The following is a 69,883-nucleotide window of genomic DNA, read 5'->3' on the forward strand; positions in this document are numbered from 1 at the left end:
TGTGTAAAGACCCATCACCCACCTAAAATAAATCACAGCACATGAGGCTTAAAACATCTCATATAACGAAAGGAGTTATCATCCATCACAATCAATCAGGGGGACAATTTTCCACAATTTGTACAATGTGGGCCTAAATTCCAGCTTGGATGAAAAGCATAATCACGTTGGCCTGATTTAATCTTAATTAATCTTAATTAAATCTTAATTAAAGTTGATGTAAAGTCTTAGTCTGACACTGACGTTCTTTACATGTGAGCAAATTTTCAACATACACTACAAATTATCTACTATACTACAGTAATTACTATAATGCGATGTAGTAAACTATAGTATACTTCACCTTACTACACTACCCATTTGCTATACTATAGTAATGACAACTGAATAATGTAGTATGCAAATTACTATGCTACACATATGGCTTATGTATAGCCTACCATCTACTGGTCAGATAGTGCAATGATTGTTGTAGAAAAGGCTGGCTCAGTTACTAGGCCAGCAATTGTCCTATGATGACACACACACGCACACATCTCATTCATCTCAAATATATTGCTTTATAGCTAGGGCTAATTTGGGCTCTTCTGCAAGGATACTGTTTGAGGATTTTGTCAGTTGTAAACCATGGTCCCTATAAACACTTCAAACTAATGATAAAGGTAAGTTAAGAGGCTGTGTGCATATGAGCGCGCGCGCATATGCGTGCGTGTGTTTTCTTCAAGTTTGAGTCTATAAGGGCACATGAAAAAGTAGAGGTGTTTCACCAGTCCGAATAACGAACACTTTAAATCTTTACCACACTAAATATAAAATGACGCTTCATACATGCAGTATATGGATCATTATTCCCATAAAACCGATTTGTCGATTAGAAAATATTTAACAGCTTCGTTACTTTTTAAAAACTACGCTGGTCTTGTGTTTTACGCTTTTGAAATGACCCGACTCATTACAGACGCTCCCTCAGCCAAACGAACCGTCCCATCATACCTCGCGTGTTCAACGGCTCTCCACCGTATGCTCGCTCATTGAAATACTATACTGGGCCTGTTTGGGTCGATTTGGTGAAATATTTTGGAGCAAACCGAGCCGGACTCGCACACTGAACACGAATTATCTGTCGCACACTTCCCCGGTCTTCTCTTTCTCAGACTGCGGCGGTCGGGTGTGCTTTCTGCGGCTTGCTGGCGGGGTCGGAACTGAGTGGCTGGTTGGGGAGGCAGGGAAGTACGGAGCTGGTCCCAAGTGATGGAGCTTGAGTCGGCCAGTAGAAGCGAACTGGGAGCCATGGGGGACGCGCTACAACCACAGACCCCGAGCAGACACGAGAAGAGTCTGGGATTGCTCACAACCAAATTCGTGACTTTACTGCAGGAGGCGAAGGACGGGGTGTTGGATCTCAAAGCTGTAAGCATGCAAGCCAGTCTTTGTTGTTAGCTAGCACATGTCAGTTTGAGCTTGCCCGTTGGCGTTGAGTGCAATTTAGCTAGCCAGCTTGTTAGCCTAGCCTAGCTGTGTGTCAGGCTAATTTGAATGGGTAATACCCCTTTCTTACGGTTTAGCAGTTTCTTAGTCATTGCAAGTGAAGTATATAGACTTTAAAACCTTCACTTTAATGCTGTGTCATAAGTAAGAAGGTTTACCCAAGGCAAGCAAAGCACACCCTGAACTTTGAGAAAGTTGGTCAACTTTTCAGACTCTGCCCCCTGCAGATTCAAAGTTAAAAAGTGGGTCAGCTTTTGTCGTCCTCTTCTGGGCTAACGCTACTGCGTCTTCACACATGAACAAGTTTCTCTGCTGGCTGATAATGCCCTTGTCACTTCGCGACGTGCATCCACCCAACAACTCTTTCCAAGTTTAACTGAAAAGGCGTAATCTAACGATGATCGTTTTTCAATTGTAAGTGCATTTAACAGAAGGCGTGTCCAAAGCAAAACAGACTGTCTTCTCCTTGATGAGCCAATCTGTGTTCAGTAAACGTTCACACTCCAGCAACGCTATGAGTGAGGGCCCAAAAAGTTACCTGAACAACTCAAATGTTTACTTATAGTAAGCTCAGCACGGATCATTGCTCTTTTGCAGTAGCTCATTGATCTTGAACACTTTTCAGCCAGTGCTATCAATGTTTGTCAATTCTGCAGTATTTATTCTTCCTATCATAACAGTCATACCACTGAAGCTATTGGTGTTAACCTGGGTCCCAGGCTTGTTTAAACACGCTGGTACTCTTGTCATATGGGAACCTACAAAGAAACATTTTCAGAAACATGGGCACCCATTTTGGTTTCTGAATCATACACTTCACCAAAACAGTGAAATTGAATTGATCAGCCAACCAGATGACAGCTGTAGCAGCTGAACTCTATGTACACCCGAGCTGTGCAGTTTGTGTTTCATAGTGTTTCAGTGACTTGACTGACAGATTGGCTTCTTGGCTGTTGACACACTTGCTACTGCTAGTAATGGCATTGTGCTTTGTTCTAGACGGGCAGTAAAATGTCGGACTCTCATATGCTCATTTTTTTCTTTCTCTTTCACTCTCGTGTTTACTCGTTCACACAAACACACAATGCATTTTTTTGTAATGACACTTAATCATTATGAGTATCGCATGAATCACTCTGTCCTTAGTCAATCAAACATAATGTGACAGACAGCAGAAGATACACATTGTGTCTTGTTCTCCTCGTTCCAAGGATTGGGGTGACGTCTGGCAGTGTTAGTCCTCTTTATCAGGAGTTAGGCTAGTTAAGTTTTTGGTCTGGCCTGCTCTGGGTGTGACTAGTCACTCATCTACCAGACCGTTACCGGAACTTTAAACATCCTGAAAATGAATTTGTTTTGTAATACAACAAACTGTAATAAAAACGTCACTGGATCACTGGCTGGAATTGTTGATCTAGCTAGATGTTGATGCTGCCGGATGAGGTAACATAACTTGTGACACTGAACGCTGTATCATGAAGAATTGGGAACGAGCATTGAAGTTTCTATTGATTTCAGATACCCTCGCCTCTGCCACCTGTAGCTCACACTAAAAGACTGAAAGTATAACCTTTACATCTTGGGCTGAATGAGTGAATAATGAAATTGTGGCATGCACGCTGTCATAACGGAAGCATTATAAAAAATCTCACAGAGTCTACCAACCTTCCTTCAGCAGGACCTTGCTTCAGGGTACAGTGCACCCACAGGGCCTGGTGACAAAGCCTACACTTATCAGCACCAGCCACATGGTTATCATTAGTTTATTCAACACTGGGATGTTACTCTAGGAAGGAAGAGCACTCTTGAGCTGGTCTGAGTGATGCAATTTCGTTGGGTAGTGAAACTTGCAGGCTTTTAGTTGCAGTCTCTGTCCTTTCATTATGCTTATGGATGGACCGCTAAAATCTCTTGTTTATTTCATTTTTATTTTTTTTTGTCCTGTCATTCAGGCGGCAGATACCCTGGCAGTGCGACAGAAGCGGCGTATCTACGACATCACTAATGTGCTGGAGGGAATCGGACTGATTGAGAAGAAGTCCAAGAACAGTATCCAATGGAAGTGAGTTCACATAACATGCCGTTTTTGTATTCCCCAATGTGACAATAGTCCACAGTGTAAAGGCACCAAATTTGCTATCGGAGACTAATTATATAGATTGAGGTCTGCCCCAGTGTGCCTCTGTGAATATAGCAACTGTTAAATTTAAAGATTTTTTTAAAATAGAGAAGACAGGAAATATTGGGAGGGAGAGTGGAATGACGTGTTTCAAAGATCCCGGGCCGGATTCGAACCCAGGACGTTGTGTTTAGATGGTACGCGCCTTAGACCACTGAGCCACCAGGATGCCCGAGCAACTATTAATTTTACTGGTAATTTACACTCACCGAGCACTTTATTAGGAACACCTTACTAATACTGGGTAGGTATCAGCTTTCAGCTCAGTGTCAACCGGCTACCAAAGTGACATCCGCCTCCAGGTTGGACGTGTTGTGCATTCTGAGATGCTTTTCTGCTCACCACAGTTGTAAAGAGGTTATCTGAGTTACTGTAGCCTTTCTGTCAGCTCCAACCAGTCTGGCCATTCTCCTCTGACCTCTGCCATCAACAAGGCGTTTCTGTCCGCAGAACTACCGCTCACTGGATGTTTTTTGTTTTTCGCACCGTTCTGTGTAACCTCTAGAGACTGTTGTGCGTGAAATCCCAGGAGATCAGCTGTTTCAGAAATACTCAAACCAGCCCGTCTGGCACCAACAACCATGCCACGGTCAAAGTCACTGAGATCACATTTTTCCCCATTCTGATGCTTGATGTGAGCATTAACTAAAGCTGCTGACCTGTGTCTGCATGATCTTATGCATTGCACTGCTGCCACATGATTGTCTGAATGGATAATTGCATGAATAAGCAGGTGCACAGGTGTTCCTAATAAAGTGCTTGGTGAGTGTATTGCTCAGTTTGTGCGGGATGGTCTACTTGCAGTTAAACTTGGTCAAGATTTTGTCTTGCCTTGACATCGGCTTCATGACCGTAAACTAAGTGCAGGCAGATAATGAGTAGGCTATACTTACTAAAACCTTACCAAATGTGCCCTCCAAGCACTTGCTCCATCACTCCACACCCATCAATTTTCTGTCCACTTTGCCATGTTGTATGTCCATAGTATAACTATGCCCACAGGAGAAATGGCTGACAAGCTTATTCACTTGATGACAGTGCTCCTACTTGTTAATGTGACATGTTATCTTCATGCATGCTTGTTTGTTTGTGTGTCAACATGTGCGACGTACCCGCACCTGTTTCCATGGGTGTATATCTGAGTTGTAACACTAGAGAAATGGCTGACGAGCAGGCCAACGTTGAAGGCATATGAAGCAAACTCAGAATCTTGCTTTGCATGACACACACTCATCTGGATTTTAGAACTGGTTTCAGATAGTTTGTGCTGTATTCCTCATTTCCCTGTACATATTTGACAGTCAGCAAGTAGTTGTAAGTATAATCATTTCATTACTAGGTTAAAGCACAATGGCCCGAACTATAGAAAACAGCCTATCTGCAGCAGGTGTGGTTCTCCACCCTTTTGGTGAACTGTAGAGAGTTGTAAATGTACATGAATATGTCAAAATGGCATTGCACAATGCATTACACTTATGCAGTGAGACTCTAAATGGCACTCAGCCCAGCCTTAGTAGTAGTAGACTTCTTGTCGGGAAACACAATTTTATCTATTTTCTGTTTTTATGTGTCTCAGATCAGGGTTGTAACACCAAGGAGACAGGCAAGTGGATTGATCGGAAGGCAGATAATGATCAGCTGTTGTGCTACCTCATTTGCATTTGTCATAGTCAAAAGCACTGATTGCATGAATAATGATAATATGTGGATAAGTGTTGATGGCAATAATAAGCTGAAATAAATGTTTTGGAAAATTGCGGCTGACATTGTCGGTGTCCTGATAAATCTGTTTGGTCCAAGCTCCAATAGACAGATGGATAGACCGAAACATCAGTAGCCAAGCAGTGAGAGAAGCAGTGTAACTGTATGAATGTGAAGCAGGACGTTACATTCAAGTTTCCTGAGTGTGTGTGGGTGTCTGTGTGAAACTGTGTGCCTCTGTCTATATATGACCGTGTGTTTGTCTTTGTGTCTCAGGGGCGTAGGTCCAGGCTGTAACACCAGGGAAATCGCTGATAAGCTGATTGATCTGAAGGCTGAGCTGGAGGACTTGGCTGTCAGGGAGCATGAGCTGGACCAGCAGAGAGTCTGGGTCCAACAGAGCATCAAGAACGTCACAGACGACTCCAACAACAGCCCATATCCTTCACTGCACTCTGTGTGTGTGTGTGTGTGTGTGTGTGTGTGTGTATACAGCATTGTCAGATCTTCTCACTTGTGTCTTGGACCCTCTCCTCACAAAACAGGTGCACTAGCGCTTTTTAGGTGCTCAGGGAGGGTATGCACTAGTGGAGTGCCATAAAGCAACAGTAAATACACAAATGCTCTCACATCCAATCTGAACGGCATCTAGCATCTCATTGGGGCTAATCCTGTGCATGCATCCTCACAGACGCACCCACACACTCGATCAGCACAAACACACAGAGCCCAGCTCTTGTTGAGGTGCTCCCTCCCAAGCGCCTAATTAGCATATTAGTTGGCATTCAATCCAACCCACAGATGAAACGGCTTTCCCTTTATAGCTCCATAGCCTTCCAGTTGCGAAGAGTGGCATTGTGTAAAGGTGCTCTGCTGAAATGTTTTCTTATTTTCACTGGCAATCATGCTGGTTATTGCATATTGGCCCTTAACACAGTAATACTATGGCATATGTAAAACATGAAGACCTCTGTGGAGCCTTCAAAGGTAAGCTTTTCATATAGCCAGTCCTTATTTCTCTCCCTTTTTTCATTTTCTTTTTCTGTCACCTTGTCTATCTACACAATCTCCATCGCTCACTCATCCCCCCTCTCTCCCACTTCCTCAGGTGACACTCTGCTAGCAATCCGTGCGCCCACCGGCACACAACTAGAGGTGCCCATACCAGAATCTGTAAGTTGTGTGTGGAGTTTGTGCATATTGTATGTGCCTTTGGTCCAGCTCCTGTAACTATGTCTCATGTCTGGGTGTTTGTGTGTGTCTGTGTACATGTCTGTGTCCAGGTCCTCAACGGACAGAGGAAATACCAGATCCGTCTGAAGAGTTCTTCTGGTCCCATTGAGGTTCTGCTGGTCAATAAGGACCCGTCTAGTCAGTCTCCTGTTGTTCTGCCGGTCCCTCCTCCGGAAGACATCCTCCAGAACCTCCCAGCACCAACACCTACCTCCCAGCCACCCACCGCTGCCTCCCAGGTCCCCAGAGATACAAGCTTTCTCTATGCAATTAGTACTATTGATGTATTTATCTGTTGGTTAATTTTAAGAGACTGGGTGGTCCACTCCCAAGTAAGAACGCTGAGAAGGATAGACGGTTCTGGTGGACATTGATCCCAGTTCAGCAGCAGTACTGGAGTGGATCCAGAGGCTGGGGTCTTAACCATAAGCACTTCAATTCCATTTTTTCAATTTGCAAGACAGTTGTGTTTGAAATAGTTTTGACAAAGTATGCCAAACCGCCATGGGAAAATGTCGTAAATATTTAAAACATTGTCAGATTTTTGTATTTTGTTAGCCTCAGTACAAATACAATTTTCCTTGTCACGCAATGTAATTTCTAACAAAACATTCTCCCTTTTCCTTTCCTTCCCCTTTCCACCCCTCAGGCCCCCAGAGCAGCTCCAGTCGCTTCCATAAAACCTGGTCCTGCCACAATAGCAGCAGCCAACCAGACAGCCTCAACGACAGGTAGGGAGGGACGAAGGCCCAATGAGCTGAAATGTTGTCTTTTTGTTAAATAAAACTTGCACCTTCTTCCAGTCCATGAACATTTTGCTCTATCCTGCACAACCGCCATATTTCCCTTCTTATTGTTGTTGCTTCTTACACTAAACAAAATGTCATGACCCCCCCTCGCCCAATAATATGATGCCAGCATTATCCTATACAGTAATTCATGTTGATTCGTACTACTTTTATTCCAGAAGTGACGAGCAACACCTCACTCAGCCCAACAACAGATACACCTGCTACAACCCCATTGGTTACTCAGCAACTCCAGTCGTCTGCCTCGTTGGATGGATCCGCCTCCTCTTCTATCTCTGCAGTATTTGAACCAATTAAGTCGGATCCCTCTGAATGTGAGTGTTGTACTATGTGGGCTCTTTTGATCCTTTTTTCCTGCGAAATACAGCTTGTGGAAACACTTGAAAGAGAATTATTATGTGAACCCAAGTTTTGTGACTGTACAGCTGAAATGTTTGCTGTGGTTTTCCTCTAGTGCTGGACTTTCCCAAAGAGCTCTCTGAAATGTTTGACCCAACAAAAGGTAAATGGTTCTAAAATATTTCACAAATCAAATATGTTTCTTTTTTCCAGTGGTTGTGTGATATTTCTACCACCTTCACATTGTCTTCAGTGTCTTGCCGACTGAAGGTTTTCAAGGCTTCATTCCTCTCTTTACTGTCTCTCTCTCTGGCAGAGATCATGAGTGGAGACCTGTTGGAGGACTTGATGTCATCAGAAGGTGAGTTTGTTTACAGACACACTGATGGAGAAGCAGATGATTAAAATAATCTAAATTCATCATGTGTGAAACAAAAAGAGGCTCTTGAATGTGTGTTTTAACCACAGCATGTATGCACTTGTACTCATGCCTCTGCTTTTGCTCCGCCCCATCTCTGTTTCTCGGCCTCTCTTCCTCCTCCAGTGTTCTCGCCTCTCCTCCGTCTCTCCCCTCCGCCCGGCGACCACGACTACATATACAACCTGGATGAGACGGAAGGCCTGTGCGACCTCTTTGACGTCCCAATTCTCAACCTCTGACCCCTCAGACTGACCTCAGAGTGGGGAGGGGGGGAGACAGTCACGCGAACACGCTCACCCGCGGTCAGTTTTGCGAGTTTTCCCCCACCGGCGATGGAGGTGAGAAGGGGAGCGGGGAGGCTGATACCTGATCAGCGTTCAAGGACACCTCCGCCCCGGGCACCGCGAGCTCAGCTTGAGCTCCGTCAGCCAGTCGCGTGTTGTACAGCCTCGTGAAGAAACAAGCGAGAACAAACCCATTTTACCTACTGCTTTTCCAAGGAAACAAAATTAAGACGAAAACAAATGAACGAGTAATTCTATTTTTGGATTCTTCTGTATGATAAAGAGCTATGTTTGTCTGTGTGTCTGCTTCCCTGTGAGCGTGTGTAGGCATACTGTGTGTGTCTGTGTGTTTGTGTTTTGTATTGGTTTTGAACCCTCTCTGTCTCTCTCTGCTATATCACTGAGTTAAATCAAAAGTCTCCAGGAAAAAAAACAAACCCTTTTTCATATCAGGTCAAGATCCACAGCAGACTAACGGAGCACCGCCTTTATCACGGCAGTTGCTGACGCATTGGGACATTTCTTGTCCGTTGTTGGCTTAAGCGTGTCCAAACACAGCTGGTTAAATATGCACTGTCCTCATGTACATAGAGAGTATATATTTTGTATTACCAGCATACGAGACAATTGTGTAATAATGATCTACACTTGTACTACAGCCGGAGCAATAGTTAGCAAATAAACAAAGGTACCAGACTCAGAGCAAAGGATGGAAGTGTTTTTCAATCATACTGTATGTATGAAGTGCTTGTTTTATAACCACCTGTGAATCTGTGTCCATCAAACCTCTCAGTGTTGGGAGTGCTGTTGTATGTCAGTAGGACACAGAGGGTCTTGGGAAAACCAGTCTTGATTCCCTTGACCAGCACATTTGAAGTTAACAAAGGGGTTAACAAACTTTGACGTGAAGAGCCAAGGACCAAAAAGTAACGGGGGCGGGGAGTTTTAGATTTGTTAACAATAGACTTTTTAGGGTTGTCAACATCGTGCTTGTTAATATGTGTTGTAATGAACGTTCTAAAAATCAAACTAAAAGAAAATGCAAAGGGCCAAAGTTCCCCCTTCAGGCCCACTTTGGGGTGTTTATAAATGATGTGAGAGCCTGAACTGGTACTCGATGAGCACTTCTGCTCTGAGAGGCTTGATGGAAAGATGGCCCTGCTTTCACTGTCAGTTCGCCCTCTGAACTTTTGCCCTGTACATTTTTATTGCCGCAACCATTTTGCATCTGAGTTAACATTCGTTTATCATGAGTCCATTGTTCTGACTTGACTTCAAAGGTATATTATGATTTTTTTTTCTTCCCGCCTACTATTTTTTTCTCTCCTCACTTCAAAACAAATTCTGTGGCACTCATGCAATTCATCTTTCAGCTATAATATATGTATATGAATAGCGTTTTATTCAATGAATTTGTATGCGCGTATGTAAAAGGAAGTGTATGTATTTCTCATGTATTTTTATTGATGCAGTGAATATAGTCACCATGTCATGAAGTATGCTAGCGATTTGTAACGCTGCTCGCCTTTGTATATTTGGCATTGTTCCCTATTCAATAGTTACTACTATTCCCAGTTTCCTTTCCTTTTATGGTATATGAAACACTGCCTACCTACTCATTATAAATTTGATTTCTCCACTCTTTGTCATTCTCTCTCTGCAGGGGACAGATGAGTAGCAACTCAGGATGGGTTGCTACTAGTCAGACTGTCAAAGTACCTATGTTGACATTGTTCATCTTTCTATTGTGAATTTTTGCTTTGTTCTGGAAAAAAAAAAATCACCTTTTGTGTTCTAATGTCCTGTTTCCCCAATCTTCCCCTGGATGATGTGGTGTATGTATGTACTGTGTATATCCCACTCTATTGCTTGTATAGAATAGCATCTATTTTTTATACCTGCTAGATATATTATTATTGCTACTACTAATTTGGGGCTATACTTCAAAGTATGAGGAATTTATTCATAAATCCTTCTGCTTTATCAAAGCATTCTCTCTCATCATTGCACTTTACATCACTCCGGACCGATTGGTTGGTGCTCATCAGCTCTCTGATTGGTAGCAATTCATGGTGTCTGGATGGTGTTGTCAGTTGGCTTAATACTTCAATACAGCAGCCAGGGAATTCAACATTGCTGGGTCAAATGCATCCTATCTGTGTACATGGGGTGTGCGTGTTTGTGTATGAGGCTCAAATCAAACCCACCGACTGGTTTTAACAGGCTCACTATTGCTAAGCTGTAGTTGCATCATCTGAAACAAAATAAACACTTTTGTATTCTTTGTTTATTGTCTGATTTTCTCAATTTCCTACATGCCTATGTTAGTAAAGCTGTGTCACATTATTGGTGTATAGTGGTGTTTTCCTGTGGTATAATGCATTCATAATATGCTATTAGATATGTTCTATTTTGCAGAATCTTAAGTGGAGTTCAAATTACATTCGGTAGCCATTCGGTGTCTTGCTCAAGAGCACTTCAGCAGGGCAGATGCTTGCTGATACAGACTGGGGCTCCAGTCCGGGTACCTTCACCACTGGGCCACCCTGCTGCCCCAGCTGGCTACAGCAGGCCTAATGTGGGTCGGAATAGTTTTAGTAGTTATCAGTAGTTGGAATATGAGGTCGTGGTTACTGGATATATAATGGAAATCTTGGAGAAAGAAGGAACGGCAGGGGGCGGCTGTGACCGGCTCTGCCCAACCCGGAACTCCGAGTTAATCAATTACACTTCTTGGAACTTTGGGAGAAGCAGCTTCGTCAGGCTAGAGATAATTAGCTAGAATAACACCGGAAATCATGCGACTCTGCCTTCATAATAAAAGCTTTATATTTATCACGTGAAAAAGTCCTTCCGAGTAGTCTATGTTCAGTGTTTGCAAGTACAAGGCATTTCAGTGGTGGCGTATTCTGGCTGTCTTGACTTGATTATGTCATTGTTTGTATGTTTTTGGCAGCCCAGTATATATGGCATCTTGCATGAAACACTAGCTATAAGCATACCATCAGCTACAGGGCTATAGCTGATATCATCTTACATAAGCCCATATGGATAGAAATATATGCAATGAAAAAACAAAACTTGTATTTACAACAGATGCGTCCCTATAATATTCTTTATTTTCCCTCTGGATCTACACGTTCGTCAATAAGGGCTTTATTTTGAAAGTTCTGACCGGAAGGTCTGCGTGTTATTCTGTCTGACTTGACACTAGCGCCGTGAGCGACTCTAGCCAACCCGGAACTTTTGAGTCGACCAATCACTTCTGGAAACTTTTCTCCGGTTGTCGAGCAGCTCCAGAGTTTCTCCAAGATCAAATCTCTCCCAGGAATGATTTAGTTATTTTTTGGGGGGAAACAGACTGTTGCAAATGTTTCTCGGCCCGACTGCGGCGGTTTCTGCAGGACAGTAGCCCTCGACTTGTCTTTTCAAACCAGGTAGGACGCAGCCGAAGAAAAAGCACTGCAGCTGACTCTCACATTGCTTGTGGAAACTTATGTCGACTCGTATTTACTAGGCTGTGACAGTAGTCAGCTTCTTTTAAATAAATACTAACAGTTCCGTGACCTTTATTTGCACTCATGCATTTGCTTATTTTATCTAAAACTGAGACTGGGGGTCGTGCAGCAGAATATTACTGTAGTTACTGTACTACTGTTACCTCTTTGGCTATCTTATATGTGTAAAACAACATCAGAGTATTGTAACAAACTGGTGTTATTAGGCTACATTTCAGTTTGACGCTTTCATTTTCTCTCTAGAAGTTTTCCTCAAAAAAAAAAAAAAAAACACTAAAATCTTGTAACATTCCTATAGACACTTACAGTGAGTCTGTGCTACTCAATACGGTGATTTTATTGTGACTTTATGGTATTTCTTTTTTTTTTCTTTTTTTTTTTATCTCCTACGGTATCACTACAATATTCCTATAATGCTGTAGGAGTGTGATATTTGAAATTTATTATATGTTCTTTTTCATTAGGGCTGTTATTTGTGTGTGCGTGCGTGTGTGTATGTGCGCGCGCGCGCGCGTGTGTGTGGACAACTGCAAGGGACAGTTTGCTTCCTGGGCACCCAGCAGCAGAATGTGAGGCCTATAGTCCCTGCTGGTACCGATGACAACAGACTTCAGTGTGTGTGTGTGTGTGTGTGTGTGCGCGCGCGCGGTGCCCTGTCAGGTTAGGAATTTCAGGCAGCTGAAAGCTTCCCCCTTCACACATCCCCCAGAGAGAGAGAGAGAGAGAGAGAGAGAAAGAAAGGGGGAAGGAGAGAGAGAGAAAGACAAATAGAGAGGGGGGGGGGGGGGGGGGGGGTCTGTGACTGTGACACACTTCTGAGTCTGCTGTGTAACAAAAGGTCTGGGCGTGCTCGGTGTGTTGGGTTAGACCACAGAGGCTTAATGAAGCTAACAGCTCATAGAAGAACAGGCACAGACAGCTGCTCAACATGCTGGACATTTGATTCTCTCCATCTTTTAAAGTGTAAGTTTTTAAAATTATGACCCCCCTCCCTGTCTAGAGTGTAGTTTGCAGTGTTGCTGTTGTATCTGAGAAGATGAGGGACCAAACCAGCTGTGTACAGTATATGACAGAGGTGAACTGACTCTAACATGAGTTTGCCTGTGTTGCAGCTGTTAATGTAATAATTTCCTATTAGTGAATGAGAAAATGTTATTACATTGATGGTAGGTAAACTTTATTACATTAATGGGAAATGTATTATGTGAACAGGATTAGTACGCCATCAGCTCCAAAAGGCTATGTTAATAATAGTTAACCGTGTTAATGGGCATTACCACGTTAACAGCTCTGACTGCACTTCTGGTTAAACGCAGACAGACACAGACAGACGGTATAGTTTCAGTTTCCACTTATTTCAAGAGACATCACAAACAGACGCAGACAGGTACGGACACAGTCTGACACCCACTTTAGTGGTGAGAGGTGAACCGCTCTCTTCTACCTTATGCTGAGATAAGAAAAGGAAACATCACGTCTTTAACATTCCTATTCATCAACATCTTTTTCTCCTGAGACTCACAAGGTTGAAGTGTACAACAAAGTCTGTGGTGGGTTGAGAATACTCTGACTCAAGAAATGCCACAACTTTAGTAATAATCCGACTTGCTTCAGCAAACAAGTGAAAATGTCTTAGAGGAAGGTTTTTATTGATTCAACATCTTATTCCCCTTATTTCTCATAGTTATTTCTTGCAACAGGTCATATCACCAGCCAGTGCAGTGAGATGATTTGACGTTGAACGCCGTGAAATAAGTTTGACAAGTCTGAATAAAAGTTACAGCCCTCGCTGAGCTTGTTATGCTTTTGCATTGAGGGAACGCACTGAGGCTCAAGGGACTAGATTAAGTTTATCCCTCGTCTTGTCGTAACGGAGCGAGAATGTCGGGGCAGGCGGAGTGCTACCCAGTCTTGCGTGAGGCCTGCGGCATGTAGGGACAGGTCATGAACACGGAGGAAGAGCGGTGCTTTGTCATCAGCCCGGGGAAACACAGTCTCCTGGAAGTCTTCTGGACTCTTCTGACTGTTTTAGCTCTCAAATCTGACTGATCTGAGACTAAAGTCTGCTAAAGTCTAGTGTTGTTTTCACCGAGCAGAACTGGTGTGCTCTACATTTGTCTATCAGTCCTTTTTTTCCCTCTCTTTCTGCTGAATGATCTCATGCCTGGCTGGGTGTGAGCACAGTTGAAAGCCTGATGTGTGTCTCCTGTGGATAGACTCGACTACAGGAGCTGCGAAGTCTTCGTCTCAGGAAACCCAAATACATTTACATTCTACCGTTTTACATTTTTGGGCATTTAGCTGCTGCTTGTAATCCAGTGAGTGACTTACAATGAGTGCAATCCTGGTATTCCTACTGGGGAAGTCAGATATCTTCACTCATACCCATCAAGTCCCACTTCTTGAATGCATTTCACTGTTCCATACCTGAGAGTGGCTGTTTTGAGAATTCAAAGTTAGTTCTCCTTTCACTCATCAGAGGGTGCAAATAAATAAATCAACTCAGTTTCATTTTGTGAGGATAGGTCTTCTTCAATGTTTACCACAGTATCAACCCACCAAGGGAGATAGATTGATTTGCAAGTTCTCAGGCATGGCAAGCTTTTTTTTGCTATAAGAAATTAAAACCATCGTACAGCCCACAGACAGGCGCGCAGCTTAAAACCCCCCAGGCAGTCTTTGTTATTGCAGAGATATTACCTGCCATTACCAGGAGCTTTTCCTTGAATTCGCTGACTCATAAGCTTCCCTAGAACAAATCTACTTTCCCCAAATCTCCTCAAGATTAAGGCTGCAACACAGAGTAAGAAATTGTGTTGTTATTTGTTGGCTAAGTAGTGAAGTTGACCTTTGAAATCAGCACCGTGTCGGCACCTCGGGGCCAAACACGGCTTCCTCGCCATCTAGGCCGCCGAAATGATCCAGAAACAAACTGTGATTGTTTTTGCATCTTTATGTCAACTGAGATCCTCACGGTTTCAGCTTCCCATCCACAAATAATCCCTTTGAGCTTGTATAATAAATACTTGTGCGTTTGCCTTGGCCCTGACAAGTCTCAATCAATCCCGCTGTGGAAAGGTTTTTCCTTCTGGCTTTGATGGCGGTCTTTATCAGGAAAGGTGCTGCCTCAGGGGGAGGGATGTGAGAAGACAGTAATGGTGTGGGGTTGTTTTGACAGGAGTATCACTTTGAAACCTGCAATAAAGTGCGAGAGCTTTCTTTTGAGAGCAGAGTGATTATACAAAGTATCCGAGAGGCTATACAGGGTTTTTTTTATTAATCACACCGTGCACAAGCAGGCACGAGCTCAGCCTCTTTTCTTTTTGTTTTGTTTTTTCATCATCAGCAGCCCAGGCGTATGCAGAAGAGTTTAGATCCAACTGTATTGTTTCCATGTGCTGAGAGAGCCAAGGAGACGGACAAGGAAGGGGGGAGGGGAGGGGAGCAAAACAAGAGCTTCTTCTGTGTCCTCTGGGAACGCTATCTGAAGGCTGAGGAGGAAGTGTGTGTGTGTGTGTGTGTGTGTGTGTGTGGGCGCGCGCTTGTGTGTATGAGCAAGCGTTACACAGTAGGAAAGGGGGTAGTTGAGCAGAAGAGAGAGTGAAAGAATCATAGTGCCAGTTCAGTATCCTGGTCTGCGCTACACAGAAACTGTTTGGCCGTCTCAGCTTTACTCACTGCACTGTAAATACACTGCGAAAGAGGAACATGTCCCACAACTTCATTTTGAAAATGATAGTGATAGTGAGTCCTTCACTAGACAGCTGGGTGGGTAGTTCACTATATTTAAAATCACTAAAGAAAAAAGAAAGAAAGAGAGAAATAAGAGAAATTTAGTGTCGCCTCAAAACATTTTTGGGCCTAATTTACCCATAGTTTTTCAGAAACCAGAAGAAGTTAACCCAGTTGTCTTTGAAAGAGAGCCCAGCGCTGATGAGGCGCTTTCTGTTCACTCTTCCATCTCCTGTATCTTTTACAGTGAGAGTGTCAAGAGCTGCCAAAATGCCTCAGCAGAAGGACATAGTGAAGATAGCCATCCAGATGCCTGGGGCGTACCCTCAGCTCATTCAACTGGACCAGGTAACACACACACACACACACACACAGATAAAATTTGTCTTGGTTACATACAGTCTTTGTTGGTGCATTTTCTCAAACTTTGACCCTGCTGGCCACCGTGCCTCTCTCTGACTGTAAGCCAGTCAAATCAAAGCAGCACAGTGGCTCTGGCTCTACATAGCCTAAAGCTTTATCAAATGTTTCACACAGTACCTGGTTCTGTACAGGAAATAGCATTGAAAACAGGTAGGGTGACCTATTTCTTTGGAAAATATATATTTTGTTTTGGCAGGTGAGCCAAAAGTTACTATAGGACACTGCTCATGTATTTATAGCATATACACTGATGTCCATACTTATGTGTGTGTTTCAAGGTGAAAAACTTACAGGGACAAAGACATACTCACATGGACTCTAAGCATTTCAGGTATTATATTGGAAAGCAAGATTGAGGAAGCAGTAAAATTAAGCAGGTCATTTGTGGCTTTGGTTTTGGGGGCCAATAATCTGACTGACTCTTTGTTTCACTCTGAGCTGTTTCTGTGTCTCGAACAATAACAGACAACATGAGTCTGGTACGCCTTTAGAAGATCAACGCTAAGGTCAATGCTGAAATGCTGACATCATTTTTGTTACACAGAATATTAGTGCTGTGATGTTTTTGGGAAACTGGGTGGTGAGTGTGCTATAGAAGGGCGGCTATCCTCACCTCTATACCAGTGTGGTTTGATACAGCTGCTGCAGCGAGAGAGATTTAAATTAGCCTAACAGCGTATCTGCCAAGTGTGAATATGATAAGTGTGAATGATGTCAATAGCTTTACATAGTTGGTAGAAGAGAAAGGGTGTGTTTATTTTGTTGTAGTTGTTGCTCACACTGGTACTAGGAAGACTGTTTGAAGACAAAAAAGGTATTTTGATGCAGCCAACAACTTGATGTCAGTAATGTGAAGGTTGAATAATTTTTTTCTTATTGAGACCCACATTTTGAATCAAGTAATTGCAGGTCTGTTTGTTGATATTGTTGATATCACTCAATCTCTTCACATCACTCACATCACTTGGGAAGGTTTGATCCCAGAGAATGGCTTTAACAGGTACTTCCTGGTTGTCTTGGTAATAGTTTCATGTGTGGACATTACACAGACTCGAACAGTTGGAATAAGCAACACAACTGGAACTGGAAGAGCCACTTGACATGGTGCTTTTGGTTTTTAATGAGTCCATGTGCTTCAACTAATACGACTTCAAGATTGTATTGCAAAGATCTTAAGCACACCACTACAAATGAGCGTTAAAGATTGTTGATTTTAATAGAAATGCTAATTTTCTCCTTTTAAAAGTTCTTGTTTTTTAATCCTTTAGTAGTAAAGTGGAGGTAACCATACCGGTACATTACAACAATTCCCGTTGGCCCAGCAGAATCCATCAAAAACTCCTCATTGGCCCGGCTGTATTCACCGTAAACTTGTGATTGGTTGACCTCCTGAGCCACCACTAATAACAGGGCAGCCATTGGGTCTACCACAGAACCCGAAGACATTTGATTGGTTGACCGCTGGGCTGACCACTAATGGCAGGATAGCTGAGACTCAGACATGGAAGTAGTCTGGCTTTTATTTACGTACTAAGAGGGATGCGAGTAGCAAGGGAACATTGTTCAGCAGCAACAGAAAGCGTGGGGGAGCTCTAGGATTTCCTTTTCTCAGCAAACTATATTTGCAGCCAAGGAGAATAGCTGTGGTGCTCTGATCCCATAACAGCATATCATTACACAAGTACGTATACAGTCCTGTAAGAGAAAATACTTTGATAGTAGAGTGTGCTAATTCCTGTTGTTATGACTTGCATGCATGCAGCAGGTGTGGGTTTTTTATGTAATGTGTGTGTGTGTGTGTGTGTGTTTGTGTCCACATGCGTGTCTGACTGCATCCTATTTTGTTGTGTCTCTGTGCAGAAAAAGCCACTCTCTGCTGTTATAAAGGAGGTCTGTGATGGGTAAGTAGATGAAGTGTGTGTGTGTGTGTGTATGTGCGTGCGTGTGTAAGACAGGTTTGTCTGTCTTGCTGCCTCTCTGCTTCTCTGTATGGTAATGTTTGGCATGGTTTATTCATTACATCGTATGTAATCCTCTGTATTAGTCAGTTTATATTTGTGTGTGTGTGTGTGTGTGTGTGTGTGCGTGTGTGTGTGTGTGTGTGTGTGTGTGTGTGTGTAGTTGGAATCTCCCAGGTCCTGATAACTATGCCTTGCAATATGCTGATGGAGTGCAGACATACATCACTGAATCGGTGAGTCACATCCATGTACAAATCGTCTTAGATCAGTGAATCAGTCTGGTAAATGTTTAAGCACATCTTAAGACATTTATCTACAGATCTGATTCAGTTCTTTCTAAATGTTTCCATGTAAATCTCTCTTTAACGGTTCAAAGCCCAGGAGTTTTTAGTGAGATTTATGTTTATCCCTTAATCAGTGAGTCACAACTTTGTCTCTACTCTGTATCCTGTCTGTCTTACTTTTGTGTGTTTTCTACCCTGTAAAGTCAAAGAACTTTAAAGTACTTGAAACTCAATTAAAACTGTACACTAACACTGCCTAAAGGCCCAGGTCATAACATGTGATTCATGCAATAGAAGTGTGTGAAAGAAAGAAAGGAAGAAAGAAAAGCAGCTGGAAATGCACTCAGCTGCCTGGTGTGAGAGACCTGGTGACCTTTTGCAAAGGTCCTACTGGAAGCCCCCCCCCCCCCCCTTATCTAGAGGTTAGGCTGGGGCTGTAGAGTCACTGTGATGCCATCAGACAGATTGATAGAAAGTTACTTTATCCCAGAGGGAATTTCAAATAAACAGCACAAAAATGGACTGCCATCAGACCAGTGAGACACACAGCAGGTATTTGCATTAAGCGCTCGCGCAGTGGGTGCAGAGGTGCTGAGCTGCTGACTTTGAAGTTGGTGAAGTTGTCGTTAAACGCTGATGTTTCAGTTCAAGAACAGCTTCTTGATGTGTGTGACGAGATGATGATCTCTCACAGAGACACTGGAGGAATCAGAAAGGATAGTCAGAAGGCTGTCACGGCAACGGTGACATGGAATTGACTGTTGGTAGCAAACAGTGCACAAGCATTTAAGTAACCCATCTTTATCTTAAATTCTTAGCAAAATGATGCAGATAAAACCATTTAACCATAGTTAAAGTAAGTAATTTCTATCATATTCTAATTTAGTGAAAGCCATCAAAGGTATACCAGCCAAATATTTTGTTATTCTATCCATTCAGTGAAGGAGTCTCTCCCGTTGTGTTTGTATTGGACCCCCAGTTCTGCTTGGCTGCAGTGATATTTTCTTTCAGTCTTGAGCCTCATCCAACCTCACTCTGTTTTTCTCTTTTTTCTCTCTCTCTCTGGCACTCACTTTCCTATGTCGCACCTATATAATGATTATATACTGTCTAAGCACTATGTGTGAGTAGTAATCAGTCTTAGTGTTTTTCTAGAGTTTGTAGGTGCCTATATTTGTCCCAGTGTGGTTTTGTGTGTGTGTTATTGTGCTGTTTATGTGTGTGCACAGGAGTCAACTGTCTACTTGTGGCCCACGTGTTTCTCTTCTCTGTGGTCTTTTTGTGTGTGTATGTGTGTGTGTGTGTGTGTGTGTGTGTGTGTGTGTGTATTATTTCTATCTGTGTGTTTCATTGTGTCTGCCCTGTGGTCTGTCTGTGATCGTGTGTGTCTATGTGTTTTGGTTCTGTTACTGTTTTTAAATCATTTTTCCTCTGTGTGCGCGTGTTTGTGCACGCGTATGTGTTTGTTTGTGTGTTGTAGAATCGCCTGGACATTAAGAACGGCTGCATTCTGCGTCTGACCAAGGCACCGGTGAGTCTGCATCTGCTAGGCTCTCAGCCACGCTCTCTTCTTTCACCTCCCTCTTCTCACATTCCTCCATCCCAGTCTCTCTCTTTCTCTCTTTCACTCTCATTGTCTATCTCACTCTCTCACTCCTTTACATTTGGCATGAGACTTATATACTTCAGAGTGAGTTACAATATGCAGAAACGTTAGAATAAGTCAGCATTGATGTATCACCACCATTGCAAGTAGCTGAGCTGCAAAGAAGTGAAACAATACAATGTGAATAAATAGAAAAGGATAAAGCGGTCACTTTTCAACTGTCCATGTGTCTAGTGTCTCTAATTCTATCTCTCTATTGCTTATTGTTGTAATTCAGCTCCCAGGCAGTCATAAATGATGTCAGAAAATTTCAGAAGATGCTAGACATGTTTACTGCTAATATCTGTTGCTTTTCCACTTGGATATTGAGTACGGTGTGTGTGATTATGCATGCATCTCTGTCTCAGTCCATGTTTACATGTGGGCGTGTATGTTTCTCCTTGTGTATTTTGTTAATTCTGGTGAATGTAGGGCCGCTGTGCGGAGGACTTGTACAAGGGCATCCAGAGCTCGGACTCCGGCGTGCGCTGTGATTCGCTGAAGCAACTGGCCAGCGTTTCCACAGACGTGACCTTTGCTCAGGAGTTCATCAGCCGAGACGGACACGCCCTACTGGTCAAGATAGTAGAGGACGCTAACGAGTCAGTGCTCCTACTTGTTTGTCTGTGTGTGTGTGTGTGAGTGTGTGTGTGCAGAGGGAGAGTGTGTGTGTTTAGGCTTGTTCATACTCAGCCCCTAAGCAGTCCCTCTCAATGTATTCATACCTGAGGATTTCTGTATGGACATATGTGCACATGTGAATATATGAATCCATATTTAAAATGAGGCAGAATAAGGAGGGAAGGAGAGTGTGTGCTGGAATGTGTGTGTGTGTGTGTGTGTGTGTGGGAAGGAGTGGGGGGTGCAGCAGAGCAGTGCATATTTTCCCCGGCTGCAGTGGAATGCTGTTGCTCAGATAGATACGGCTGGTACTGAGAGGTGAAGTGGCTGCTGCACATGTAGCAACATATCCTGCTATAAGGATTGTGCCTGCTAAATAATTAAGGCAGACACTAGAAGACAGTCAGATTCTGTAGAAGGAGATGGTTTCCTCCCACACTCGTTGGCAAGGCAGTGGGGTCAGAGCCTCTCAATTCGTTTTAGTTTAGTCCTTCACACCCACATTGTCCATCTTGGTCATAAGTAACATTGACAGACTCATGCTGCAGCATGCAGGAGCAGCACAGCTGGCTGAATCATGGGAGTGTCAAGGAAACGACACAATGTTGTGAAACTCACTCGAGGAACAGGTTTAATATAAGTAATATTTACACCTCAAGTTATCAGTAGTTGAGTCAGTAGTTGAGAATTACACTAAATCTGTGCTCTGGTTTCTCTGTGTGTGTGTTTGCATGCATAACTGGGTATTAGTACATGTGCTTGTCTGCATAGTATTTGTGTGTGTCTGAGTGTCCATAATATATCTTTGTGTGTGTGTGTCCGTCTCGGTCAGGGCTCCTGTGATCATGACCCACACATTGACGGGCTTCATGGAACTGATGGATCATGGGATAGTTTCTTGGGAGAACCTCTCTTGTGTCTTCATCAAGAAGGTATCTGTGCCCGCTGTCCCCCTGTGTGTCCTCTGTCATATTCATCAACACTGCTTTTTTTCACTGACTTTGCCCCCCTTGTCTCTCTCGTTTATCTCTCTCTCTCTCTCTCTCTCTCTCCTTCCATCCTTCTTTCTTTCTCTCCCTTCCTTCCTGCCCTCCTCTCCTCTCAGATTGCCAGTTTTGTCAACGCTAAGGTGGCGGATGCATCGATCCAGCAGGTGTCCCTGGACATCCTGGAGAGCATGGTGCTGAGCAGCCACAGCCTCTTCTTACAGGTCAAACAGGAAGTCACTCTGGAGAGGCTCATCGCTCACCTACAGGTGTAAGTAAACAAAGATATGGACTGGGTCATAGCAACCAGTCATTGGTTGATTTAACACATAGGACGTGTTTAGCCACACTCATTAGATATAGGAATATTGTTTTCTTTAAAAGCATTAGGTGTAGCATTTAAAGAAGACAAGCAAACAAGCAAGAGAAGATTGGCAGCATCTATCGGCTTCTGTGTTTGCCACCAGGTCAGATTTATTGGGAAATCTACTGTATTGCTTTATGGCACAAAGGTTAGTTAACTTTACAGCGCAAAACAGGAAGAGGCTGCTGTTCTTCCAGCACAAAATGAGCTAAAGCTTTCAGAGTTTCTCACAATGACCCTGATGAAGGCCACAAGCCGAAACGCGTTGGTCTAACAATAAAGTTGTTCTATATACTACAAGTGTTGCTGGAGTTTTGACCTTTTTAGACCTTTTTCCCTTCTCCATGCACCTTGGAAGTAGGTGAAGTTGTGCCAGAAACCCCTACAGAGTTTCTCACAATGGCAGATGGTGGAACGAGTAAAAGGGCGATGGAAAAATCACTTCCAAGACGTTTATCCTTTTCAGTAAAGTGAAAGAGTAAATGAACACATGCAGAGCGACACCAGGGAGAAGGATGGGGGACAAGTAGCAACATCCTCTTTGCGACAGGAAGCATCAGTGTTTATGGGATATGTGGTCTTCATTTTGAGAAACAGTAGCACTAAAAATACCGCTGGCGTGAGACAGAGGCTGCCAATCGTCTCCACCATGGTCTCATTTGTTTTATGGTTATTATACCCAGGTATCACAATGAATTCCACAATGATATATTGATTTTCACTTCCTTTTTACCCAAAGCACTGCTTTAGCGCTGCTTTTTATATACAGCTGTGGAACATTATGCAGTCACTTTGTCTCACACACTCCTGTCTCTGTTCTCCCTTTCAGGACAAACCAGCAGATACAGACAAAAGCCATGGCCCTTCTTATGGCCTTACTACAGACAGCTGGAGATGCAGACAGACAGGTACAGCGTCAGTCTGTTTCTGTCTTTCGAACATTCTCCCTGTCTTCCTGTCCTCAAGGCCTCACTAAAGACAGCCAAGGATGCAAAAGACAAATAGGTGTCTGTCTGTTTCGCTGTCTTTCTGTCTGTCTGTCTGTCTGTCTGTCTCACTCTGTCTGCTCCTCTTGGCTTTGCTGCAGACAAGCTTGAGGCACAGACAGACAGATAGGTCTTTCTCTCGCTCTGCTCTGTTCCTGCCTCTCTCTCATTGTACGGAAACAGTTCCTTCTTTCAGCCCCCCCATCTCTTTTCTCTCACACTCTCTCTGTCTCAGCTGTCTCTCTTTGTCCCACACACACACACTCTTTCTTTATCTCTCTCTTTCTCTCTCTATCCCCTTCTCTCCCACACACACATACATGCACTTCCTCACTTTTAGGTCAACAAATCCACCCCTCTTATCAGTCAGACCAATCCAAGAGCAAATCAGTCCCCAACAAAAGGAGGTTTGGTTGGAGATGTGTGTACCAGTGAGCGCTGGTTTCGTCACAGAGGTCTAAGTCCCACACAGAGTAACCCTCCTCCCGCCCACTAACCCGTTACTGACCGTACATCGCCACCCCATGTTAGAACCGTGTCATTGCACCTCATTCTGCCAATAAATCACTGAGAACCAACTGTCTTTTACAATGTGACAAAAGTTCTCCGTTTGTCTTTTCCAGGAGCTGTTTGCATTCTTGACCAAGAAGAATCTCCGGCAGTACATTTATAAAGTAAATCATCTACTTATTTACATTTAAATTCTGGTCTGCATTTGCCTTGACGTCGCTGGCAGCACTGGATCGTCCAGTGAATGAACCAGCACACTGACGCATTGAAGCTTGTTGTGGAAGATATTGAGTTATCACAGCAAAGTTTAATTTGAGTAAATGGTGATTATCTTTCTAGGAGGGCAGAGGAGGCTGAAAGAAAGATATGTAATTCATAAATTCCAGTTATATTGTTAGGATATTTTAGTTCCTCTAACGTCATTCCTTACACTGTACCAAAGTATTAAGTGGTAAACTATCTGTCATATTGTGGTTCTCTTTCTTTAGGACATTATTGATACATTTGGTTCATTACTGAATGATAAGGCTCACTACTACTGCTACCTGTTGTAGTGCTTCACACAGCACTAATGTATGTAAACTAAGCACCTAATCTAACCCCAGATTCAAGATTATCCATAACTCTGATTCAGTTGAAGATGTCGTTCTGTTGTTCCAAAACACAGTATCTCTAATCATCACTAATATTTCATGAAAGAAGACTTTGCCGTGCTGCAGTTCTATACATTCAAACATTACTCAAGAGATAGCTAATGTAACCGTGTGCCGTTTCACTTCTACAGAATATCATCCATAGCTCTGGTTCGGTCGGGGATGAGATGGCCCACTACCTCTATGTGCTGCAGTCGGTCACCTTGAATCACCTGGAGCCTCGCATGAGGACGCCTCTCGACTGTTACAGCCAGGTGGGCCATGACGCTGCAACTGCTAAGTCAAGTTAGACCAGTGGTGTAATTGTGTCTAAAACATTGCATTTAAATTTAGTAAAATTTCTGGGGGGGCAGACCCCTGACCTTCAGTTGCCCCCCCCCCCTGAAATTTTACTAAATTTAAATGCATTTCCTGCAATTCTACAGACTTTGGCATCACTGTTGAGCTTCTTGAATACAGTAAAAGACGAAATCACCTTCACCAAAAAAGGAAAAAATGCTACGTGACAAACTATTGGCCTAAATTTTGAACACAATTAAAACTGTTTTTTAATACCATCCTTTTCTCTATTAGTTATAGATTTTTTTATTTTACAGTGTAATGTGGCTACTTGGAAAAAAGGGTAACTACATAAATCTTAACAATGGAGTAAAGATCAACACAACCAACTATCCTACATGAAACGTGCATGAGTGCACACATATTACATTCTCTTGTTTAAAGACCACTAGCATTGTGTTGTGGATCTGTAATGCTCCATTAACTTACATTTTCACATCTACATGAGAGCAAGCTAATGTAAAAGCACATTACAATATAATCCAGAAGATAATTAATGAGAACTTCAGACTGATGTAACTGTGTGTGTGTGTGTGTGTGTGTGCTAAATGTTATTGAAGTGATGCATCTATTCAAACAGCAGTCACCATTAGTGTGTGGCTACAGGTGTTTATGGTCCAGCTATTAGACAGCAGAGCTGTTTTTAAGTCTTTTGGTGCAAGTCTAAGTCAAGTCTCAAGTCACTTGAGACAAGTCTCAAGTCCAGTCACAAGTCTTTCAGGGCAAGTCGCAAGTCATGTCTTACTGTAAGTCTTCATAATTGCAAGTCAAGATGCAAGTCTTTCAGGTCTGTGAATGCTGACCATGCCCATTACAGTGACATGGGACCAGTTCTTGTGTTTTTAAAGTTTTCCTTTCAAAGCTTTTTTTAGAACATGACATTAGACAGTGGATAACACCATGATAGCAGTGATCCCATGTACAGAGAGTGAACGGATTATTTTTCCACCTGACTTCTAATACCACTGTCCCTTGCAGTTTGAGGGCTTTTATTTTACAACATTAATTTTGCTGGTTAATTTGATGCCCACTCTTCAGGTTCAGAGGTTCAAACACAAGGCAGAGTCCAGTTTGGGATGAGGTTGGGATGTGATTGGCATGCTTGGTGATTGATGACATATGTGGTTTCGATAGTGAATGTCCCGTATCACAAACAAACTGAATGACGAAATGAAAGATGACATGGTGTATGAATTTGGCCGAGCACCAGGATACTGTGCGTCGGCCGTATAGGATTTAGCAGACATTGATCTGACCGTATTTCCTATTGCAAATTAATTTAATGACTCAACCTACAAAAATTCAACATGAATTTGGTACGGAGAACTATGTGCTGTATAACCTGTCAAGGAAAAAAAAGATCTGTGTGCCCAGATTAGGTCAGGTACACTGGTATACAGGTGGCTACTGTTGAGGAAGACAGACTTTGTTATTTGTGTGAGCTTAATGAGATTGAAAATGAGATCCATTTTGTTTTGTATTGCCCACATTATGATGATTTAAGAATGAGACTGTTTAATAAAGTGGAGGGAAAAATGATCTACTCCTTATGCAGGACACAGATATACTGGCATGGTTGTTTGAACACAAAACCTTTTTAATTGCTGACTATTTAGAAAAAGCTTGGGCTAGAAGGAAGACAGCACTGTATAGATGAGATTATGTGCTTCTGTTTTTTTCTTTTTTCTTTTCCATGGGTATTTGTTCTTGTCATATTAGGGGTATTATAGTACCGGAATGTACTTAATGTACTTAATGTGCTTACTGTAATGAATTGAGTATTGCTTACAGCTATAATATAGCAAACTGAAATTTTGTTTATTTTATCAGTGTCTTGTAATCCCATGTGGGATGGGCCATCTAAGTGGCATGACACCTAAAGAAAAAAAATTCATTCATTCAAAAAATTCATTCATGCAAGAACGCAAAAAGACAATCAATTGTTAAAGTGAAGATCCAGATTCAGTCGAGGCTGTCAGACGCGACAACCTCTTCCTCCATTCACAGCGACCTGCTGGGTGTGTGTTACGCGCGCCACACATCCGAGCTGTTTATCAGGATTGCGCAATTGGGAAGGACAATCAGAAAGGGAGGAGAGTGAGACGGCCGCGGAATAAGGAGACTTACAGGGAATTCTTCACACAAATAATTATTTTTTTTCCTATCAGACATTGTTGGACAAAATGGACTACTTGGACAGCTTAACTCGATTCATATACATGTATTATTTATTTTCTGAGCTCAGCCACACAATTTCTCTAATTTCTCTGAGTTGTTCGCCACTTTCATCCCGGTGCAGCTGGACCGGCTGGAGGCTTGGTGGCTGTTAGACAACATTTAGGCCTATATCACACACGCGCACGCACACACACACACCTACGAAGCATGTGACATCCAATTGCACATCAATTTTGACTTATTTTACATACGTCTTTACATCTTGAAAAGTTTGACTTTGCATGCATCTACAAGCCTACTCCAAATAGAACTAAAGTTCTACATAATAGGCTAAATATCATTTCAAATAATCGCAGCTCATTCAATCGGAATCAATCAGAACACGGCTTAGCTTCCCCATTCTAACCGATTATGACATCATTGGATGGAGCTGGACTCTGCTCTACCAATCAGAGCCTGTCTCAGCTGCACTGATGACATCACAATCAGAATTCTGACGTGTTTGGTCGCAGCAGCTCAGGGCATAAAAGGCCCCGCTTGAGGTCTTGAGCTTCAGACCTTACCACGGTAAGGTCTGCTCCCCTGGGCGCTGGTAAAGCTGATGCTTGGACCGGGCAAGAGGCTCTCTTTGGGAACCTTTTCACACGGTCCTCATTTCAGACCAGTAGCTATTGGACGCTTGATGGGCGTGTTTGGAGACTTTCTCTTAAGTTTTTTTTTTTTCTAGTTAATTTTGATAGTTTGGACCAGGTGGCATGGCGGTTCGTTGAAGAGCTGGTGGTTGGTACGAAGAGGTACGGTTCGTGTCCCGCTGGAGCCAACCTGCCAGCCGCACCAAAGGTGTGGTCTGGCGGTTAGCGATGGCGGTTCGTTGAAGAGGTGGTGGTTATGAAGAGACGTGGTTCGTTGAAGAGCTGCTGGTTGGTACGAAGAGACACGGTTCGTGTCCCGCTGGAGCCAGCCTGCCAGCCGCACCAAAGGTGTGGTCTGGCGGTTAGCGATGGCGGTTCGTTGAAGAGGTGGTGGTTGGTACGAAGAAACCCGGTTCGTTGAAGAGCTGGTGGTTGGTACAAAGAGACGCAAACCCGCCACCCAGTCCAAACTATCAAAATTAACTAGAAAAAAAAAGAAGAACTTAAAAACAAATCTGGCACGAGAGACGCGAGAGACACCACCAACCTCCCCCTACGACCTACCTGAAAAGTAGCTTCACCAGCTACTTTTCCTGAATTTCCCCAAGGGAATTAATGCTATCTGATCTTATGTTATCTTATAGGGTTGTAGGCCCTTGTCAAAGTCCACAGTAAGAGCTTTACCAGGGGCTCCAGGGAACGTGCTGGGTGCTGCTGCTGCAGCAGTACTTTTAAGACGGGTGGTATTAGTCAGTAGTGGCAAGCAACAACACTGCTGCTGCTGCTGCTACTACTACAGCTGCTGCAGCAGTACAGGCCTAGTAGTGGTAGTTCCAGTAGTTCTCATTACAGATATCTGAAATATTTTAAAGTAGCATTTTGGCTAGTCATAATGTAATGAGAGATACTGTAAATTAGCATTTAAGATATCTCATATGACCAACCGAAATGCTAATTTAAGATATTTTTTATTATATTATGACTAGTCAAAATGCTAATTTAAGATATCTTTTTTTACATTAAGACTAGTCAAAATGCTAATTTAAGATATCTCATTACATTATGACTAGTCAAAATGCTAATTTAAGATATCTTTTTTTACATTATGACTAGTCAAAATCACAAATCACAAATATCAAACATCAAACACAAGGCAGAGTCCAGTTTGGGATGAGGTTTGTCTTCCAAAAAAGTTGAGATATTTTCTCAGGGCGCCATGGTCGCGGCTGAAAAAAAAGACGCCTAGCAACGCGTGCGCACTGCGACTGCGCTGCTCTCGCTTTTCAGCGCGTCTCCAGCGCGCCCACATTGAAAATAATGGATTTGCGCGGGCAAAAGAAGCCGCATGTGTACTGTCAATTTTATTAGGATTTGGAATCAAGTCTCCTATCTTCGGTAGTTTCATAGTTATGGCTAAAAACGATAATTGTCTAATGGTGGAAATCCCAGATTCAGCCTGGAATGTCTGATAGCAATGCAAGCAAAATCTACTTTTTGTGCACCTAGACCTGTTACTCCATACACACTGCTGGGATTATAAAAGTTACATGCAAGTGACAAGTACAACTGTGACCAGTACCAGGCCAACTAAGGCATTTTGAGTAGGATTAGCTTGGTACATTGCTATTGCATTGTCATTAGTAATTCTTTTCTTCCGTCTTAAGATCTTATTAGGCAGTCAATCCCCCTCAATATGAAGAATCTGACTTTGAATCTAGCTTTGGCCCGTAATCACCTTCCTATTGCTCAGTAGTGTAGATGGAGCCCTTATTACATCAGTTTTTCCAGATAGCATACAATGATGACAGGCAGAGAAAGAGATGTGTGACCGCAATATCATGAGCTGCATTCAAACCTGTTGCAGTCACAGAATGTGGACAGTTTCCCCATTAACTGTCAGTATATGGGCAATTTACTTGAATTTACTCAACTGTCTCTCCCTGTTCAGGTTCAGGCAGGTAGCGCTGTCAGCATAGCCAGGCTTCACTCATTTCTCTAGTGCTGGATTTTACATGAAGTAGATATGTAAAATCAGGTTTCATTATATTAATACAGACTAGGTCAAATGAACCATTAAAATCATCAGATGAAGAATATGTGTGACAGTGAAGATAGAAAATAAAGCTGTTTCTCTTATAACCTACTTAATCGTTTAAGTCCACTCAACATGCACACAACATCCAGTAAATGTCCATCTTTTACCTTATTCTTTATAAATGTCCCCCCTCTCCCTCCAGGAACAGCGGGACATCCTTCATGGTTTGCGGCAGGCGGCGTTTGAGACGGAGAGCGAGAACAGCCTGAGCCACGAGAGACGACGCTCGCTCTGCGCCAAGGAGTTCAAGAAGTTGGGCTTCTCCGTAAGCCTCTACTCTTTATTAGTTTCTATCCATCCATTTATTGTCATTATTGTTGTCAGTAATAGTATTAATACGAGGATAATATCAGGATTCATATTTCTATTTGTATCAGTGTGATTAGTGTTGTCTTCGTTAATTTCCTTACAGAACAATAGTAACCCTGGTCAGGACTTGGTGCGAACCCCTCCTGGTCTTTTAGCACTGGACACCATGTTTTATTTTGCCTCACGCTATCCTGACGCCTACAGTAGGGTGAGCACTTTTTATATGTCGTTTATTCAATAATTTGAAGAGTTTAAAGTGTTTAAAGTGATATTTCCATGACACAATATAACTTATATAACTTAACTATAGCTTTGTAAGACTTTTTGGGCAGTAAACCGTCGGCACTTGTTCTGGCTGTGTATATTTACCACTGTTTTCTGACTGTCTTTATCTATAATCAAAAACAGGCAAAATCACTACATGAAAAATGCGACTGTAAATAAATAAAAAAAAGCATAGAGCACTCGATCACAGCAGTTCATTGTCGTTCTTATGTTATTCTTATATTGATAGAATTTACAGTCCACAGCAATTGCATGACCACTGGGACAGCAAATACTGAATGAGCACACACATGAGGCTAACGTGTTTAAAAGCTATAAATGTTAAGTTAAAATCTGCTTTAACTTAGCTGTTTTTGTGACTTAAGTGTCATGGTTAGACTCACGTTTCTGTGTCATGCAATTTCATATCATAATGCAGTGTTTTTATCAGTCTGATAAAACACTGCATCATGACAGAGCCTTGACTTATAGAGGACAAATTATGGACTGTTGAGAGTTTTCATTTGGAATTTCTCTCCCTCCATCAGTTTGTGTTGGAGAACAGCAGTAGGGAGGATAAACACGAGTGTCCGTTTGCCAGGAGCAGTATCCAGCTCACGCTCATCCTGTGTGAAATCCTTCGCATCGGAGAGCCCCGTAAGTCCACCTCCAACCTGCTAGTACAGCCTTTACCACAACTCCTGGTGAAACCCCTCCTGTAACTGAGGATATTATGTTTCCTCCATCCCTTCCTCCACGGCAGCCTCAGAGACCGGGTCAGACTACCACCCCATCTTCTTCAGCCAGGACCGGCTGATGGAGGAGCTTTTCTGTGTCTGCATCCAGCTGCTCAACAAGACGTGGAAGGAGATGAGAGCCACACAGGAGGACTTCGACAAGGTACCATAGCCTCGCATAGCATAGCATAGCATAGCATGGTGTGTCTTACTGCTCAGTACAGGACACCGCAGACCTTGAAAGAGCTAAGGTGCCATGCAAGAGGATTTTGGCAGACTAGGAGAACCTTACACTCACCTCCTAACTTTCTTTTCACTTTGATGGACGGAGCATCCCTTGAGATTTGGAGGTATGGTGACCTAAGATTGAAAGATCCAACCCAGAACCGAGCTTTGAGGCCCAAACTCCACCTCCAGTCCCATTTTATATTTATTATGGTAATATGAAACATTTCAACACAGCATGGCCTGGCACAGTACATCACATCACAGTACATAGATGACCTGGAATGATGCAGGATGGGCTCCACCCCTCCACCCCAGCAGCTCCGCCCCAGCAGCGTAAAATCATCTTTACACAAAGATGCTGTTGGGAAAGCATGTATGTGCAAACTTACATGGGCAATAAACCAAATCTGATTCTGACTAAGGAGTGATAGATGAGATTTGAACCAGGTCTTCCATGTAGGAAACCAGAGAGACTTGGGAGACATTTCCCCCTTGCTAAGAGAGATATTTAAGCTTATACGGTCTCAGGCATGCCAACTCTGCTACAATGGCAAATAACTGCTCAGTCGTTGGTCCAGAATGTCACAGTGGCATGTCGACTGTCACGGTGTGTGTGTGTAAATGGATGACATGGGTATTTCATCTGGTATGTCAGATCTAAGCCTCCCCTGGCCTGAAAAGGTCTGCCTCCTGCCAGCTACTAAACAAGGTCAAAACAAACCCTGTGGTGGAGCAATGCAGTGCTGCTCAGTACACAGACCCATTTGTGGTAGCCCACCGTAATTTCAGATAGGCCAAACCACAAATATGATTCCCCAAACTGATAAACTAATGTTAAAAGTGGTCATCCCTTGCATGCAAACTCTTTTTCACGTCTTTCCTCCATGCCGCTTGCCCATCTGGGCCTGCGACCATAAAAGCCACATAGGCCCCTGTTCGGACACAGATGGATCTGGTCAAGCGGCAGCCTTTTACTTTTTATAGTAGATTTGTGTTAGTTTTTAGTGTGCGGAAACACAGTAGCAACAATACCATGGTGACTTTCTATGGGTGCTTTCTTATGCTAACCACTCTCTGCCTCCCCCACAGACAGAATTTAGCACTCAGGAACACAGAGTGACCTTACAACCACAATGTTAGTTAGTTGTACTGGCACCATGGAACTAGTGTGAGTCAAGACTTCAGCAATGGGGTCAGGTCTGGGAAAAATATTGAAAAGCCTGTCTTCCTGAAAGGGAGAGCGGCGGAGCTTTTGTCTCGAACGGCATTTCAGCCGCCATCAACAAAGTGCCCGCCCGACGGTCATAAAACTCGGCGACCTTTCGACCTTTCGGGAGCGGGCCGGTGTCCTGAGCGCCGGGCCAGCAGACCGGCCTTTGTTTTCGCCCGCGGCCCCCTACCCAGGGTGCTTTGGGGCAAGGACAAAGGGGCATTAGGTGGACAAAGAGAAGCGTGGTGGGCGGCAGAAACAGAGGGAGAAGGAAACAAGGAAAACAATGCGCCCAGAGCATCAGCAGTAATTGGACAACAACAGAGAAAACCTCTGGAAACAATATGAGAGAGAGAGAGTTGGATGGATGAAGGGAACGGGGGCAAGAGAAACCAAAGAGAGGGAAGAGAGTAATGAGGAGGGAGAGAGAGATCGGTTTTGTTGATTGGTTAGTTCAGTGGTTACATGAAATTATGGAATATTTGATATCGCAAACTTAGGTTTGGGAAGAGTACAGGAATTCAAAATGTTTTAGACCTCAGTTTGGCGGTCAGTCTGTTAGAGGCTATGTTTAGCCGTCACTCATGTGCATATCTCTCTCTCTCTCTCTCTACCCATCTCTCTCTTCTCTAATCCCCCCCCTCCCTCCCTCCCTCCATCAAATCGCCCCCTGACTGTCATGTCGATTTTTGGCGCTAATTATTCCCTCGCTGCCTGCTGCTGGCAGCTGGTCTATGTTTGTCCGCGCACGTGTGTGTTTGCGTGGGTCCTTACACCCCCTGTGATAACCGTCATCCACGCACACACACACATACACACACGCTGCAGGGTTTTTAGGGAACAGGGACAGCTGCCAGTCACCATTCCTATTGGCTAGTTCAGCTAAATGACAGAGGGGCCGGACAGGGGTGTGTGTGTGTGTGTGTGTGTGTGTGTGTGTGTGTGTGTATATGTGTGTGTGTGAGAGACTAACAGGGTGTCTGTTTACAAAACACCCACAGGACTGCACCTCTCCTGTCATATAGGTGATCTCTCTCCCTCTCTCTGTCACTCTTCTCCTCTCTCCCTCACTTTCACTCCTTGTCATCCCTCTCTCGCTTCATTTGTGTTTCTTGACAACGGGTGGAATTCAGATTTGGATTGAAATATTTGTGGAAATAGAGTTGTGCTTGACGGACGAAAGATGGAGGTGAGATTTTTTTTTTCTTACTTGCTTGGAATGTGTTCTTTTTTAATTTGTAATTGCTTAGTGAATTGAGCTTGGACAGCCCATGTCAATCATCCCTGTAAATGTGCCAGGCGGCGCCAAGAAAGTCCTTTTTACTTCCATAGTTCCAGGCCAAGTTGTTAAAAATTTGACCACTTACAATAAAAAATATTACAAACACGAGACTTAACGTGACAACACATGGTTGATGGGTGTGAAGTGACTGAGGCTGGTATCATGTAAAAGTTGCTGGACAGTGAGGTTATTTTGGCTCAGGGGGCTTGAGCAGGGTGTCACAATGTGAAACTCGAGTCGCCCGTTTTGTGTCGCTGCATTTTCACACAATATAGAATGACAGTCTGGATTTCACTGCTGTCAGATGGATTGGGCTACACTTGTTCTCTGTGGTCGTAAGCTGCGGTCAGTTTGGTCACATTAAAGCCATTGTTGGATGGTGGGGAGGTGTTTGTGTCAGCCAAGGGGCTGCTGTACCCCCCCCACCCCCCACCCCACATTCAAATCTAGCTAGGAAACTGTCTGAATTCTAGTTAACTTATTATAGTGGGCCTATGTAGTTGTGTGGACAGGTCTCTCCTAACTGAACAGATCTGTACTGAATTGGTCTAGTTACGTGTTAGTTACTAATTAGTTGCTCAAACTGTGTGTGAACAGGAATGATCTAGGTCAGCAGTGCCATTTGTGTGTGAGAGAGAAGAGAGTAAGACAATTAGCTGGCATTGGCTTGGTGGAAGCGCTATTGATTTTTATATAGATTTTCCGCAATTTACAACCGTGGCCCTGATACTAAAGGGAGCTATAGATTTTACACTCACGCAGGCACACAGCTTGACCAAATGCCCTGAGCTCTTGTTTTGGGGTGACCAGGGTCACCCTCTGTCTCTCTGTGTAAGCTTCACTCTAACAAGTCATGCAGAACACAAACACACACACACACACACACACACACACACACACACACACACACACACACACACACACACACACAAGGGGTGAAGCTAAAACTGAGTCAGTGGCACAACAGATATGCTAATATAATATATAAACAGCCTGGACAATAGGGTCAAAGGTCATGATTAGGGGTTAGATTCATATCAACAAAAATAGAGCTGCAACGATTAATCGATTAATCGATTAGTTGTCAACTGTTAAATGAATCGCCAACTATTTTGATAATCGATTAATCGGTTTGAGTAATTTTTTAAGAAAAATAATTCAAAATTCTCTGATTCCAGCTTCTTAAATGTGAATATTTTCTGGTTTCTTTACTCCTCTATGACAGTAAACTGAATATCTTTGGGTTGTGGACAAAACTGATGGACATTTTTCACCATTTTCTGACATTTTATAGACCAAACAATTAATCGATTAATCGAGAAAATAATCGACAGATTAATCGACAATGAAAATAATCGTTAGTTGCAGCCCTAAACAAAAATGATACTCATATACACTAGTAAACAATATAAAATGCACTTGTACTGACTGTGAGCAAATGAAAACAAACTGGCTGCTGATTGGCTGCCTGTAACGCTGCTCTACACAAAGTGGTAACATCTAAGCTTCTGTAAACCTTTCCTGCTGTCTCTCCGCTGCCTGAATAATTAACTAGTCTAAGTTAGTTGAAACTTAATGTGTGAGATACAGCAACTTTGAGGTCACCAAAAAGAAAAAAATGAAGACCAAGACAAAAAAATAATTCTACCATAAACCTCTAAATCTGCTCTTGTCTCTTTACTGGATGTTTCACACAGTACCTGATTCAATGTACGACATCGCTTTGAAAATGGGTAGGGTGACATATTTCTATGAAAAATGTATATTAATTATTTTGGTCGGTAAAAATGATTCTTGGCAGGTACATTTTTCTTAGTTTACCAGCCCTTGGTGGGTGAGCCAAAACATTTATTTTGGACATTTCAGAGGTTAAAGCAGTCAATTGTTCCCAGTGTGATGAGCCGTGTCCTGATTTCTGCACTTACCTAGTGATACAACCTTTCACTGATGAAAGAATCTCCCACCGTGGGATCCATTAAGTACTGCTACTAGTAGCACTACTATTCTCCAGAGTAATTGTAAGAGAATAGGTACAACAAAACTCATAGTCCTCTCACTGTCATTTCCAATTCATTCATTCAATCCATCCTGCTAGCCCGCTGCTCCACATCCCCCACGGGAGCAGATAACTAGGACTCTCTGGAGCTCTTTAAAACCAAAATCTCTAACTCCCTGGGAAAATGTGACACAAGTACAGATGACCAAAATGTTGTCCAGTGGGATAACCTATCTGGAGCTGGGTATAACTCTTGTCTTTCTCTGTCTGTCTCCGTCCGTCCTTCCCCAGGTGATGCAGGTGGTGAGGGAGCAGATCACCAGGACGTTGTCCAGTAAGCCGACCTCCCTGGAGCTCTTCAAGAACAAGGTCAACGCTCTCAACTACAGCGAGATCCTCAAGCTGCGGCAGACAGAGCGGCTGCACCAGGAAGAGACTCTCGCTCCACCCGTACTGTGAGTAGCAGGATTCACACGTCCACCTCTCTGTGCGAGTCATTTAGTCTCATATCGAGTCTTAAAAATCTTCCTTTTCTTAAAAGAAGAGATAGATTCTGCCAATGCAGGTGAGGTAATTCCAGTTGTTTTCAGTGCAGTTTCAAGTGTAAGAGTAAGGCTAATCAAGAAAATGATGCTTGAGTCAAGAAACTTCTTGAAAAAAGCTAATTTGCTTTGGAAAACAGTTGGAATTATCATTTAAAACAGTGAAACAACATGGCGTCTGCAGCACAACCTGATCAAACTGTTCCTATTGACGACTCTGGTCCAGGTAGTTTCCACCCCTATGGAACCAGCTGACAAGCCAGTAGCCACTGTCCTCTACTGTGGCTCTATTTGTTACCAAACAACGTGAGTGTGACAGTGTGCTGCTGCCACATTAGGGGCCATCCAGCCATGTGGGGTTTATTCTTGTCTGTACTGTGATCCCTATTCGATTTCCCATCAAAATATGATGAAGACAGGGTTGAAAAACTGTGGTCCTGTCAGCTGATGTTGGCCTTTATTGGTTTATGTGATGATTTGTGATGTGTTTTACTGTGCTTTTATGTCATGTGATTTGTGTTGTGTTTTTACTGTGGTTTTATTGTTGGTTTGTAAACCCTTTCTGCAAACCAAAGTTCCGTTTTCAGGACAATAAAGTTTAAGAGTTTGAATAACAAAGAGGATGAAAAAACTGTGTGACAAAGCATGCTGTTAGATATTCTTTGAACAGGGATGAATGTCTTCTAGGCTACAACACACATAAGTTTCGTTGAATAACTGTGTGTGTGTGTGTGTGTGTGTGTGTTTCTCTCCAGTGAACTCAAAGAGCGTCTGAAGCCGGAGCTGCTTGAGCTGATCCGCCAGCAGAGACTCAACAGGCTGTGTCAAGGCACTCTGTTCAGAAAGATCAGCAGCCGACGCAGACAGGGTGAGACGCACGTGCGCGCGCACACACACACACACACACACACACACACACACACGCACGCACACAGGAAAAGGACTGTACACTGTGCCTTGTCTCACTAACCTTGGTCTGTGATTGGTTTGTTGTTGCCAGATAAACTGTGGTACTGTCGGTTGTCGCCCAATCACAAAGTGCTTCACTACGGCGACGTGGAGGAAGACATGGACAATCCACCAATAGAAACGCTGCAAGAGAAGAGTGAGTATTATAGTATATGGGTATTAAGGAATTAAACTTAACATTTTTATCTTCTCTGTTCAGTACTCTTATTCTCCTCTCCCCTCCTCTTCTTCAGTTCCAGTAGCAGATATCAAAGCCTTGCTGACAGGGAAAGACTGTCCTCACATGAAGGAGAACAAAGGCAAACAGACCAAGGTCAGCGCTTATTATCTACTAAAGTCATGGTTATCTTCACCCTCCACTGCTAGAAATTAAATGTCTTAACGGTCTAAATGTGTTTGTGTGTTTCTTGGTGTGTCTCACTGTAGGAAGTGTTGGACCTGGCATTCAGCATCACGTATGATGTAGAAGAGTACAGTCTGAATTTCATCGCCTCCTCCAGAACTGATGTGAGTCGGATGTGAGATGTGAGAATCTGATGTAAATGTTTGAGTATATCCAACATACTTACTCCCTCATCCCTCCATCTCCCAGTTCTGCCTGTGGACGGACGGACTGAGTGTGCTCCTGGGGCGGGACATGAGCAGCGAATCGATGCGCAGCGAGCTGGAGATCCTCCTTTCCATGGAGATTAAGCTCCGCCTCCTGGACCTGGAGAACGTTCCCATCCCGGACAACGCGCCGCCCGTCCCCAAGCCGCCCAGCAACTACAACTTCTGCTACGACTTCAGCCAGGCCGAGCAGTAGTGTGTGTGTGTGCGTGTGTGTGTATATAAGTGTGTGTGTGTGTACATGTTTGCATTAAGAGAGGTGTGTGTGTGTGGTGAGATCTGACCTGTGCATCCATGCACTTATTCCTATAACAGATTTATAACCATGGTAATGGATTTATGTGGCCTGTTTTTATAAGTCCGACATCCAAGTGAAACGAGGAAGTGATGAAACTCTTGGAAATGGTTTCTCTCTATTGAACAACAATCATTCAAGGTCTGAGTTGCTACCAAAAAGATAATTGACTGTACTAATGCTGCAGAGTATCACTCCTCCTCTGTGATCAGAAGCAAAGGCCTTACAGAAATGTTTCAGTTCAGTATCTGTCGTTCCTCTTCCCTCCTTTCCACTCATCATTCCTCCTCATTCCACCAGTCTTTAGCTCTCTGGAAACTTGGAAAACTGCGATACTTGATCCCATACAACACAGCAGATCTACTCCAGTAATGGTACTTCAAGACCGTTTTGTAATCATTTTGATATTTCTAAATATATATGAAATTATATACAATATATGGAATATTCCTGTGTGCATGTTAATTAGTGTAGCTGGGTATTGCTGGTTGAGGCTCTCAAGCTGAGATGATCTGTCGCACAAGAAAGGTCAGCTGCTTCTGGTGTTAATATCAATAACTGATCTTAAAGCGTTCAGCTTTTGTTTGGTTCTTTCCATTCAGTTTTGTCAAATTCTGCTCTATTTTTAGTCGCTAATTTTTATCGATCACAGGTTTGAGTGTGTTTCCAGGCATTAACTGGACCACACTGGTTTCCCAATTTGGCTTGACAAGAGGTAGCTTTAAATAATCATCTTTGAGGTACGATATGGTACGCGTTAGTCCTCATTATCAACATATTAAGGAGAAATATATTTGTATGTTGTGTCCTTGGTATGGATCCCCCGTGGCTCAAGAATGATTGATTGCTCTGGAGCATATATGCTCCCAAAGGTCCATATGAATTTCAGTCTCTTATGAAATGTTATAATGTTGTTGTTTTTGCGGTACCTGGGTATTTAGCTTTCTGACAGTGTGAATGATGCAGACCTGCGTTATGAACCAACCTGGCATTTTGTTTTGTTTTTTACTGTAAAACAGTAGGAGTAATAGGCAATATCAACTGTGCCACAGTAGGCACAGTAAAGTCTAAACTAGTTTTTGAAAACTTGTAACAAGTTTTATATTATACCAACAATCATCCCTGTAAATCTGTCTTGTAGGCAATCAGTGACCTTTAGATTTCTCTGAGCAGACTTGGATCAAATCCTGAATTAATTCTGAAGTGGATGAATTTTATTCTGGGAATATTGATTACTCTTGCATGGTGAGATTGAGCCTATATACACTCCCACCCATCTGGCATTCAGTGCTGATTACTGATACTCTGCTGATACTCAAAGTAATTGAAAGGATTTTAATCAAGAATTGGCCAAGGTCTATATCAGAGAGTGTGTGAGTATTTATTGGGCATCATCTTCGTATGATTTGGGTGATTTCAGTACATGCCGCAGTCATGACTGTCCACTACAGTGCATTCCTGACTTAACACACACCGCTCTGTGTTAATATTCCCTTTGAATCATGTGCTTCGCAACCAAGATGGGTGACTTGACATAAATAAAGACAGTTTGATTTATACTGAAGCAATGCATTTGTGTGTTTTTGTTCACAGACAATCCAAAGCAGAAGGATAAGAAGCCAAACTTTGGTTTATTGATAAAATTAACACCATTTATATTTGGTACTTTTATGATACAATAATTTTATATTCATTTAACAGTCTCTTTACATTCTATAGTTTCACCTCTGTCACAGTGTATCATACAATTTTACAGTAGTACAAAATTATCAAACACCAATTTATTGTACACAGCAAGAGATATTATTTCTGTTAGGCTTCAGTGCTTGGCCATGTCTCCTAAAAGACAATAAAATGCTTGATTTTCCTATTTTGCTATAGTAGTCTTGTACTAGCCAGTGGTAATAGCAAACTATGTTGAAAAGAAATGTTGTGACGTGAATTTTCTGGTATTTTTGGGACATTACTCCCATTCATTAATATTAGAGACCATTTTAAGCCTTTTAACGCTACTTGCATCCCTGATAATGCTGGCTGTTTTTAACCAACCTCTAAAAAAAATAAAACAGTAGAACAGAGTCAGTGCAGTATAAGTGCAGGCACCCTACTGACATGTTCCAATGTAAAAAGTCAGTCATACTCTACTGCCAAAAAAAAAAGAGGAAAGTGTTTAGATAGGGTGGTCGCCCATCACAAGACCAGCTTCAATGCATCTTGTCAAAGCATCTGCGAAAGTCTGAAGTTGTACCGATTCGTCCAGGATGAAATTATTTATCATTATTTGGTGTTTTGATGATGAAAACAGTCTCAGGCAATGCTGCAGAATCTCCCATATGTTCAACTGAGACAGCCTGGACAGACAGTTTTCATGCTCATTTTCTGTTTTCATGGCCTTTCACAGTAGAAATTCTTCACCACGCAATGAAGATGATCATCACTGGCCTTTACCTTGCTCACAAAGGGGTAAGGTTGAGGACACCACCCCTATATCAGAGCACCTGCTGTCATTTTACTTGATATCCCACTTTTACACAGGTGCTATCTTGACTTTGGCAGCTAATTGTATCTAGACACAGTACTTTGACATGGTCAAACAGTATATTGACAAACACTAGACATCTTCTCAATAGATAAAATCAGTGCCCTCAGTGGTGATGCACCACATGTACCGGACCTAAAAAACATCCCATCCAAACTCTTACCACTCTTCCACACAGAAGAGAAACTAATTAGAAACTCAGTACTGATGATGTATACATGCAGGTTGGTGGTCTTGTACAGTGGTTACCACTGTAAACTGAAACCTTTCAACAACATTGCCTTCAGTTCTTCAGTGCAAATTGTTGAAATGTGCAAAATCTCAAGTAGCAGGTTTTGGTCAACTGTTTAAAAAAAACAAAAAAAAAAAAACAAGGTCCAACAAACATTCAGAACTTTCAGCCAATCAGAGCGTAAGGGTAAGGTCAGCCCCACCTACAAATCGGCAGTGGACGTTTTCCAGGAAGGGCAGCTGTGATTGGAGGAGGTCGACGGTTGTTATGGAGATGTCTTTGCACATGGAGATGTCGAGTGTTCTCAGCCTCTTACAGTGCCGCATCAGGAGGGACAGAGATCTGGGGGTTCAAAATGTATCTTCCTTTATCTAGGGCTACAGTTACATTTGGTAGTTCAATGTGATTTTTCAGTGTGATCGATATCTGATCCTAAACATCAGATTTGATGAGATCACAGATTTTTGTGCATCCAGATCTGACGCTTAATGCATCTCGGTGTGATCGGATGATAAAAGCACTGAAATGACAAGTGTAACGTGTTAACGTGTGACGTGTGAGGCTCACCTGTCAGTAATGTTGTCGCAGCAGGAGAGGTAAAGATGCTGCAGTCTGTGGAGGTACGGCGCGGCCTGTGCCACTCCGCGGTCGCTGATGCGGGGGCAGTGGCTGAGCGCCAGGCTGGTGAGGCTGCGGCAGTGCCAGGCCACCGAAGCCAGGCTGGCGTCGCTGATCTCCGGCAGCATGGAGAGAGAGAGGCGGTGGAGGTCTGGGTAACGCAGCACCTGGGGAGCGAGAGAGGGAAAACAGACTGAAGCTATGGAATCATTTCATGCATACTATATTCACACTATAAGGGCCCAATGCCCAATTAGGAAGGCAGGGTGGCCTACTGGTCAGAGAGAACGCTCTTAGGACCAGGACTGACTCTAATTGTCAAGTAACCTACTGAGAGATGCAGTTCTGGCAGCGTACTGAGTGACACACACACATTCACACACACACACACACTCTCCCCTGCCTCCACCCCACCTGTGTGATGCTGCTGTCGGTGAGTTTGGAGCAGGCAGACAGGTCCAGCTCCTGCAGCCTGTTGAGTGCGAGCAGCGAAGCCCCCTCCTGCTGTCGAAACAGGCCCAGGTCCTCCTCCGTCACCAGCTTGGGTCGCTCCTGGAAAGGCATGCTGGGAGGCCGGAAGAAGCCCATGTTGCCGAAGGTCCGGGTGAACCTGGGACCCTTGTCTTCCTGCAGATGGGACGAACGGGAAATACCAGATGATGATAACAGCTATGGAACGATATACTGAGTTGTATATATGAGTTGACATTGGCTTTTCTTTTCCTTTTCTTTATTTTTTCTCACTCCCTCCGCCTCCCTCTACCCGTCCCACTGTGATTCTCACCATCTGCTGGGCGGGTTCACACTCTTTGGTCGGCTCCACCATCCCCAATAAACCCCAGTCTGTGATCTCTTTGCACCAGCCGAGCCGCAGGACGACCAGCCCCTGCAGGTAGGTGGCGATAGCGCGCACGGACAGGTCGGTCAGGTAGACGCACGAGGTCAGGTCCAGCTCACGGAGTGTAGAACCGAGGAGCTGGGCGAGGGAGAATACAGCTAGGTCCTACATAGAGAGAGAGAGAGAGAGAGAGATATGAAACCATCAGAAAACATAAAGAAGAGTTTTTCTTTACTGTCCGATTCTCATAAACTAGTGGAGAGGAAGATGATACCGTGTTTATAGCAGGAAAATATATATCACCTTTACATCATTCAAGACAATCAAGAATATTGTATAGCTGACTGTAAATATGAGAGAGAGAGAGAGAGAGAGAGAGAGAGAGAGAGAGAGAGAGAGAGAGAGAGAGAGAGAGAAAGAGAAGAGAGAGAGAGAGAGAGAGAGAGAGAGAGAGAGAGAGAGAGAGAGAGAGAGAGAGAGAGATATCATGGCAGCTTGATGCCATGATAGAAACTGCAGCATCACAGCTACAGTATATTCTCTACTGTTGCACCTAAACTAGATTTCTGTCTGTCTCTTTCTCAAGGACACACGCACAAGACTGACCCTTATGTAGGTGCAGCTCTTGAAGCTGAGCGTCTCCAGCCGTGCTTTGGTGGTGTCCGGTCCCGTCAGGCCCTTCACCATCTCCCCCCCGCTGACATGCAGACACTCGGACAGGTCCAGACTCTTCAGGGACGACACGGACAGCAGGTCAGCAAGGCCTGTGCGGGACACGAAACCGTTAACGTTGGAACATAATGCATTTTTACTGAACTTGCTTTCCATTTATACTTCAAGTCGACCTTATCCTGCCTCAGGCCTTAGCAGGTTAGATGTACACACTTCTATGGAACAAGCAAATAAAAAAATATACTCTGAGCACCTTTTTCGGTGACCCTCCAGTCGCGGGACAAGGAGAGCTGTCTCAGTCCCTTCAGGCCCAGTCCGATGGCCACCACAGCCCTGCTGGTCAGCTCCGTACAGGCACTGATGTCCAGACTCTGGAGGCCCGGCTGGTGCTTCACCAGCATCTCCACTGAGTAGTCAGTCAGCTCCTTACAGCCCTGCAGACGCAGTTCCTCTAGGGACAAACCCTGAACCTGGGACAGGGACAGAGAAAAAACACATGACTTTACAAGGAGTGAAAAACATCCACAATCTATGCATCTTCTCTGAGTCGAACCAATGGAATAGTTCCTAAAGTGCAAACTCCGATCATCTTCAGGCAGGTTAAAGCAAATGCTCAAAACCTGGGCTTGGTTGGTGCTCCCCCACCTGTGCAACGGTGCGCAGTGACTCGGGGGTGATGGAGGTTCTGCTGAGGTCCAGAGCCACGAGGGTGGACTTCTGCTCCGTCAACAACCTCCGCAGGTTCCTCAGGGACAGTAACGCCGACGAGTCCTGAACGGCCCCCACCGGGCACCCTAGGTACGGGTCGAACTCGAAAGCGATATGGCAGCCGGCCAGAGAGAGGCGGCGGAGGCGTGGGGTGCAGCCAGTCAGCCGGTTGAAGGTGAGGTCAGAGAGGTAGCGCAGGTCCGACAGGTCCAGCTCCTCCAGACCAGACAGAGCTGACCGGACCTGGGACAAGACAGCGCTTCGTTAGGACGGAGTGTGGCTTGGAGAGGTTGAGGTTTTACTTTTATCTGCAATACTTGTACATGTATATCAAATAAACTATCATAAACATCCTTCTCTCACCAGAGGGCTGCAGACATGAAGAGACACTTAACAGTTCTGAGTAGGAAGAGATAGAGCTATTGTTTGGATATAGGTAGAAAGGAAATTTTCTCCTGTTTCTCCACTTAACTAGACTACTGTCACAAAAAAAAAGTGATGAAAAGAATGAACATGAGTGAGCAAGTTTTAAATTAGGCTAAGCACTCTAAGTCTGTTCTGGGAGTCTATCTGATTTTGTGAAAACAATAGCACTGAAAACAGGTAGGGTGGCATATTCCCATGAAAAATGTATATTCATTAATTTGGTCAGTAAAAATTATTCTTGGCAGGTAATTGGTAGGTAATTTATCAGCCCTTGGCAGGTGAGCTAAAAGTTAATTATTAGACACCGAGTCTAATGTGTTTGCACAGTGTACATATCACCATTACAGTCTTAGTTCACTTAATTCATCTACAGTGTAATATAGATTTAACATTAAAAGATGATTATGAAGCTAAAGAGGGACAGACTTTGAGGATGATCAAGCCATGTTGTCAGAACAGCCAACTCAAGTCTTGTTCAAACAATGACAACAACGACACACCTGCTGCCTGTGCTCCTCCCTGGAGAGGAAGGCTCCGGACATGAAGAGGCTGTCCAGGCCTCTCAGGTCCAGCCTGCGGAGGGAGGTGAGGCGGGGGAGGAGCCCCAGCAGAGAGGCCTCTGTTATACTGCTGCCAGGCAGGGCCAAGCTCTCCAGCTTGGGGCCCAGACACACACCCACCTGAAGAGAGAGACAGAGCGGGGGGGGGGGAGAGAGAGACAGCATAGAAAATGACAGAGAAAGAGAAGAGAGACAGGAGGAGGAGAAGAGAAATAGAGGAAGAAGAAACGGGTAGTACGGGAGTAAAGCAAATATGGAAGCAACAGGGGAGGCAAGAGGGAGAATGGGGCGATGTGGTACCATTAATTTCATGCTATGATAAGGGACAGTGTGTGTGACAGCAGTAGCATTTCCTCATTTCCTGAGTGAATCTAATTCCAACACATATTTAATCTAATGTAAACATTGATAGATTAGACTTTGACCTCATCTCCCTGGGCAACAGTTAATGTTTTACAAACACCAACCACTGGCTTGTTGCATTTGCATGTTCACAAAAAAACAAGAAACTGAATAAAGAAATCTCACATCACTAATCCATATACATTAACTATAGTTGCCTCATGTGTGCTGTGTTACACAACTTAATGTCATCACGCTCAATTAGGTGAATTCAAACATACAAACAATAACTAGCTGCTGTGAACCTTGGACCATGATGTGTCTAATGACCGCACTACAAAATGTGTGAGTGTGACCATAACGGATCATAGTCACACCATACAAATACTACAAACTTAAGCCACAGGATAATGTGTGTATGATCCAAAAAATTATCTTGCTCCTAGATATAGGGGACAGTAGCATATCGTAAACCTTGTATCTCTGAAATGTCAACTTTTCAGGGACTAATAAAAACTTGTTTTTTGCTTGATGACAATGCATTTTTGAGTTTATTCAATGGGTTCTGAAAAGTTTTCATAAGCCCAAGAGGTGGGAGAATTTTCTCAACCCACAGAGGAGCATGTAATCCTTCAATTGAAGTGAAAACATTAAAATCACCAAAATTGGGGTTAGACAGTTTTCACACGACAACAGCGACTGACTGTAACTATCCGCAAACACACTAACCCATAACTATGAAGTGCTGTGTTTAGTATTGACCCTGTCCCTAACCTGACTGGACAGGTATGACCATAACAGCATACCGCACCTCCAGTAGCAGGGCTCGAGACATACTGAACCCATCGAGCTGGCTGATGATCAATCTGCAACGTGACCTTCGACCCAGACCCCTGATCAGCTCCAGGGACGAGGATGACGCCGGGAAGCGGAATGTGACGTTCTTCTATACAGGGAGAGAGAGAGAGAGAGAGAGAGAGAGAGAGAGAGAGAGAGAAACAGAGAGAGGAAGGTAACTTCCACTTCAATTCTATGCTTTCTATTAAAAAATATATTTTGCATAACCCCAAGACAAACCCCAAGACAAATACACACATACAGCCCTCTCCACTTAAACTTTAATCTTTAAATCATTCAACAGCCTAACCCCAACACTCTTACCTTACACTTATCATTTAGTAATAATTGAGAAATTGAGACACAGAAATTAAGCCTTTATTACACAAATGTACATCTTTGGTCTGGTGCAGACTACCTGGAAGCACAGGTCCTGGCTGGCGATGTACCAACTGTGGCAGACGAGCGAGGCTTCCTTCCTGTCTGAAGCGTGGAGAAAGCTCAGGATGTAAATGATGATCTGCAGCAAGGGGTGGAAACACAGCGTTAGATTACATCAGCTAAGAAGAGGAAAATCCACCCAAGGGCTATATAGATACTAATCACACTGCATAGTGGTGCATGGTTATTGCCATCTTGTTGCATTACTCAAACGATAGCGTAATGAATAAATGAATGAATGACATATTGTTCTGTGGGTGCCATGCCATTGTTCCGAAACCCCAATAGTCCGAATACTCCATGCCTGGCTCCATCCACAACCGTGGCTTCTGACAGCCTTGACCGTAAGCTTGCTCTAACCCTAACCTCAGTGACCCCATGCCTCAACCCAACCACCTCTGGGATGTCGGACAAATGGTCTTTCGGTCCAATATGGGACATTTTTCGGACTATTGGGGTTTCGGAATAATGGGCCGTTGGAACAATGGGCAGTCCCCGTTCTGTGACAGGTCAAATCGATTCAAATTCATTTAAAGTGCACTTTACACAGAAATGTAATCAAACACTGAACATGGATGTTAGGAACAATTTGAAAGAAGGCTAACACTTGGCTGATGAAATGCACAGTCTTTGTGTAAGTGGTGAGCAGGACAAGTAAAAAGCCACATCGGGACAGCAAATTAAGCAGTCACTGTCAGCTTGGAGAGTTGTTGTGAAGTTATACAAGTACAGGGCAGACAATAATCTTTTTTTGTCCATGGGTTGGTGTGTATTTCTGAGTTCCAAATTCACCAGCATCTGGCAGGTGGTGAGCATTTGCTCTTCATATCAAGCTCATGGCAAAAATGAACTCTCACTCAGGAGTGATGAGAAATAGGTTACAGACTGGGTCGTTGGTTGCCTCGAGGTTAGAGAAGCTGGTTTGTGGATGGAAACACAAACCAGCCCCCCCCCCCCCCCTAACCCCCATTGCTCTGGTGGAGGTGCTCAGTGGCCAGCAGTACAAGACTGTTTGCACAGGGCAGCTCCCAGGTGTGTGAATATGTGTATGAATATGAGTGTAACTGTATGAATACGAAGCTGTTGCTGGAAAACAGCATGCATGCTCAGTCAAATAAATAAGCATTGTAACCCACCAGCTAACCCCAACTAAGCTAGCAGACAAACTAATATCCACAACCATAACCATACCCATTACTCACTTCAACTGGCAGCTCGGGCGTTTCCATGATATCCTCCCCATTGCTGTCACCCATTGCAGCTTCTTCTCGGTTACAAAAAGGGAGTCCAACCTTCCACAGGCATCACCTGTTGACCAATTAACTAGCTAGCGGCAGGAGAAGTCTAAAGCTGTCGGCTGAGCTAATGTTAGCGGTATAGCTAACGGCTGGTCACTGAGAGACATGAGAAGCTGTTGAATCGTTTCATTCTCACCCGTAAAGCGACTGTCCATGCAAGCTGGTGCCCCACCTATGCCATTCAATGAAATTAACCACTTTAGATACGCGAGAGCCGACGATACGTAGCGATCTTGCCGGCTCACACCTAGCGCTATCTGGATCAGCTGACCGCAAAAACCAAAACACACACTCCGACGTCACGGGGGAGGGGCGGGGACTTGTGGGAAATGAAGGTCTCTGCCTTGTGGCCATGCTGATGAAGGAGGAGGAACCAACCACAGCCTACATTTACCAGCATGTGTAGATAGTCTCCCTCTCTGCCAAGGCCCACATCAATAGATATGGATACAGGTATAACGTTAGCAGTGATTGGTGTTTCCATGGTGCTGTGGTGATATCGCTTGAAGTGAATCTAGGACATTTTCTTTACAGTTGACCCCAATTCTGTGACAACTGTTCTTCAAGATTTTATTCCAGTGATTGAGTGAATTCTGCTTTTTCAATCTGACTCAACAGAAAGTGACTGCAACTGCTGTGGTTGTTGAGCAATAACTTGTTTGACCTTCAGGAAAAGGAGGAGAAGCCATCATAGTTGGTCAGATGTAAAACTCGAAATAAAATATGTTGAAAACAGTCGTTTATTTGAATAAAATCCACAAAAGACAGGGCTACAGAGACAGCAGTGACAATAAAAAGCAAGCTTAAGAGCATCATTGTACACACCATTTTTAGAGAATCTCTAATGCTCTATCACCCTGCCCTCTTTCTCCACACACACACCCATCCATCCATCCATCCACCCATCCATCCACCCACACACACACACACACACACACAACCATAAGGGCAAAACAACATTCATATTCCTATCTACAGATTGTCTGGCAGTATGAGTAGCTGGTTGAAGCAGCCCATTCTCTGAGGCTGTATCAATAAGCAAAGCATCTATACAGAAATTATCATCTTCACATATTATTATTGTATTATATATTCATTTAAAACACACAAAAAAACATTCTGCATTTTTAGAATGCATGTACGTTGCGACGTTGCGAAGCAGCACAATAATTTTAGATTACACAGGAAAATGAAAATGCCTTTCGTCTAAACATCAAAAAACAAATGTATTTACATTACTGTACAAATCATATCAAACATATAACAAAACTTATATGAACATAAAAACACTCACTGTACATGTCAAATGTGTAAATCAAACGTACGAAATGTATTGACAGCTACATTTGTTTTAGCTTAGTGATTACTGATATATTGATTACATTGAGAAATCATATCTGTATTAGAATGTGAGGTCCAGTATTGAGGTAAGAAGAAACTAGATGATACTGGAATTGCTTTATTTATATGTAAATATATGATCACAAGTTGAAGCTAGACTGAAAACCTATATCAGATAATCTGGGATGACCTAACATCGAACTGTCAGCCTATCAGTCTGTAAGTATGAATCATCACTGAACATGTTTTTTTTTTCAGCTCAAGCTACATACACCAACACAACACAAAGGTGAATGACAAAAATATAAGGCAAATTATACCTTCAAGTTTACAAAGAAAAATCTGTAAACATTTAGTATACAACAACAGCAAAAACATCCTCTCATTTTTGTAGAACTCCAACATTTAGATCGGTTACTGATATGGCTTAGCTATGCCGACCCACGCAGAATTCACACTTCCCTGCAGCTGCACTGAATTCAAATTTCAGCAAATTTGTAAATTCAATGCAGCTGATGTGAAATGAGTTTAAATTCTGAACAGGTAACCGGGCAAAGAATGGCTTGTTCCTACAGCAGATTAACAAATAATGAGATGATCAACAATGGCTTGGGGTTAACAGGAGAACACAAGGCAATGGGATAAAAAACTGAACAGAGAATCTGGAGTTGTTGAGTTCCTCCTCTTCCTCTTCTTTCTACCTCCTCTTTATTTCTACCTCCTTTTTGTTTCTCCCTCTTTTCCTTGAAGTCCAGGTCCAGAAAAGCAAGTCACCAAGCCTTACTTTTTTCCCCTCCCTGCCATCCGAACCCCTCTTGCTTCCTTCATTCCCTCCATACTCCCTTCCTTCCTTCCCTCCATCCTTCCTTCCCTTCTGTGTCCTTCCTCCCTCCTCCGCCCGCTCTCCCTCCCTCGTCTCCTACAGAATCATCACAACTTCTTCTTTTCTTTCCTCTTCCCTCCCTCCTTCTCCTCCTCCTCCTTGCCCCCTTCCTTCCCTTGGTCGACGGCAGGCGGTTCCTCTCTGTCGCCACGGCAACGTGACGCAGAGCGAAGGGTGGCGGAGCTGGCCGAGACGGGCGAAGGTGTTGCCGTCTCTCTGTCCGGTCCGGAGCTGGAGGCGGGAGACGGAGGAGGGAGGGAAGAGGAGATGGAGGGCTGAGGAGAGGAGAGGAGAGGTATAGAGATTTACATTTTGTTTGTGTTTTGTGTGTGTGTAATTTTTGTGCATGCTCATCATTCATTCGACTGCTCAGTATCTGTGTGTGTTTACCTGTAACGAGATACTGGACTTGTTGGTCTTTTCTTTGACTTTAGCCAGAGCTCCTTTAAGTCCAGAGGATTTCTCTGTCATCTCCAGGGCCGCTCTCAGCAGCCTGGGGGTCTCAGCCCTGGCGGGGGCCGCCTGGGCATGCGGGGGGTCCTTGGCCTCTTCTTTGGGCTCAGGTTTCTTGCCCTTCGTCAGCATCTTCCTATGGTTGGAGACAATCAGTACTATCAGACATGGAAACACATGAAACTGTAATAGTTACATACAGAAGAAGCTGTTGTCTAAGTCCCATTTTTGCACTGTTGCTCCAACATAAAGGAAATTGTTTGGGAAGTCATACAGATGCAGGCATTCATTGTTTTGATTATGTGGAAAGTCATTCCAGTGTAAAATAGGTACAAATTATTTTCATACTGGAAAAAAGTGCACAAAGAATTTGAATGCTCAGCAGTTGTAATGGAATGAGTATCTCTCTCTCTCTCTCTCACCTGGCCTTCTTGCGGAGCAGCTTCTGGGACTCGGGGTAGTGGACCAGGATCTCATTCAGGTCTTTCTTGTCCAGGATGAAGAGATTGGCAAAGCCATGAGCAATCACATTGGCCGTACGCCTGTTCCCCCCGCCTATTGCGAGCAGACTGCCAAGCAGAGAGCGGAGATTGACAGTGTGATCGACAAGACACTTTCATCATCATCGGTCACTTAACGGCACCTGTAAAAACCTGCTCACCTGATCTCTCCAAACACCGATCCTGCTCTGAGCGTGACGAACACGGTCTTCCCGTCCGGTCCTCCAACCACCTGCACCTCGCCTGCCTTGATGATATACATCTCCCGACCCACCTCTCCCTAAACGAGAGGAAAACAGAGGATGAGAGAGAGAGAAACAACAAGGGACAGAAAGAAACAAACTCTGCAATACACATAAACAAAACACACACACATAAATGCATATGTACCTTTTTGCAGACATAATCCCCTGGCAGGTAGACAACAGAGCGAAGGCTTTTCAGCATGTCAAAGATCATCTGTCTGTCACAACCCTGGCAAGAGGGAAGATAGACAAATAAGAAATTAGCAAATTGCCCGGTCTATTGATTCTACTCCTACATTCTACTCGTTTTCTGTTTTTAATGATGCCTACCTGAAAAAGAGGGACTTTGCTCACGATGGAGTAGTTGACGTCTACAGCAATGTCCAGACGCATTTTATCTGGCAACTGAGTGAGCAGCTCCTGTTCATCTGGATACAGACACAGTATGAGGTACAGTATGATGGAGGAAGTCAGATATACATAAAAAACATGCACACATTAGGTTCTCCTTACCCAGCATGCCTTGTGACTGCCAGGTGTAGTTGTACCAGGTTTTGACACGGTTCTGGACGTCCTTGGGGATGCGGTAGGAGGCCATGTATTTAATAGTGCTGTCCATGCAGGCGCGGTAGTAGGTCTGGCCTGCTGTGGCCGCACCGACCACGTCACGCATCTGAGTCATAAACGGGCAAAATTAGCTAATCAAGAGACAGCATACAAATTGTCAAATGATAACTTAACGCTGTGACATACGGGGGAATAACAGCAGACTAAACTGTCTTATCAACTGATTGAAAAGCATCATTCATGTCTGTTTCACACAAAGAGATGTGTCTATGTGGTATCAGTGTTCTTGGAGAAGTGATTCTTATTTTGATCCGGCACTTAAAAACTAGAGGGTTATTGTCTGTGTAGATTTATTTCAGTCATCGACAGTCAAAAACAAAATCCACTGGACTTAAAATTGAAGAGTTGAATACGTTTCGCTACTCATCCCCACTACTCAGTAGAACTGATAAAGCCTCTTGGATGAGTGTAGAAACATCTTTAACTCTTGAATTTTAAGTCCAGTGGATTTTTTTTTTTTTGGACATACAAGGCTTTTTGTTCACATTCAAGAAGGGGGATGGTCTGAGAGCAAATCCCCTCACACTTTTCCTACTTTTCCTACCAGATTCACATTGAAAAGGGATATTTGATAGGTGATGAAGGAAATTATTGCATCACTTCCAATTAATAACTATCCCGTTTCAATGTGAATCTGGTATCTGGATCTTTGGCCAAAATTGTCCACCACATGCTAACCCACCTGCCCAATCATGATGGAGAAGGCAAAGACTCCGACGAAGTAGTTGATGAGTTGGAAGACAATCTCGAACAGGGTGGTGGGGTCCGGCAGACCCCCAATGGTGATCAGGGTCTTCACCGCAAAGTAGTAACAGCGAATGTAGCTGGGCAGAGAAGAGAGAGGGACAGGAGGCACAGGAGGTGAAACATTGATAGGTAGTCCAGGGAAAGAGACAGTGGCTCATAAACAAGATAGGCAGGCGTGTTATACTGGGAATAGGATATGGAAATAGGATGTAAAATAGAGTGTCAACAGACGTAACTAAAGACCAAATGAGAAACAGATCTGTGACATGAATGCTCTGTAACCCAAGACGAGAACATCAGGTTTGAAAGAGCAGAGGAAGAGAAGAAAAGAAGTGTGTGTGTGTGTGTGTGTGTGTGTGTGTGTGTGTGTGTCCTCCCAACCTGTTGCCCTTGCCATCATAGACCCACTTGGTGGATCCCAGTCCTTCGTAGGCTGAGCCCCAGTAGAAGAGACAGGCGTTACAGTGGAGACAGTAAAGAAGATAGGTGGTGGTGCGGATCACCCTGAGAGAGAGAGGGAGAGAGAGAGAGAGAGAGAGAGAGACAGAGAGAGAGAGAGAGAGAGAGAGAGAGAGAGAAAGAGAGAGAGGAAAAGACAGAGATCAGGAGGATGGAATTATTTTCAGTCTTTGAGGTTCATCCCTGTATTATATGTAATGAAAAGGAAGCACAGAATGGGACAGTAGTCAACATACAGTGAGACACCATCAGGCGCCATCTCACCTGTAGACGTAGGCTTTGGTCAGGATGGCTTCTAGACGCTCGTTGAACTCAAAGAAGGAATTGATCTGGAGAGACATTGATGGGAACACAGAGAAACATTTAAAAGGTTTTGTTCCAAAATGAGCTATCCAGCATTTGAAAAAGTGACACCTACTACAAAATGATTGACAGCACAAAAACAAATGTTTTAAAGGACAGCAGTTAACTTAGGTCCTAGACAGGACTTACTTACTATACAGACTGGAATCTCTAGTCTTAGAAATATTGAATTATGAAGCTCAGGTAAGCATTTTTCCCAAGATGGATATATAAAGCTTTGGAAATGAACGCTTCATTTGTTATGGTGCCATACTTACTGATATGGTATTTGATATTGTGAATGTTATGTGGTTGTGTGCAACTCAATAAATCTGATCCATATTATTGCTGAAAAAGAGCAAGTATGCTCAGTTAACCTATTCTGGATAAATAAAGGTAAAATTTTAATTTACAGAATATACTGTACATGCACCTGCTTAGTGGTTACAGAGCACTGTTGGCTAAATCAAGAACCTGGTTGAATATTGGATAATGGTTTAATACAAACTATCAATATCTCAGCTATTTAAAATATTAGGCGGGTAGTTATCATTTACAAATATGCAGTGAAGGAGCCTCACCTTTAGCAGTCTGGGGAAGCGGAGGAGAGGGTTGATGCCAGTTTTAAAGTAGAACAGCTCCAGGGGAACAAGACTGGCTACATCAAACTGAAACATAGAAAAGTGTAAACTCTGATCAATTACTTGATTGATTGATGGATATGTGACACACAGACAAGCAGAACTCACTCAAAAATAGCTTTTTCTCCGTTTTCTGGTCACTAGTTGCAGGTTTAAAACTACACTCTTACCTTGAAGCGTCTGGTCTTCATGTAATTTTTTCTCATCTCTTTTTTGTCAAACTGTAATGAAAACAAAAGAGCTGCAGACATTAACAATAAGCCAGGTAGTTTGTCTCATCAAGTTTACATTTTCAGAAAGGGAAAGCTCATTTTAAATGTTCATAAATCTTACTGTAACATTGATATACAGCATGCTTATACAGTATAATGTCACCTCAACTATTCATTGATAAATAAAGCGATTATTTCTTCTTTTCAATGTGTTATAAAATTGTCTGTGATACCAGATCATCCATGAGACCACAATCCCCCTCTGTTTTTCTAATGCTATATTATCCTATATATATAGCCACTGTATAGAAGAACACTTTTTACATGCTCTGCACTGTTGCTGCACTGTTGCTTCACCCCCAAGAGGAATTATTTAAAAAATCGGCGTAGGGATAAAATTGACTTCAGTGTATTGGTAGTGGATAAAAATGTCCGCTGTTACTCTTTATAAAACCTAGCATGCACAACACTATGCTCCACTGCACCTTTGGGCTGAAACCTTGTCTATTGTATATATTTTTGAATAAAGGTGCAGTGGAGCATAGTGTTGTCCTACATTTTCTCACCTCAAATTTTCTCTTTATTGTTCACTTTTTTGGACCCAGCACCTGAAAACGGGATGATTCCCACCATGCGATGGCGCTCGGGTTAACGGCTGCCATCGTCCCACTCACCACTAAGTCCCCGCCGCGAACGAACTGCAGGCGCGGCTGGAAGATGGTGATGTCCAGGATGTAGATGAGGTCACACAGGTAGTCAGTCAGCAGCCAGTAGTAAATATTGTCTGGCGTGTGGTAGGGGAAGGCCCAGCGCACCGGGATGAACCACACATTCCAGTTCCACGCCAGAGTGACAAAAAACATCCACAGCACGTACATTAGGTCTGGGGAGGGAGGGAGAAATGGAGAGATGGATGGAAGGGGACAAAAGGAGAGATGTTACTAGAGGTGTGGAGGGAAGGAGAGACAGAGACGGTAACTACTAAAACTGCAGGATTCAGGATCAGAATCAGCCACACATTGCAGAGAGTTCAACCCATTCTGGTGAACATGATATCAAAAGAGGAAAGAAGGAATAAGATGCAGAGGAAAGCGGATGTAAGGTTGAATAGAAAGTGGCAGGAAGAAGGGAATAATAAATCAGCAGAGTTGGGGATGTAATTTATTCCAGTCCTCAAGCCTATGGCTAACAATGTTTAGTCTGGGCTGATGCAAAATTCTCAACAGGTGGAATTTGGTTGGGTGCAAAGGCAGAACGCATGGGGATAGCATGAATATCACAGTAAGGGAAGCAGAGAAAAAGAATAGTACAGTAGGTTCTCCTTTATCCAAACCTCACATCCCTAATCCATCAATCTATTGAATGGGTATAAATGCAGTTGATTGTGTGTGGTCTTAGTGTCTAATTTCCTTATTGAAAAGCTTCTCAAGTTTCTCAAGTAGTGAATTGGGACCAAAAATTGAGTCCCATCCCAGGCAAACCACAATAGATAGGGAAATACTGTGTTATTTCATAAATTGGGTTGGGACTTCATGGCTGAAAACTATAAAAATCAATTGGGAACTGCCAGAAGAGACTGTAGGCCATATATTATTTCAAACAGACCTTTATCTGAAATTCCTTTTTTTTTCTCTATACTTTCTCAAATGGCATCCATTTCTGGGCGGTTTGGATAAACAAGGTTCTACTGTGCAGTATGACAGGCAGCAGCGGAGGTGGAGTAGGCGGGCTGGGTTCTCACTGGTGAAAGGGTCGATGCTGGCGGGGAAGCGGTAGTGCATACAGGCTCGTATCCACCGAGGGGTTTTCACCTTGCAGCAGCGGCTCGGCTGCTCCTCCTCCGCCTCCCTCTCCCCTCCTGCTGCTCCTCCTGACGGGCCAGCTTGCTCCTCCCGCTCACCCTCCTTCGCCTGCGGGGGTGCAGGAGCAGGAGGCGGGGCTGAGGCCTGAGGAGGAGCTGGAGAGAGGTGAGAGGGAAGGGGTTTTAAAGGTCAGAACAGGTGAGAGAGAGATCAGGAACACACAGGTCCAGATTCACTAAAGGTTTGCACGCTAGATCTCTAAAATGACCAAATTTGAATGTCATACCGTTCACTAACCATGCACAAAGAATGGAAAGCTGCCTAATAGCACTGGTCAAAAAAAATGAAAGCCTCTTTGCACCTGACATGGCTATGCAAATGTAAATTATATGTAAATCTCATTATTTGGCCACATAATTGTTAACACCAACTCCCAAATTACTGTAGCACATAGATCCTTTGAAAGACTTTGCACAAAGACTCAGACCATTCAGAATGGCTGCCGTCATTACTGTAAGACGTCAGCTGAGGGTTTACCATCCCAGAATCTCAGATCAGACCAGATCAGAGAGTGCTCCAATTATAAAAGGGCACAAGGATTTAAGCCTTAGTAGATTAGTCTTATAGCTGAGGTATGCAATTTGCACCTGCAGTTGGCAATATAGGGGGCTATTTGCTTAGTCAGCGCTGTGACAGTGTTTTGAGGGCTTGTTTGTGCCACAACTTGATTTGCATACAGTTCTTAGTGAATAAGATGAAAACTCTTAGCTCTTAAGTAAATGAGGTGCAATAAATGGCACAGCCTTAGTGAATGTGGACCACAGTTTGGACTCCAGGTAGAAAGCAGTGATTGAAATCATCCGCCCTATGCTTTAAATGCAAATGGGGAACTTTGCTAGTACAAGGATTGTGCTAAGGTTCATACTCACCTAAGGTTCTCTAATAGGAACTGCAATAGCGCCCAATTCTGAAGGAATGGGGAACTACACAAATGCTGATAGCCAACACTTCTTGTATAGGTTAGAATGGGGACTGGTGGGACAACTTCAGGGCCGAAGCGGGAGAGGCGGCAAACAGGGACAGAAGCTACTGCTGCTTCTACTCACCTGTGTGTGACTGTCAGTGGGCAGTTTCAGGTATGGATGTGGCTTTTTTGTGTGTGTAGGACAGTCCAAGATGTTGGCGTGACTTTAATGAGTGGGCAGTTCCAGGTGTAGCGGGCTGGGTGTGGCTGAGTGTTTTATCCTGGAAATAAAATATACTGTAACCCCTGGCAACAGCTGCTACTGGCCAACAGTGCTATCTACTTGCATACTTTTGACAACTATTTTATTGTTTCTGCTAGTGTGCTAGGTTTCGTATGTCACTCTTAGCAGTGATAACCAGCTCAGAGAGAGAGAGAGAGAGAGAGAGAGACAGACTCTTACTCACAGGCGGCAACACTGTCTTCATCCGAGCTGTCAGGGTCTATGAGTTTCTCCTTGGCCTTCTCCGTCCGCTCCTTGAACATCTTGACCAGCTCCTGAAGACGATCGTTGACCACTGTGCTGGTCTGACTGGCCGAAGACGCTGGACGCTCTTTCAGACTTGGGAACAAAGTCAGAAATAATATTAGATGATGTTGAAATGATTTGATCTGTTTATCACATTCTAAAACTCCATGAAAGCCATTTGATTTTATTGACACTTACAATGCAAAAATGTTTGGTAAGTTTTCCATATTTGTTGGTTTATTTGTTTGCTGTGTGTGTGTGTGTGTGTGTGTGTGTGCATTGTGCTCACACGTCATCTGTGCTGTAGAGGCTGGACTGGCTGGGCCAGGCTCTGACGGGTATGCCTCCTTCATCATCATCATCCTCGCTCTGAGAATGCAGCCTCTTACTGTCAAGGTGAAGGACACACAGCAACATCATTAGGTCAACTGACGGCGCTGCATTGCTCAGATTATGGTGTCTTTGGAGTCTTTGCTTGGGTATTAGATGCCACAGTGTATCTTGCCTTTGAACGGAACGAGGCTCCTGCTTTCTGTCACACTGACAATACAACAGCTGGTGTAAAACAGACACTAGTGAAAACTAACACTCACTGTGATGTGGTGTAAATCTGTAAATCTACATAAAGATGGTGGATATGTGTTGCAGGGAACTACAGAATTACAACATTCTCATACAAGACGATAAGATGAGTTTTTTCTATTCTATTCTATTATTCGGAGTAATGAGAAAACTGTTTTTTTAAGTTTTCTAACAATAATGAAAGCTACACCCTGCCACCTACTTTCATGCTCTCTCAGATCATTCCCTGTATATTTATGACTGTGGCAAAAATGCAGATGGATGATGGAGATGCAGTTGACACAGTTCAAGTGTGAGATTGTGGGGCGATTGTGTCATGGATTGACAGCGGATACAGTGGTTGAATCCCAAATGAGACAACACTGAAAACGATAATTTAATGAGTGAGTGAAGACTTGACAATACAGATGCTTGTATTGATGGATAAGATATGGATTGGGCAGCACACTGTATGTACGGATGGATACTGGATGAGATTCATTTAGTACTGGGTGAATATCTTACATCTTTGTCCAGATAGTCCTACGATTCCTTCCACTACTGACGTGGATGGTCAGGCCAGCGTTTGAAGTGTGTGTGTGTGTGTGTGAGAGAGAGAGAAAGAGTGACAGAGAGAGAGATAGATAGATAGAGAGAGAGAGAGAGAGAGAGAGAGAGAGAGAGAGAGTTTGTGTGGTGTGTGTGTCAGGAAGAGGATGATGTAAATCCGAGAAGCAGATAACAAGAGAGGATAAATCACCTCCAGTGTTCTACAGGTAGGTGACACAGTGACGATGCAAGTGCAAGATCATCACATATCTGTTTATTGACATTTACTATATTAGACTAACATCCATATAGTAGTCAAAAGCACATAAATCAGTGAGAGCCATGCAAAAGCCGACAGTAGTAGCACATAGTTACAGTGCACAATACAACAGAACAACACACAACACAAAGTAAGAAACACCCAACGACACAATGATTCATGCATACATACCAATGGGACAAACTGTCTGTGTTCTGCAGAAACCCCATCTCTTTTTTTACTTTTTTATTAATTTAAATTGACAGCTGTCATTGTCTCCTATGTGTGGAAATTGTTTCATGACCTTGGGACCAAGTCACACCATTGATAGTTACATGCAAATGTCAAAAATGCACTGGTGCCAAAGGAAAAACTCCTTGTAAGGTGGACTTTTGGCTTATATAAGATTTCTGCAGGACACTGGAACAATGCACAAAAGATGGCAAGGAGTGTACAGCAACAAGATAGACAGTAGAGGGCAGTAGAGGCCATGTTCAAACAGAACTAAACAGAGGGAAAACATTTGAAGCGCTCCAAAATGATAAAAACACAAAAATGTTACCATATATCCATGACTTAGTATGTAAAAAATACAATTTTGTCATTGAATTTGTAAGTAGTTTATAAACAAATGTCTTACAATTACTAATAACCAAAATGATATCCAATAAGAGTTTTCTTCAATCATTTTGTAAGGGTATTTACTTTCACATAGTGGATTTTATCTTTTGGATGGAAACGCTTCACTTTGAAACAGAGAAGCTATCACTTCAGCACAACCAAAATATAATATCCCAGTGACGCTACTTTCAATTTATCTCTTGTGGAATACTTTGGTAAGAATGCATATAAGATATGCATATATCTACAGAGAGTCATTGGGGGGAAAAGGGTAAGTAGTGTTGAAAGAAAATGAAAAGCATACAGTACACTGGACACAACTATAACTCTAATATCCATGCACTATCCTTACTCTTTATCTTTGCTGTAGATGCAAAGCATGGGGGGAGAGAAAACGATCACACATATATTAGAGGATAAACTGGAATTTGTAATCGCTGTTGCAATTTTTTCTGTATGATACCCATTTTACACTTTCAAATTGTTTATTCACAGTGACTACGGTCCAAAACCTATGGAAAAAAAACCTCACAATTCAACATAAACTAGCCTGTTTATAATGCATCAAATAGTGTTGTATGTGACAGCAGGTAGATTCCAAAATCTGCCAATGCCGTGTTTCCACACTATACAGCATAATCCTGTGTTTGTTATTAGAAATTGTGAATAAATTAGATATGAAGAATAAGTGAATGAGTTATAAAATAAGTCTTAGCTGGTTATATAAACAAGTCTCCAACTGCTAATGGACTTAGAGTCACTATCTCTCACCTCTGACGACCTCCTTGAGGGGTCACCGGGACAGTGAGGGTCTGTTGTTTGGGGTCCTGAGGGGTGAGGATTTGGGGGATGCTACTCTGATCCGCCCCTCCTCCTCCTTCTCCTCCTCCTTCACATCCTCCTCCTCCTTCACCTCCTCCTGCTCCTCCTCCACCTCCTTTCTCGTGGTCTGAGTCGACATCCTCTACGTTGACAGCAGGACGAAGGCTGAGTCTGGAGCTCTCTGTTGGGTTGTTAGATGCAATATGTTTGTCGTCCTTCAGTGTGGCACAAAAATCAAGTTAAATGCATTAGCATTGGGACAGTGAAAAGATGAAAGACTGTCAGGTTTGAATATTCCTTATAAGCGTCCAAATGAATCTTTGTTTGAAACAATGGCAACTATAACTTACTGTCCCGATACTTAGGCTTTTTTTTAGCTTTACACGACATGATGTGACGCATATGGACAAAACACACACCACACAAACACTATATCTCCATCACACACGTGCTACAAATGCAAGATAAGCTCATTGTTCATTACCAATGTACACTGAGGAGAAACACCAGAGACTAACACAAAATGACAAACACAGACAAGCACAGTGCGCACAGGTAAAAAGCTTAGAAATAGATTTTGAGGTAAGATAATCGCTCATCGATTTAAATGAACTCGCAACAACACGACATGATAACACATGCTTGCTGCATGTACAGTACTGCGATACATACTGTGGCTATGCAGCATAGCAGGACACTAATGCAAGCACAGGGAGGACAGGACAGGGCAGGGCGGGGCGGGGTGGGAGCAGATTTACCTGTACCTAAAGTGGGCTAATCGAATTCAGATCTAGGCCATGCGTATGGATGCGCTGGCAGTTGAGTGGACTAGCTTACTCATGTGGCAAACCAATCTGACTCATGCAACACTGCCACACCTCTTTGGTGCACTGTTATACTGTTTATCACAGGGTTTATCCCTTCACAATCAGTTTAAAAAAGTTTGATCTGTTCTGATAAAATGTTTTTTTTTTAGACCTGTAGTAAAAATGTGTGTGGAACTATTCTTAAAAGTGTTTTTTTCTGGTCCAGTTAATGCAATAGTCTGAGGATGTGCATCTACAATTCTCTCATTTCTTTCCTGTCTATCTTCAAAGCCCTGCCTAACACACTTACTAAATCTGGCACAACATCAAGCCTGAGCTTATCTGAGGCATGGCAGCTCTCTCATTTGATCCTCTATCGAGAACGAACAGAAACGGAGAAACATCCACCGCCACAAGACACAACAGCTGTCTTTCATTCTGAATACTTGCATACTGCTGAACATGCTGCCTGAGCTCAGCTGTTTTTATTTTCTGCATGCTAATTTATGATTGCATGATCATTTTTGCCAAATTATGTTGCAATCAGTTGTTGATTTAATTTTGGAGTTAATTCACCATATTGATTCCACATCTTGTTAGACAACAGTGAGTGTCCTTGGATTGAGGCCATTAGGGCTGAGCTCAGCTATGTGCAGAGTATGCAGTATGTTTTCACCTGCGGGTCTTATTGCTGAAATGTCTGGGTCATCTTCAATGTAGAACGCCGGGTTAGAGAGACCCGACAGCCTGCTGAGCTGTTTGGACGGGGGGCTGACGATGGGTGGCAGGCGGGGGTAAGAGGGCACGTTGGGCAGCTCTAGGGTGCTGCCGCTGGGGGAGGAGGGAGAGGTGGAGCGGGACCGGAGGTGAGGGTGGTGCGGAGGAGGGAGAGGGGAGTGTCGGACGAGCCGGCTGAGTTCTAAGTCTTGCTGATTCTTGTCGTGATTGTGTTTTTGCTGCTGTTGCTGTTGCTGTTTCTTAGGCATCTTGAGGCATGAGGCTGTTCAGGCGCTGCTGGACGTTGAGGTAGTACTGCTGCGTTCGGCTGGGGATCTGGGAGAGCTTCTGCGGGATGGTGGATAGGGTCTGGGACAGGTTGGACACCTGAGACGGCACGGAGAGGCCCAGAAACTGGCCGCTCGAGCCCTCGGAGCCGCGGGGAAACAGCTCGGTCAGCGTCTGGGCAATGTTCCGGGGGACCTGCGTGAGCCGGATCTGGGAGAGCTCTTGGCGCAGTTCGGGGGGTAGGGAGGGCAAGTGCTTGGTAACGTCTGAGAGCTGGGTGGGTAGCTTGGGCATGGGGGGTATTTTGGGAGGGGAGATGCCGTTCTCTTTGAAGAACGCGTTGAGGTTGCCGAAGCACTCGGAGACGTGGGGGATGCGCATCAGGCAGCTCTTAAACGCATCGCAGCTGGCTGGGGCTAGGGAGGAGACAGGCGGAGATTCAGACAGACAGACAGGAGGAAAGAATCTGTCAGGCTAGGTGGGAGACGAGCGCAGCAGACAGTCGAACAGGCAGGTAGTCAGTCAGAAAGATAGACAATTATTATGGCCTTCAGTCAGGTTGACTATATTGACGATATTTTAGTGACAATTGGAGGCCACCAGACAGGCTCTCCACCAGAATACAATGATAAACTGGAATATAATAGTGACTGTCTGGATGTAGGCAAGCAGGAAGAAAGACAATCAATTAGGCAGCCAGTCAGTTTGACACAACGCAACCAGTCAGTCAGGCAGACAGGAACGAAACTGCTTATTAGCCAATATGAACGCTCTACTTTGGGTCATCAATAGAAGCAGAGAAAGATTTTCATGAGGAAGAAAGAAAAGAATACATAAAAAGAATAGTACATACCACCACTGCCCTCCCCAGCAGCTTCCTCCTCCTACAAAGAACACAAAAGTATGTGAGTGAATGGCAGGGGAATAATGGGTCTGACTGAGCATCATAAAAATGAATTATCAGTTGGACCATAGATGTGACATAACTGGATTGGTAAGAACGAATGTTTCTCAAAATGGGTCTCAGGTGTGTGTATGGTGGGACCTCCACCTAACAAAATTAATATCTTTCATGAGCCTGGGGCTAGGAGCTAAAGACTAAACTTCTCCTTTGGGTCATGTAAGAGTCAGAAGCATTAATCATATGATGAAATGTTTTAATGTTTCGCTATGAGTATGAATGCAATTGAACAAGATCTAGGGAGGAAGGGAGGGAGGTAGAGTAGAGAGAAAGGAAAGGAAAGGAAAGGAAAGGAAATGAAAGGAAGAGGTGGCTAGGGAGAAAGAAGCCTCCAAAGAATGGAAGTCAGTATGTAATTAATTGCAGAGGGTTTTCACAGCACTTGAACAAGCAATTGTAATCCTGAATAAGACCGGACAATTCAGTAGGTTAAATAAACTCAGTCACGTGTGCCGCAGTCATACGGGTCCTAAGGGGAAACACATCGTTGTAAATGTTAGTTCCTATGCTGAGAGCACATTACTTTTTCTCCAGCTGTGTCAGCGTTGGTGCCTTGGCTGCCTTCCTCTGCTTTCTGCGGTTGCTGGGTCACAGGTTCAGCTTCTGGAGCGGCTTCTTCAGTCTTGGCTTCTAGTTGTGGCTCAGGGTCTGGTTCAGAGGCTTCAGGTTCAGAGGCTTCAGCTGGTTCAGGATTTGGAGGTGGAGAAGGGGAGGTCTTCTGTGGCTCTGGATTTTTTTAATGTTACAGTAGATATACAGTATATCATCAGAATACAGTACAGCTGTAGATAGTGATCCATCTTTGACATGCTAAGGACAAAAAATATCCTCTAGCATTTGAAAAACAAGCTCTGTTTTCCAGAATAAATCTTCATTGCATGTTGACAGTAGGCTATGACCAGGGGTGTAAATTTTACCAGCACTCCAGACAATGTCAACTATTTTTGAGAAAGGGTAAGTGTGAAATTTTCTTCACAACCCAAATTGATTGAAGGCTCAAAGAAATTCTTAGACAATAGCAGCTAATTCAACACGCAAGGCTGCATGACCAGTATCTTGTTGGCCATAGTACGGTCCTTTTTCATTATATTTTGGTTCCTTCCTTTACAAAAAAGTAAGGCTTATCCAATAATAAATAAAGGATAGGATACTATACAAATATCACAGCAAAAGTCCCTAGAAGAACAGGTATTATAGGAATGTTACTATATTATATGAATATTATACAACAGGAAATAAAACAAAATACTGCAATGTACAATAAAGTCACTATAAATTCACTATTGAGTACAACAGACACACTCAAGTCCCTATAGAAATATTTTAGGCCTACTATTTATTATGGCCTACTATGCTATGCTATCCACATTGATTTGTCACTTGTCAACCACCATCCATTTTGTTGACAATATTGTCTATTCCAAAAAACTACAACAACAACAACAACAACAAAAACAAATATTATGATGCCAGAGTATTGTGGCCTTGGTGTCCATCCCTGGATAATCTGCTGTCTACCTGGTTCCTTGGTGGAGGGTTCTTCAGTCTCCACAGGTTCAGATAGAGCGACGCTCTCCGCTGCTTCAGCTGCCTCTTCCTCCTCCTTCTCCTCCTGCTCCTCCTCAACACGGCTCTCTTCCTTCCTACAGGACAGGATAGGGGACAAAACAGTTAGTCCAACTATCAGGCTGGCTGGCAGGGTGTAGGACCACACATGTGGCCCACCGGTCAGCAGGCGCACAACTTGGTCCACTAGAAGACAGTGGGATGGAGATAAAATGGTGCTACAGGTAGGTTGGACATCTTACACACTCTTAAAAAGGATGTGTCATATTTAGCACATCTGTGTGTCTACATTGGGATAACACACATTTGTGTTACTTTTCAACACAACATATTGGCATTTCCACGTTACAACATAACATACTTTGTTACAGTAATGTGTGATGTCCCATTGTAAACACACAGATGTGCTAACTGACACCTAACTGACATCCTTTTTGAGGTTGCACATGCCGTATGTAAAGAATGGTGGAAAAAGTCTTAAATGAATGATAGCCTACAAACTGGGGACATTCAAACACAAAACACATTTCTTCTACAAATGGTGTTTCTACCAGACTCAACTAAATTATCACACATTTGACTGTTAGCTGATGCTGGAAAAAGTAACGTTACAACCATTAACTTCACTCATTGTTAGCTAGCTTTAGCTACCACCTGTAACAGCCAAGCTTATCAAGCTAGTGTTTACAATAGGACAGGAATAAAGTTAGATAATAGGCCCAACATGCCCCACTTATGCATTTTTGTACTCTCCTGACCTATAAACGGTTACTCCGTTATCTAACCACGACTAGTACGAGCGTTATCACAGGATACTCACTTTCACTGTCAATAATTTCGAGCGCATTCGTTAATAATCCTGACAAAAAATGTCCACAAACGTCCCGGAATCGGATGTGAGACGAAATCGGTAGCGGGGTCGGAGAAACGCGATCAGGAAATACAAAGTTTGAAGAAAACAGGGGAAAGAGTCGATCACATCTCCGTCCATCGTTTTCCCCCTGCGTCTCGAGACGTGAAACAGCAGCAGGCGCGCTCGGTTACCAGGGGAACCGTTGAGAGGGGGGGTCGGCTGTTACCAAGGGAAGCTGTGGTTGCTATGGCGCGACAGAATGATGCTGAGGCGCCGCGCGGCAGAGATCACATAACGAGAACTCTCGGGATTTGAAGCGAGACCTGACTTGCAGACAAATTTTAGATTGTGCCAGATGAGCATTGATGAAAGGAGACTAAAAACATTCACACATGACTAGTAATGAAACGGGTAAATGGGTTTTAAAAAAGAGGTTTTAGATGATTAATTCACTGTAAAGAGGTTTAAAGTCAGGTTTTGAGGGTTGTTTCAGAGGCCTTCGTGGGGGAATAACAATATGATGATATATTATTATTATATATTATAAGAATCTTATAATTACAGAATGTAATAATAATAATAGGCCTAACAAACTTTATTTGTATAGCACTTTTTACATTAACAAATGTTACAAATGTTTTACAGCATGAGAAAAAGCAAGAAGTCATCAAGTACAAACTACAAGTCAACAGAGATTAAAAAGGCCCAGGCTCCAGACTCCGATGGAAAAAGCCCAGACACTTTTCGTCTTTAGCCTGGACTTTAGAACGGAGCGTCCCTGAGGATCTGAGGCTGCAGCTTAGGCTAATAAATAATTAAAAGGTCTGCAGATATTTAGCTGAGGACCAAACCAAGCAGTGTCTTAAAAGTTAACAGTAAAATCTTAAAATCAATACTAAAAGGCAACCAGTGTAGGGAGGCTAAAATAGCTGTGATATGATACCTACTCCACTGCATTTTGCACACGTTGCAAGCATTTGAGAGAATTCTGGATAGAATACCAGAGTAAAGAGAGTTACAGCAATCTAGACGAGACAAAATCAAGGCATGGATATCCTTCTCAAAACTAATTTTGGAAATATTTTTCAATTGGAGGAGGCAATCCTGAACCACCCTCTTAACTTTGTCATCGAAGGAGATCAGAATCAAATATTATGTCCAGATTTCTAGCAGCAGGCATTACATAGGTAGATAACTGAACATAGAGGAACATAGATTTGGGTGTCATCTGCTTAGCAATGTAAAGAAATGTTATGTTTGCGAATAATATTACCCAGGGGAAGCATATAAAACGAAAACAGCAAGGGGCCAAGCATTGAACCCTGGGGGACACCACACGACAGATGAACAGAGGAGGATGAGGCATTCCCTACCACACCAGAGAAAGTTCTATTAGCCAAGTATGAATGGAACCATTTAAGAGCTTTTTAAGACATTCAAGTAAAAAGGTATGTTCCCTGGAGTCAACAGCTGCACTACAATCTAAAAGAATTAAAATAGAGCATTCACCAGCATCAGCAGCATCAAACATCAACACTTATCTACAGCACAGGAGTATCTACACTGTCTTTTAATGAGTTAAGCTTTATGGGAGAAGATGAGATGTCCTATGTTAGGGTAGCTCTGGGTTAAAGACTAAGTAGGTTGAGGGTCCCAGAAGGGATTTCAAGGAAGGTGAGGAGCCTCTCTGTTTATGTGTTCTTACTCTGTGGTTTTACTGTGCTCCATCTCGCTCTCCTCATCTTGTAGCACCTGCAACCTGGTCATGGTGAACACATAATGTGACACATCACTTAACAGGGATGTGCACACACACACACACACACACACACACACACACACACGCACTCTCCCCCTCGCACTAATTCTTTGTCACACTCATTTCTCACGCACAAGCTCTTACTCTGTGTCAGGCTCGTCCAGAAGCTCCTGACTCCCCAGTGAGAGTTTGATGGACTGGCCCTCAGCCGCCATCTGCCTGATGGCTGTCTCAGCCGTCTGCCTGGCCACCTCCTCTGCCATACGGGCCATCTCCGTGCGCTCCTGCAGGAGGCTGAAGAGAGAGGGCACACTGATGTGACTCCACTACAATGAAATACGTGGAAATGCTTCATATAGAACGTGCAGTTTATTATATGGGCTGTGTGTTCAAAAATCCTAGAAGCGGCAAAGCAGAAAGGCATGACTCTCAAACAGTGGTCATAAAGGCTTGTATAATGTATGTTGTGATCTCATGTAGTGCATTTTGAGCTGAGACTAAGGCAAACACTTGAGGACTGCAGCTCCAACCACCTGCTCCCGTTCATCCTCCCTCATCCTTACCGTTCCTCCATGGTAGCCAACGCCACACCTTCGGCCTCCTTCTTGATGTTGTCAATAAACGGCGTCCAGCGGCCCGTCTGGGTCTCAGCATCTTCTTGAGATGTTTTCGTCACACTCCCCAATGACTCCGGATCTGGTTGCGGTGCCTCTTCTGGTTTGGCATCAGCGGACGTCTCCGGCACTGAATTGGATTGTGTCTCAACAACAGCTTCCTGCTGCTGTTGAGCCAATGGTGCGGAAGGTGCTGAGGCTGCTGAAGCTTTGGACTGGCCCTCATGTTTCAGCTGCCCCTCGTTGTCGGACTCCACATCCTCTAGTACCATGTCAGGTTTGAGATTGGCTGAAGATGTGAGAAGGTGGCAAGGGTCATTTTGTATGGGCTTAAAAGAATGAAGAATGTAGTGGAACTGGACTTTTTTTTTTTAAAATTTTGCTTAATTGACATGGTTCTGAATCTGAACATATTGGTGGTGGGTTTGGTTTTGGGGTTGGATGCAGCTTTTGGAGGATTGTGGGATTTGTATTTATCTGGACACACATCACATACTGGATTTGTGCTTATGTGGGAGAGCATAAATCTATTTGTCATTGGAGATATTGTGACTTACAGGGTCTCAGGCAGGGCTTGTTTCTACATATCACTGGTGATTTTGTCTTGGTTTATTGAAAACAACTCCCTGCTTGTGTTACATGGAAGGTTTAAGAGAGCTTGAAAGAAAGGGTTATTTTGTCTTTCAACAAAACTTTCTATATTTACTTCAGCTTGAGGCTATGAGGATTTAGGTGGGTGGAGGAAGGTGTGACAGGTATGGTGATGATGGGGATGGTGGGGGGGGGTGGGGGGGGGTACTAACAGACTTTGGTCATTCAGTGTATGCATAAGTCAAGTTATTATTAAAACAACCACATCAAATATTTCACATTGAATCTTTATTCTTAATGCAGTATCCTTACACTGTTATTATCCTGTCAACTTTCTCAGCTAGACAGTCATCATGTTTTCAATGTGAGCAAACATGGTTCTTTCAAATCAAGTCAGATGAGATGCACAGAACGACACCAAGAAACAACATCACACACCTAGGCCACATTTCACAGTTCAAGGCCATGGAAATAGATCAAGTAGAACAAAGCAGGCCTATATGTAGTCACCTATTTGAATGTTGTGTAGTGAAACCTCAATAAAACATGTGGAACAGTCTAGACTCAATCTGAAATTTCTTTCAGCACATTAATTACAGGTGATAGATTCTTAAAGAGTAGGATTTATAGATAAATAAATAAATATAAACTTAAAAATAAACTTTTATAACATTCTCATCTAATCAGTAATTAGAAATAGAAATCTGGTTTATACCTGATTGTTAACTAAAAACACAATCATAAACATAGCTGCCATGTTGCCCAAATGAAAATTGTATATCATTCAATGTTGTTAATTTTCTGGGCAGGGCCACCCTTGTGTTTACATTTGGAATAAGTAGCCTACAGGACCTTTTAATCTCTTATTGTTCTATTTTTGTATATGAAAATGGCAACATGAATACATACATACATTGACGTACATTTAAAGCATGTAATAAGTATTCTAACAGTAACAAAAAAAATATTGTCCCAGCAACCGTTTGTCCAGGATCCCTATCTAATGTTATTTTCAAATTAATGTCAATTTCTAAATGTTTGTGTATTTAACTGAAAATGTGAAAATTCACAAAGATATACAGTAATGAATACAAACAACACACATTTAATTAAGCTAAAAAAATATTTAACCGGACATTATGTGATAATACATTCATACGCAACTGTATTGAGTACAGTAAGGTGAGTTGAATATATCCCTATATTCATGTAATGTTTTACAGCTGCCTAGTTGCTGCACTGAGCTGCACATTGTATCTGTAGCTCTACCAACAGTATGTGTATTGGTATCTGTCTGTCAGTCTGTGTGTCTGTCTGTCTGTGTGTCTGTCTGTCTGTGTGTCTGTCTGTCTGTGTGTGTGTCTGTCTGTCTGTGTGTGTGTCTGTCTGTCTGTGTGTGTGAATCAGAGCGTCCCCCAGTCGTCTCCTCCTGCTGTTTAAGGGGCTCTCAGCGCCTTCCCCCCTGAAACAGAAGGAGAAGAGGGACTGAGTTAGGCTCCCACCGTCTGGCTCAAACCCTCCAAAACACCTCTTCAAAAACTAGGGGGGAAAAACAAGAGGCTGCTTCAATAAAAAAAAGATACAATATTTTCCATGAGCCAGATAGTAACAGATCCATTTGAGTTACTCCAAAAGGAGGAAAGGCCGGCACATTCCACCAGTAAAAGCTTTGATGAAGGCTTCAGAGCAAAAGCACTGTGGTGTCTCATTGAGCCAAAATAAATCAAAGTGCAAAATCATCATTTTTTTTTTGCATTTATTGGTGGAATAAGGAGCCTTTATATTTTTTGATAACTTGAATGGAGCGCTACAAATACTTTTCCCCATTTGAGCTAAAC

At 43.3% G+C, this 69,883-nt stretch overlaps 4 protein-coding genes across 5 annotated transcripts in view; 2 read left to right on the forward strand and 2 right to left on the reverse strand.

The window, feature by feature from the left end:
* Positions 1–1,037: 1,037 nt before the first annotated feature.
* e2f4 (E2F transcription factor 4) lies at positions 1,038–10,742 on the forward strand. The gene is made up of 11 exons (XM_078283268.1): positions 1,038–1,410; positions 3,441–3,550; positions 5,645–5,805; positions 6,311–6,355; positions 6,477–6,541; positions 6,652–6,840; positions 7,251–7,332; positions 7,569–7,724; positions 7,865–7,912; positions 8,066–8,110; positions 8,294–10,742. Exons 1-11 carry the CDS (start codon positions 1,252–1,254, stop codon positions 8,407–8,409), a joined length of 1,176 nt encoding a protein of 391 aa, XP_078139394.1. The 5' UTR covers positions 1,038–1,251; the 3' UTR covers positions 8,410–10,742.
* Positions 10,743–11,734: 992 nt separating this feature from the next.
* On the forward strand, positions 11,735–39,386 carry elmo3 (engulfment and cell motility 3). Of its 2 annotated transcripts, XM_071914924.2 has the most exons (21): positions 11,735–11,891; positions 15,952–16,052; positions 17,988–18,028; positions 18,249–18,321; positions 19,853–19,903; positions 20,450–20,619; positions 21,471–21,570; positions 21,744–21,895; positions 22,818–22,896; positions 23,598–23,648; positions 24,269–24,391; positions 29,524–29,646; positions 29,794–29,898; positions 30,503–30,611; positions 30,718–30,854; positions 35,699–35,862; positions 36,705–36,817; positions 36,950–37,054; positions 37,152–37,231; positions 37,345–37,425; positions 37,511–39,386. In XM_071914924.2, exons 2-21 carry the CDS (start codon positions 15,975–15,977, stop codon positions 37,721–37,723), a joined length of 2,148 nt encoding a protein of 715 aa, XP_071771025.1. In that variant the 5' UTR covers positions 11,735–11,891; positions 15,952–15,974; the 3' UTR covers positions 37,724–39,386. The 2 variants fall into 2 exon arrangements, with proteins under 2 accessions (XP_071771025.1, XP_071771026.1); XM_071914925.2 differs by lacking the exons at positions 11,735–11,891; positions 15,952–16,052; positions 17,988–18,028; ... (10 more) ...; positions 30,503–30,611; positions 30,718–30,854 and adding an exon at positions 33,195–33,318.
* A 93-nt stretch (positions 39,387–39,479) lies between these two features.
* On the reverse strand, positions 39,480–47,500 carry fbxl9 (F-box and leucine rich repeat protein). Its single transcript, XM_071914935.2, has 11 exons — positions 47,238–47,500; positions 46,013–46,114; positions 45,569–45,703; positions 44,356–44,535; positions 43,367–43,672; positions 42,975–43,191; positions 42,656–42,813; positions 41,996–42,214; positions 41,626–41,838; positions 41,161–41,378; positions 39,480–40,935 (listed from the first exon to the last, which is right to left on the reverse strand). Exons 1-11 carry the CDS (start codon positions 47,289–47,291, stop codon positions 40,767–40,769), a joined length of 1,971 nt encoding a protein of 656 aa, XP_071771036.2. The 5' UTR covers positions 47,292–47,500; the 3' UTR covers positions 39,480–40,766.
* Positions 47,501–48,933: 1,433 nt separating this feature from the next.
* The window catches only part of LOC139924013 (uncharacterized), a 26,220-nt gene continuing 5,270 nt past the window's right edge, over positions 48,934–69,883 (reverse strand). The window contains exons 12-39 of the mRNA XM_078283280.1: positions 69,600–69,605; positions 67,404–67,743; positions 66,985–67,134; positions 66,787–66,840; positions 64,181–64,305; positions 63,186–63,343; positions 62,555–62,585; positions 59,840–60,071; positions 59,421–59,432; positions 58,165–58,200; positions 57,368–57,466; positions 57,017–57,171; positions 55,667–55,740; positions 55,525–55,621; positions 54,458–54,666; positions 53,742–53,792; positions 53,512–53,598; positions 52,853–52,917; positions 52,511–52,633; positions 52,065–52,206; positions 51,269–51,428; positions 51,086–51,183; positions 50,901–50,984; positions 50,672–50,790; positions 50,433–50,579; positions 49,948–50,146; positions 49,661–49,832; positions 48,934–48,938 (exon numbers count right to left, since the gene is read on the reverse strand). Of these exons, the coding sequence (XP_078139406.1) occupies positions 48,934–48,938; positions 49,661–49,832; positions 49,948–50,146; positions 50,433–50,579; positions 50,672–50,790; positions 50,901–50,984; positions 51,086–51,183; positions 51,269–51,428; positions 52,065–52,206; positions 52,511–52,633; positions 52,853–52,917; positions 53,512–53,598; positions 53,742–53,792; positions 54,458–54,666; positions 55,525–55,621; positions 55,667–55,740; positions 57,017–57,171; positions 57,368–57,466; positions 58,165–58,200; positions 59,421–59,432; positions 59,840–60,071; positions 62,555–62,585; positions 63,186–63,343; positions 64,181–64,305; positions 66,787–66,840; positions 66,985–67,134; positions 67,404–67,743; positions 69,600–69,605 (3,230 nt within the window). The remainder of the gene's footprint in view (positions 48,939–49,660; positions 49,833–49,947; positions 50,147–50,432; positions 50,580–50,671; positions 50,791–50,900; positions 50,985–51,085; positions 51,184–51,268; positions 51,429–52,064; positions 52,207–52,510; positions 52,634–52,852; positions 52,918–53,511; positions 53,599–53,741; positions 53,793–54,457; positions 54,667–55,524; positions 55,622–55,666; positions 55,741–57,016; positions 57,172–57,367; positions 57,467–58,164; positions 58,201–59,420; positions 59,433–59,839; positions 60,072–62,554; positions 62,586–63,185; positions 63,344–64,180; positions 64,306–66,786; positions 66,841–66,984; positions 67,135–67,403; positions 67,744–69,599; positions 69,606–69,883) is intronic.

This window comes from Centroberyx gerrardi, chromosome 4, assembly GCF_048128805.1.
Source record: "Centroberyx gerrardi isolate f3 chromosome 4, fCenGer3.hap1.cur.20231027, whole genome shotgun sequence".
Taxonomy (NCBI): domain Eukaryota; kingdom Metazoa; phylum Chordata; class Actinopteri; order Beryciformes; family Berycidae; genus Centroberyx; species Centroberyx gerrardi.

Coding starts and splice junctions, on each gene's coding strand:
- fbxl9 (XM_071914935.2), bottom strand. CDS start 47,291: ATGGGTGACAGCAATGGGGAGGATATCATGGAAACGCCCGAGCTGCCA. Junction 44,536..45,568: donor CTCGAGCCCTGCTACTGGAG/GTGCGGTATGCT, acceptor CTCTCTCTTCAG/GTGGGTGTGTGTCTGGGCCC. Junction 41,379..41,625: donor CCGACAGCAGCATCACACAG/GTGGGGTGGAGG, acceptor CTCGCTCCCCAG/GTGCTGCGTTACCCAGACCT.
- e2f4 (XM_078283268.1), top strand. CDS start 1,252: ATGGAGCTTGAGTCGGCCAGTAGAAGCGAACTGGGAGCCATGGGGGAC. Junction 1,411..3,440: donor GGGTGTTGGATCTCAAAGCT/GTAAGCATGCAA, acceptor CCTGTCATTCAG/GCGGCAGATACCCTGGCAGT. Junction 6,841..7,250: donor CACCCACCGCTGCCTCCCAG/GTCCCCAGAGAT, acceptor TCCACCCCTCAG/GCCCCCAGAGCAGCTCCAGT.
- elmo3 (XM_071914924.2), top strand. CDS start 15,975: ATGCCTCAGCAGAAGGACATAGTGAAGATAGCCATCCAGATGCCTGGG. Junction 29,647..29,793: donor TCAAGAAGTTGGGCTTCTCC/GTAAGCCTCTAC, acceptor ATTTCCTTACAG/AACAATAGTAACCCTGGTCA. Junction 37,426..37,510: donor TCGCCTCCTCCAGAACTGAT/GTGAGTCGGATG, acceptor TCCATCTCCCAG/TTCTGCCTGTGGACGGACGG.